At 45.5% G+C, this 72089-nt stretch overlaps 1 long non-coding RNA gene and 1 pseudogene across 1 annotated transcript; one reads left to right on the forward strand and one right to left on the reverse strand.

Annotated features, from left to right (window-relative positions):
- Window positions 1-24277: 24277 nt before the first annotated feature.
- LOC141416427 (uncharacterized) lies at window positions 24278-43872 on the forward strand. The gene is made up of 3 exons (XR_012441153.1): window positions 24278-24355; window positions 39548-39592; window positions 43793-43872. It is a non-coding gene; the product is annotated as an uncharacterized lncRNA (long non-coding RNA).
- Window positions 43873-52178: 8306 nt separating this feature from the next.
- LOC109702570 (ragulator complex protein LAMTOR1 pseudogene) lies at window positions 52179-52771 on the reverse strand (annotated as a pseudogene).
- Between the last annotated feature and the right edge of the window lie 19318 nt (window positions 52772-72089).

Here is a 72089-nt window from a genome sequence, read left to right on the forward strand (position 1 = left end):
AACTGTGCACTCCTAGAAAGGTGGCCTGATCAACCAACCCAGGATTCCTTAACCTCAGGAGGCTGGTCCTAGATCCATGCTGGGTCTGATTAGGTGGGCTGGAGGTTCTTGGAGGGTTAAGTTCTAAGATAACCATTGCCCTTCCCTGCTGTGGGTTGTGGCTCTTGGTCTTGGGTTTTTGGGGGCAGGAAACTGGATCTCCAGGGTTTTGCACTGTCTGTCTCCTCTGCCCACTGGAGCCACATCCAGAGCACCTGCAGTCATTTGAAAATCCAAGTTCCCAGGCCCTGTTGGCTCTGTTTTCCTTCCTGCACACATGCAAAGACCTTTGAGTCGGCAGCTCTGTTTTATAAGGTTGCTACTTCCTGCCCTCGCTTTATTACATCTGTTCTTTGGGGCATGGTGTTATAAATTGGGTATGTGATGATGTGTAATCACTAACTGAAAAGCCAATACATTTTCACTGTACTGGCAGCAAGATAAATAAAAGGCAAAATGAAAGGCTTGTGCTCTTTCGACAAAGGGAAAAGCACACAGCACACATATTAAAGAAGAAAAAAACCAGATTGCAAATTGAAAATGTTGTCGTCTCGGGGGAATTGTTTTCTTGGGGCAGTCTGCCTTGTGCTTGCCTCCTGGGAGTGGGGTGTTCTGGTGACTGGGGGTGGGATGAGGGGGAGGATGATGCTTTATTCCTTTTGGGAATCACATTATTATTAGGCTTTGAAACCTCAGGCGACTGGCCCAGGTGCTTATGAGCTGTGATGATGGCAGCCTTTGGTTGAGCAGAAATGGTCTGTGGTTAGAGGGCAGTGAGCAGAGAGACAGCAGTGGAGACAGAGATGAAAGACAGAGATTCACACTATGGAGTGACTTTTCTCTCAGAAGTGCAGTATGCTCTCCTGGTTGATTTCCATATATGAAGGGCAGTGTCACCCATAGACATTCTATGTAGTGACCATAGGATGTCTTCTCTGCTGATCCTTCAGTAGGGATTGAGTGTGTGCCCACTGAATAGGATGAGTGTGTGCTCGAGACTTACTTGGAGAGCTTTTAGGAATTCTGCCCATTCACTTTCACTGAATAGGAATGTTCATTCCTATTCCACTCCATGGCCCCGCAGAAATGTGGTTTGTGGGGATGCGGAGTTTTGTTTTGCTTTTTCTTCTTCAAAGCTCTGAGGAAAATGCAATAGAAATAAGGGTTGGGGAGTCGTTCTTTCAAAATTGATTAAAGCAAAAGATTAAAGGAATAGTATATATTGTCAGTCTACAAAAGGTTAGAGATTTTGCCAGAAAAAATAAAAGAGAAAAAATCTTTATGCTTAGCTAATTATATGCGTGAGGTTAAGATGAATGTGAGTGGAGATAAGGTTCTTCTTTGTAAAGAGCAGGAGACTATGGGAGCATCTTTGAAATCCGATCTTCAGTGGTTCTTCCAATGTGCTGTAGTGATAATAACTGTAGTATTATGGCTACCTTATATTTATAGAGCTCCTGTGTGTAAACAGGGCAGGGTAGACTGGAAGTGGAGGCCCCCTGCCCAGGGATCTGCAGGGCCTGGGGCTGTGCTGCAAATCAGTGCAAACTCTTTTGCTACGGGGCTCCTATTTTTTTCCCCAATGGCCAAACCCCATTTCAGAAGATTAAATTTCAAGCTATTCCATAATTTACCTTATTTGGTTTTCTTAGGAATTCTATGTGGGAGACAGGAAAGGCATTCTTCTCATTCCAGATTTACATACGGGAAACTGAGACTCAAACAGGGTAGCTGACTGGTTCATGGTTGGCTAAAAGTGGCAGAACCAGTACCTGATCTGCTTACAAGGCCTGATTCAGTTTTCTCTGGGCTGCTCTGTTGGGCCGCCTTGTCTCATCTTGACAGAGATGAGACAATCTAAACGTCAGCATATTCAAGGTCATGTGCCGGACAAGCACTGCCACACACCTTGATTTTGCAGCATTTGTGCTTAGACCGCTTGGGCACTTAAGGATCCTCCAGAAGTGACAGCAGGAGGTTTCTGATGTGCAGGTGAGCAAGCCTGGCTCTTGTGAGGTCCACTTGTCCTTGTGGCAAAACAAAATAAGCATCCTGTGCCAGACATTGTTGAATCTTGCTTCAACAATGCTTCTCTTTGGGATGATTTTTCACAATTAGAAATTGTTTTCTGAGATGAAGATGGGTTCTTAAGCTATTTGACTTTCACTTGATTTCATTAGAACCACAGGCTTATATGTTAATATGTATGTATGTATACATATATATTTTGCAGTGCTGAGGATTAAACTATGGGCCTGTTGAATGCTAGGCCAGTCCTCTACTACTGGGCTGTAACTCCAACCCTGATATTTGTATTTTTATTGCCTGTCTCCACCTCCCAGTGTTGGTGGCAAGATAGAGTCTGTGGTCAGAAGACTTCCAAGTTCTTTGTGTCCTGCAGGGAAGAATCTATGGCAGGACACATGGTATAAATGGAGTTTACTAAGATCTAGGGAAGGGAAATACAAAAGGGAGCCTGGTGGGGCCCAGGTGGAATCTGGAGGCAGAGAGAACGTGCTTCTTTTCTCCAGGTGCTTTTAATACTTTTGATAATCTAGGGGCAGGGAAACCAAGTGTTTCCTATCCAATAATCAATGTGTGGGGAGGGACATGGGTGGTCCCAGACCAGGTGAGGATGGTCCCTGAGCCAGAGCGTGGTCAATCTGAAATGCAGTTATTTTTCTATGAATCCTGAACTTTCCCTAATTTTAGCCTGCCTCATCAGGACCCCTAATTTGAATGTAAGATGCGATCATGGACTTTTTGTTTTGTTTTGTTACTTAAAATCTCAAGCACTCAGAATGGTGCCTGAGATGTTGTAAGTACTCAATAATTATGTTTTTATTTGAATCAATAGCCAAATAAAGAGAAGATACAGGCTGACAGTCTTAAACGATATGTTCATGTCTAGCAGATAAAAAGATGCCACCATTTGTTGTTCAATAGAGAGTTCAAACAGAGAAAAGAAATGGGGGTACTGAGCTGTCAGTGGTCCAGGATCACAGGCCCCGGGCGACCCCATTCCCACTTTGAGTTGGGCATATCGCTCAGATCTTGTCCTTTTTGTTTTTTTTTCCCTCCAATAACAACTTGTCCGAGTTCATTGGCGGTGATTGAGGAGTAAATAGGCAAGAAATGTTTTCTGATAATTTATTTTTTAAGGTTGAATTTTGGAGTGAATTATTGAAGTGACTAGTCCATAAAAATAATAAATCAATGGCTAGAAGTGAAATTCGTTGTCAAAAGGCAAAAGGCCAAATGATGACATAATAAAGATGATGGATTGAATCAGGAGTCAGTAAACTTTGGCCCTCAGGCCAAATCCTTCCTGGCACCTGTTTTAGTAAATAAAGTTTTATTGGAACACAGCCAGGCCCATCAGTTTACATACTGTCTACAACTGATCTCATTCTACAACTGAGTTGAGAAGTTTGTGACAGAGGTCCATACAACCTAAAATATTTACAATCTGGCTTTTTAATAGAAAGTGTTTTAACCGGGTGCCAGTGGCTCACGTTTGTAATCCTAGCTACTTGGGAGGTTGAGACAGAAGAATAGTAGTTCCAGGCCAGTCCTGGCAAAAAAGTTTATGAGACCCCATCTCAAGGGAAAAAAGCTGTGTTTTATACACCTGTCTCATCTCAGCTACAGCAGGAAGTGTAAAACAGGAGGATGGAAGTCTAGTTGGCCTGGTCAAAAAGGGAGACACCATCTCCAAAATAACCAGAGCAAAAAGGGCTGGAGATATGGCTCAAGTGGTAGAGTACTGCCTAGCAAGCATAAGGTGCTGAGTTCAAACCCTCTCCCCCAGCAAAAAAAAAACCCACCTTCAAAAAAGTGTTTTCTGACCTCTGGATTAAATGATGGTCCATTTTGTTAATGTCATAAGACCCAAGCTGACAATGAGGAACAGGTGAAACAATGTCATCTTCTGTCATTGGTTGAGTTGTTGGTGAACCAGGCATGGAAGATTTACTTCTGTGAAGCTTCATCTGTCATAGCAAATTAGTGTTGTTAATTTGAATTTTATTGGTTTGGTAGTTTTGATTGTATTTATTGTGTAAATTTTTATTTTATATTTATATGAGAGCTAGAAGCATAAGGATTTATGCCTAGAATGTATGCATTAACTTTACTGTAAAATGACCTAAGTCACCTCCCAGTGTATTGGTAAGCTCTTTTCCCTTTAAATGTGTTCTCATTTTTTACTACTTAAATTTGGAAATCACTGCTTTAGAGGCATACTGAAGGGGCTTGTATCTAGGATTGCTAGATTATACTTTTAAACTTGATTGGGACAGGAGGCACCATTTTGATTGACTCATTTGGATTTACCAGTAGCTTGAAGAACTCAGGAAAGAAGAAACTCACTGGGCTGTGACTACCTAACACCTGCATTTTGTTGTGTTAAAGTTCCGGTCAGATTCCAGTAGTAACTGCCTATTATCCCTCATCTTTGCCAACGTGGGGCAAGTTGTGTTGTGGTGCTTTCAAAGTACCTCTTCTCCCCTGCCTGGCTCCTGGAGCCCCAGGAGCTGTGTTTGGGAGACTGGGGGCCGGAAGGTCCATCCTGTTATTTTCTGGAGCTGGACTGGCCATAAATTCCTGGGGCTCGAATTTGACAATCATTCCTTGTCTGATATAAATGTGCACGTCACTTATAGAATCTGTGGATGTCAGAGGGTCATAATATTTTAGAGCCCATGAAAAGACTGAAGTTCAAAGAAGTCAAGGCTTCTGCTGAAGGTCACATAGCTGGAGAGAAGCAAAATTGGGCATCATGAACTGTATTAAGGAAACAAAGAACCCAAGGCAGGGCAGCTAATGCAACCACAGAGATCTCAAGACTCTGCTGATGACATTAACCCTGAAGTATCATTAATTGTGTCCTGAACTGGGTTTTACACCTTATTTTATAGAGCATAGAGCATCTTCTGTCTGTTTTTTTTTTTTTGGTGGTGATGGTATTGGGATTTGAACTCACACTTGTTAGGCAGGTGCTCTGTCACTTGAGCCATGTCCCCCAGTCCTGTTTTGCCTGTTATTTTTCAGATAAGGTCTCATGTTTTTGCCAAAGGCAGTCTCAGATTGAGATCCTCCTATCTATGCATTCTCTCTAGCTGGGATTTTTACCATGCCTGGCTTATTTGTTGAGATGGGGGTCTTGCTAACTTTTTGCCTACACTGACCTAGAACTGTGATCCTCCTGATCTCTTCCTCCTGAGTAGCTGAGATTACAGCTCATACCTGCCTTCTAGCTGCTCTTTATTCTCTAAGCCTTACAGTAAGCAGCCTTTCAAGGTGGGTGAGATTAATTCTAGCCCACATTGGTAGGAGGTGAATGTTCCTGAAAGGATATAAAACCTCGGCCTTCTCAGCCTCCAATCTGAAAAGAGCTTAGCCTCCACAGGACCTGAGGAGGTCCTTCCATCAATCCTGGAGTGAGCTTTGGAGACAAAGATTGGGACAGTCATTGCAATGGCTTTAGTAGCTGCATGGTGGGGGGATGTTCCCTGACATGTGCTCATCTGCATGCCTTTCTGCCTCGCCTCCCTCACTCCTGCCTCCCTTCTCTCCTCTTCCTGCTCCAGCCACATTGGCTGCCTCCCAGCCCTGGTTCCATGATGCTCCTCTCCTTCTTCCTGGTTAGCCCATCTACTCTGGAGCTCTCCATCTGCCTTTACCTCCTGAGGTGCCTCTTTTGCCCTGCCCTGCCCTTGCCACCCGGGGCAGCTCCCAAGGGTCAGCACCATGCATGTCCTCCAGAGCACGGAGCCCTCTACCATTTTCCTTTCATTTGTGTGATTGTCTGTTTTTCATCCTCTACTTCCCTGAACTTAAAGGAAATAGCATCCCCAGCCCAGTGTCTGGCACTAGGTAGAGGCTCCATTAAACACATCTCTGAGGAATTTGAACTCTGACCTCAATGAATACATCTGAAAAAGGGAGTAAGCAATGACACCCAGCACCCAAATGGTTGGAGGAGGAAACAGGCTGCCAACGGACAACTCAGACCTTTCTTCCTATGCTTCAGTCACAGCCAGCCAGCAATGCCTAAGTGGGACCTGCAGGGTAAAGCCAACCCCAACCTGGAGGCAGCATTGCTTGCCTGGGCTTGGAGAGCAGCAGAGACCCTGCAGGGAAAGGGCTGGGCCTGGGAGGACAGGGTTAAGCAGCAGGCACTTAAGATGGGCCCGGGCAGGGGTGTGCCCGTTCATCATGATAAGTGTCATAGTAAAATCAATTCTCTGTGTACTTTTGGGAATTACAACTATCATTTTGGTGTGATTTATTTGGTGGATAACATGAACATGGTCATTTGTTTCATCATTCTGAAAGTTCATCTCAAATTGCTTTGAGTTTCTGGTTTTCAGGGGTGACATGTCCAATTGTTATCATCTCTTCTGTGAAAAATGGACTGAGGGACACTCTGCTGCTGGCTTTGGTTCCTCCCTGGTTACCTGCTTTCGGTGCAGGGGAGGTTTTATTGCTTTGATTTCCCTTCTCCTCTTGAAATCCTTCCCATGTTGAAAGTGGACTTTAGAGCCATCAAGGGCCAACCCTGGGGTTCCTTCCCCACCTCCCCCTGGGAAGTTTCTCTGGAGGTGATCATCTGATCACTGGTGGGGCTCCCACCAAGCTCCAGGCCTGTCCTAGTCTCTAAGCCCATTCACACTTGGCATAGCAAGTAAACATGGCTCTTGATGTCATAGATCAAAAAAGGCTGGTTTGAGAGTTGTCCCACCACTTCCTGGCTGTGTGACTTTGGGCATTTCTCTCCACCTCTTTGAACTCCCTCATTTATAAAACACAGATAATAGTAAAGCTCGAGCTAATAGCTTTAGTCTATGTGTAGTGCTTTGCTGGGGTGCCATTGCCCTTGTCACTTCCTTGGCTGTATGCTGTGAGCTAAACCGTACGACTGAAGTCTCGATTTCCCCCATCTGGAAGATGGCCCCATGAAGTGAATTGGAAGCCAGGGAGAAGAGGAGAAATGTAATTTGTGGGATGAGCCCTGGTGGGAGGAAAGGGTGTTATTTAAACTCTGAGTGTGGCTGAATTACAGTTTTCCCTCTTCTGTTTTGCTGACGGAAGCACTTGGTGTCTGGGCCCTTTGGGGCAGGCTCTGGGGGAATCCTGGGACACAGGATGTGTGTGAGGTGGAAACACTGTGTCTTCCATCTGGCCGTGGCATCTGTGGGAGGCCTGTGGTTTATTCTCGACATCTTTTTATAATAATAACACCACCCACCACGTGTCACATGCGCAGACCCCTAAAAAGTCAGCGTCAGGATTTTTTCCCCCGGGACACCTGCTCTGATTTCTTGAAATGGAGCAGCTATCTTTGTATCGACTCCTCCTGACTTTCAGGTCAATGCTGGGCCATCCAGGGTAGGCTGTCATTAGGAATGCCCTGTCCCGCCTTCTCCCATCTCCAGAGCCCCTGTATTCTCTGTCCCTCCATGGGAAAAGTGCTTGAGTCTTCTCAGCCTTCAGAGATTCCAGTGCCTTTCTTTCTTCCTCCTTCCTGGAGGTTATGGTCTCTCCCTTCATTTTGCTCCCACCACTCTTTGCCTGCACCTCTGTGTGGGCATCTTTTATGGTCTCCTTCACTGGATGCTTGAAATCACACCTTACTACCCCAACTGTACCTCAGTTCCCTTTGGGGGCAGCATCTCCTTAATTCTCCATACCTAGCTCAGTGTGTGGCACAAAGCATGCCCTTCAGGATCCTTCTGGACTATTAAAAGACCAGAAGGAAAATGACCACACATTGTTCTCTAGCCATCCTCTGCAGCAATGGCATTTGCAGTGGTTGCCCTTGTTTCGTTCTCTGTGGTTTCAGGCTTCAGTTACCCATGGTCAGCTGTGCCATTATATTGTCTGCCACCATCACAGGAAAAGGAAGGGAAAGTACCAAACAGTAATACATATATGTATATACATATACATATACATATACGTATACATATATTGCTATAATGGTTATTACAGTGTGTTATTATAATCTATTTTATTATCAGTTATTGCTGTTAATCTCTAACTGTGCCTAATTTATAAATTAAACTTTATCATAGGTACATACACATAGGAAAAATGTAGTGTGTATAAGGATTGGTACATCTGGAGTTTCAGCACCCATGGGTGTCCTTGGGGATGGGAGGCTACTGTACAAATGTTACCTGCTGCTCAGCATGTCCCCCATCTAGTCTTGGACTTGCTCTTCAGGGATGATTTTGATCTGGACACATCTTCAGTTCAAATCTCCCGTTGTCCCAAGGTGATGGTCATCTAGAGTTCCGGGTGGAGACGGGTTGGTGCTGTGAGGGCGGCCAGGGGAGATGCTGCCATGAGGATTTCAAGGCCTGGGAGTGGAGCAGGAAGAGCCGAGGGTCAAGTCACCTCAATTATGTGCAGGCCAGTGACAGCCTTAGCACAAGTAATAGAGCCACCTGTTCAGCTTGAATGGTGACTGGTCCCCGCCTCCCTGCCCTCCCCTAGGCTTCATAACTGTGCACCATTGACCTTCGAAGGGCACTCCACTAATGCAGGTGCTAGACTTACTGCCTCTCACTCGGGCCTGTCATTAGCACTCATGCCTGTGACAGGTGTTTGCTGTGGCCCTGGCAGGCAGGTCAGCACCTTGGAGCTGCTGAGTTTCCCAAACTAAAGGCGACACTTGAAAGCTGGCAAATGGCCAGACTGGAGCTGTTGGCAGCTATAGCCTCAGGGGACAGCCAGGCAAAGCTGGGTCAGAGTGGCCTTGGAAGGGTTCAGAACTGGGAAGAGGGTTTAATGTCTCACTCCTCTCCTGGAGTCGGGGAGGCTTTCTCTTCCCTCCTCTGCTATAGTGTCACAGTGATGACCTGGGCCTCCTGGCTGGGGACATACTTGGACAAGCCCAGACAGCTCCTGTGCTACCTTTGGCCCAGAGTCTGTTGAGGCTTTTGGGGTCCTACACAGTGAAAGGGAGTTGTGCTCTTTAGAGATGAGACTGGAACAGGCAGATAGGTCCCAGTGGCAGAGGGCTGTGACTTTACCCAGGTCAGGTCTGGGGATTAGGAATCCAGGTGCTGCTTTTGCCAGCCTGGGAGTAGAGAACCCTCACTCAATTGACATCCTGCTAGTTTATCAGTAGTTATAATTATTAGGTAAATGTGACTATGAGAGTGTTTGCAAGTAAACAGGTTATGTGTTGAGTATGTAAGTGGTTACGATTACATTCATATATTTAACTATAAATGTTAATATTGACACCTTTAGTATGTGTGTTTGTCCTTTGATCTTGGGGACAGACAACTGGGAGGCATCATCCAGCAACAAACCCCATAAAGACAGCCTCCATTGTGCTGATCTGTGTGCCAGTGTGGCGGTTCCCACTCAGGGTATTGTGACCTCATGATGACCTTGTGAGTTGGTTGCCATGATCGCCATTTTTTATTAGTTATATTAGTTGTACAAAGAGGCTTCATTGTGATATTTCCATGCATGTGAATAATGGCCTTTGATCATATTCACCCTTTCTTATCCCCTCATTGTTTTTTTATTTATTTTACAATTTTTAATGGGTTTCCTTATGACATTTTCACATGTGCTTATAATGTACTTCAATGATTGCTATTTTTTGACATGTGACAGAGCCTGGATGTGAACTAAGGTCAGCTGACTCTGTGGCAGTCACCACTCTTTCTAGAAACCAGAAGAAGCCCCTTAAAAGCAGCAAAGGCAGCTGCTGTTCTGCATAAGTGCCTGCCTGACAGACCAGCATCTTCTTCTGGGGTCACTCTGCACTGTACCCCTATGCCTCAGCACTTCCCACTGACACAGGAGCCCACTCCACCTGCAGGGTTCCACCCTTGTCAGTGCCCCAATCATGTTAGAGGCCTAACCATGCAGCAGAAGCCAGGGCTCTCTGGAGTCTCCACTGCAGCTTCTGGGTTCTGAACCTCATTTTGTCCTCAGGAGAATGGAATTATCAGAATGATGTGTTCCTTTCTTCCCTCTCAGGTTATCAGGAAGCTATCCTAATCCTGCTGGGTTCTGCCAGGCCTGGGGATCCTTCTGCAGAGTGGGAGGCCCTGTGGCTGTGCACTGAGGGGTCCATGAAGAGTCAATTTGTCACTCAGTCAACTGGTATTTGGTTCTAGGTCCTGCTAGATGTGTGTTGTTGGTTTCTCTCTGGGAAGCCAGCCTCTCTCAGGAGGTCTGCAATTCTTGTTGAGAATTCTGCTTCAAATGCCTACCCTTGGGCTCAGAGTAGAGCTCAATTAGCCACAGGCTACAGGCCACAGACCCTGGAAGGCCAGGGTGTGGGGGAGAGGTGACTGGGAGGAGGATTGTCATTTCCCATCTGAGACTGAGGCAAGGCCAATGTGCCTGCAGTCAGGTCTGGGTTGGGACGGAGGTGGTCCATGTGCACATGGTGCTCCCGAGGGCAGGGCTGCACACAGATGGACACCTTATTGGAGGCATAACTGATCTTACTCTGATTATGGAGATAAAGGACACCTGCTGTAAGAAATTTAGAATATACACATGTGTGAAATAGAAATAAAAATAAGCCATCATCCTTCAATTCCAAGACAGCCACTATTACTGTTCTATTCTTTTTCTCTGTCTCACGAGCATGTTAGGACATTAATATGGCAATTATGTGATATGTATGGCAATGTATTTAATGCTTTTCCCCAAATCAGAGAAGTGCAAGCCAGAGGCCTAGAAGCTACTCTTGACCCTTCCCTTCCCCTCTGCCTCTCCCACCCCTCACTGGCCTCCTCTCCACCTCTCCATTCCTCATCACTCTCATCTATCACCAAGTCCTTTTGACTTGGCCTTTCTGGCTTGCAGTCTACTTCCCTCTAGACTTTCATCCTCTCCCACCTGAGCCCTGGCCATGGCTCCTAACCATTGTACTCAACCTATAGTACCCCCTTCTCCGTCGTAGCACAGGGGTTAAGTTCATGGTGGTAGGCTGCCTGGCTTCATCTCTTACTAACCGTGCAACCTCAGGGAAGTTATTTCACCTGAGTCTCAGGTGAGAAAGAGTAAACAAGCAAATACCTGGAACACAGGCAGAGGTACTTGTCACAGTAGTGTGCATTCTCCATGGTGCAGAAAACCTCCACAACCTTGTTGGTTTAGGTGTTTAGCCAGAGGGAGGGTCTGAGTTCCAGGTTCTTGTCTCATGAAGCTGAAGAATGAACTTCACAGGCAAGTAAGTCTGTGAGAGCGAGTAAAGAAGGAGAGTTTATTGAGATAGAAAAGGGTAAAGTGGGAGAGTAGAGCCTCCAGACTTGGGTGGGGAGGTTCTCAAGGGAGGGTGCCCAAGAAGTGATGCGATCTGAGGTTTTAACCATTTTTTTCCAGGGTGTTGCTCAATTTCTATGCTAATTAAGTATGTAAAAAGTAGTATTCTGGTTGGCTGTGCCTACAACATTCTGATTGGTTGGTCCTTATCCTCACACTGTCCTTATTCTAGTCTGTCCTGTTTTTCCTTCTTTCCACCCTTTAAGGCCACAGGGAGGTCGAAATGGAGGTTTCCAGGGGGGTCCTTCTGTCTCACAACCACAGTGTTCTGGAAACACAGATGTGACCATGCCACTCCAGGGAAAGGCAGCAAGGCTTCCTTCCCACGGCCCTAACTGTAGCTGTGACATTGCATGGTTTGGTCTCCATCCTTCTCTCCCCTTCTCTTTCCTCCTCTCTTCTCCTCCCCACTCCCTCCTCCCTCTTTGAGTCTGCCACAGTGGCCTCTTTCAGTCCTTGAGGTGGCTGGGTTCCCTTTGTCCACATTTCTGAGGATTCTCTTCTCTCTGAAACTCTTTGCCCTCCTCACCCCTCTCACATGTAATGTGCTTACTACAACTTGTCTTGTTCCCCATGCTTTTTTGTTATACACAACATAAATATGTCTTTGCTCATAAATCTTCATGCATGCCTCTGATTATGCCCTCAGAATAGATTCTTAGAAGTGGAATTTCTGGGTCAAAGGTTAGAGACATTTTTTTTTAAGGCTTTTGATGAACATTCCAGATCACTTTCTAGAAAGCAAACATATGCTTCCTAGCTTTCTGGCCATAATTCTCTTTCCTGGGCTTCTGAGGCATTTTATTTGAATCTTTCATCTTGTGATGACCATGTTTCCCTTCTACAAGAGTTATTTGTTTACTTTCTGTCTCCTCCACTCCATGTCCAACCCTAGGGGTGGGGGTGGGGGTGGGGTGGGAGTGGAGGTTGGGGCTATATCTAATTCATCCTCTGGTCTCCCCAGGGACCTGTCTAGGGCAGGTGCCCAGTGGCAGTGGCTGAGATGGTGCACTAAGCATGCGAGTTGTCAATCTCATTCCACAGTGGGCTGGAAACTGGCAGTCCAGATGTTTGCTAATAAATCAGAGAGTCCCTACTTGTCTAACAAGAGGGAAATCCGGGCACTTGCTGAGTACTTGCAGGATCTCCGTCTTTCAGTAGTTGTCTCTATTTCTCCCTCTGCTTCTCTATGGGATTTTCCAGTCTAGAAGTTTACAAGACAAGTCCAATTTAGGAGCTGGGTTTCCTACTCTGAGCACAGAAATGGTGGCATATGAGGCCTGGGGTGACCGGAAGCTGCAGCCTGCATTTCCTCATGGGATAGTTGCCCCTAAGACCTTGCTCACTACCTCTGTTGGAGCCATGGAGCTTTTGTTCCCTGGATCTTTCTTGTCCTATCTCTTGGTGACTGACAGGTGAAGGCAGAGCTGGGAGCCCCCTTTCTGCTTGTACTTCACTCTCAGGGCCAGGGGCACTGCTGGACACTGAGGCCCCAGCTGGCCCAGGACACCAAGCAACCTAGGACCTTCAGCTCAACCCCTTTATAACAGCTGGGAATAAACCCATTTCCTCCAGTGAGACCCGGGGTAGCACCCTCTGAGACCTCGTAAGCATTTGCTGCCTGCTCAGAGGAGGGTGGCCTTGGGCTACAGCCTGGTTGTTTCTAATTCCCAGGTTGTTTGGCTTGCAAAAGTTGGGAGGGCTTCATTTGGAAGGCATTCCTCTTTTGAGATGGGGACTTGGAGATGTGGACAATCCCCAGCCCGCCTCCTGTGGCCTGTCTGGACTCTATGTAGCACCCCTTTGTTTGTGACACACTTGCTTCCTGATCTAACAGTATCACAAATAGTGACTGGTGTCATCATCCCCCAGACCCAATGAGGTAGGTGCTGTTTCCCTCATTTTACAGACAAGGAGGAGCCCATGCTAGTGAGTCGCTGAGCCAGGCTTGGAGCCAAGTCTGGCCCCAGAGTCTAGGCTCCCTCTGCAGCCCACTCTGGGGCTCTGGGTCCTGGGTCAGCTCTGTGTGCCTATATGCGCACACTTGTGTGTGTGTCCATGCTTAGCCAGACCTGAGTGTGATTTCTGATGCTACCACTTATACAATCTTTTGTTTGTATCTCTATCTCCTTTCCTTTTTTTTTTTTTGTCAGCACTGGAATTTGAACTCAGGGCCTCCTGCTTGCTAGGCAGGTGCTCTAGCACTTGAGCCACTCCACCAGCTGATGCTACTATTTACTAGCTGTGTGACTTTGGGCAGGCATCCCACTTCTCTGAGTCCTGGTTCCCTCATATGGGAATGGGGGTAGCAGCTTCTACCTCAGAGTGTTGTCAGGAAGATTAAACATATTCATCTAGGTCAATGTTAAGAGCCTAAACTGAATACTATTATCTTCTCTATCCTTTCAGACAAGCTGAGAGGTAGAGGGAGTTTGTGTGAGAGCCTTTACCTGTCATGCTCATACCTCTCCAGGTAGCCCTTACTACTACCCTCTACCCCCCCAAAAAAAACCCAGATCCTTCAGTTTCGTTCCTCATGTATAGAAGCTTTAAATATTATTCTTCCCATTCAATCTTTTCATAGAATGAAGGAATGGAGGAAGAGGGTAATGTTTAATACCAAACCTTGAGCCCTTGAAAGAGGCAGGAGACTAGTGCCTCCCAGCCTGCCCCCTGCCACCTCCTGTAATGCTGCCCATGTTAAGTGCTGGACCAGCCAGCAATGCTGTCCCAGCCTTTGGTCTATGCTTGAAGACTTCCCTGCAAGCTCACATTCTGTTTTGTTCCAGAGTACCATCCTCCTGGCCCTTAGTTCCACCCTGCCTGGCTCAGCTTCTGCCCAGGGTAGCTGTCAACACATCAGTGTCCCTGCTGGTGTGCTGCCTGGGGGCAGGGATAGGGTGGCAGGTTGGAAAGCATCTGGTTTGTCTGCTCCCTTCTAGCCTGGAATCACACTGGACATCAATCATGGCTACCCAGCGCAGGAGGAACATGGGGCAAGATTGGGCTCAGTGCTCAGGCCATGAGGTGGTAGAAACTTCAGGAAGGTTGCTTCTTTGCTCAGGAGAAAAAAAGAATAAAATTGACTCAAAATTATTTAATACCGAGATAATTTACCTGTCAGGTAGTGGGTACCATATCCTTACATATATTCCAGAGGCTTCATACCTGCCCTAAGGGGCTGTGGCAATAGGGGCCTTAGCATTGGGAAGAAGGTGCCATTTTCTACTCTGAACATTCCCTGAGTCCGTGGTGGGATTCCTGGTCTGTGATTTTAAAACTGGAGGGCGTAGGCATTTACTTTCAATAACATGTATGTTGTATAACAGTGTGCCAGGTGCTCTTCTAATTGCACAAATATTACCTCACTGAATTTTCCTAAGAGCGCAATGACTAGGTTCTTGTACTTCCATTTTCTAGATGGAAGTAAGGTGTAGGGAAGGAAGTTGTGGAGCTCCCCCCTACTCAGTTAGACCTTGTCCCTGCCATTCTGTGTGGTCCCACCTGGAGGTGTTTCCAGGGGGCCTGGCTGCCCTGTCTTAGTCTGGGCATGACGGGGGACATCTGGCAATTTAACAATAGGCATGAGATGTGCCCTAGGGTGGGCAGGCCCTGTGACAAGTCCCTTTCTTCAAGGTGTCGTGGCAGGGGATGGATCTTCCAGATAGGAAGGGCTCTCACAGGAGAACCTGTGAAGAACCTGGACACCTGAGTGTCAGATGGGCCAGGGTGAACTCTGCTGAGGAGATAAGGCAAGGGATGTGATATCAAAACTGGCAAGCAGGATTGGGGATGTGGCTCAGAGGTAGAGCTCTTGCCTAGTGTGCTCAAGACCCTGGGCTCCATTGCCAGCAATGAAAACAAAACCAAACCAAAAGCAAAAACTAAAGGGCAAGGGGAAGAGCTGGCAAGCAATCCAGAAAGAACAACCATGGAGCATGGGTGTGGGTTGGTGCACCTGTTCCAGGAAAGGAAGAGAGACTTTGGAACCTCAGAGATCTGGGTTTAATCCCTAGATTTGCCATTTTCACTACTTGTGTGCCTGAAACAGGTCAGTTAACCTCTCTGACCCTCTGTTTCTTATCTGTAAAAGGTGAGTGATGATAAGTATCTTGCATAATGATTAGGGAGAAGGGGTATAGAACCTTGCAAATAAAAGGTACTGGGAAAATGTCCTTGCTTCTTTCTTGGTGGGACTGAGCTGAAGGTCAGTGGGTAGGGGACACCCTGGAGATAGAAGAGACTGGAAGGCTATAGAGGGAAAGACTGAGAAGGCAAACATTGCATAGACCCCCTTCCCACCTTGGTAGTCAGCAGTTCCCCAGGGGCTTCATCAATTTGGTCAGGAATGGCTTTGTGAGACCCTCTGGGTGCTAAGCCCTGGATCAAACCCTGGGGGCTATGGAAATGGAGGTTGAGGACATGGAGGCCAAAGAAAGGTCTGGGATTTTAAGTGAATGCACCAACACCCATGCCCTGGCCAGGGAGGAGGACAGCTTCCTAGCACTGGAGAGTCAACAGAACCTGTCTTTGGAGGTCCCACACTCCCTCCCTGAATGTGCTTGCCCAAAGGTACCCTCCATCTCACCATGTCATCACGATAGCAGTGGAGTTGGAGAAGATGGATATAAGGCAAACTGTTCTCTCTCATGGTCTGAAAGATTGAAGCTCTAAAGATTGAAGCTCTGATTTTTGTTTTCTGAACAGGAATTGCTTTGGTGTCAGAGGACTAAATTTAGGGTAGCCATATTAACAGGAAGGAGTAGAGACTGAGACTATGGATGTCAGGATCAGGAACTGGAGCTCCCATAGTGTTCCAGTTGATGGCAGGGCCCTGCATGTTAGGTTTAATATCCATAGCGTTTCTATTTTGTAGGTGAGGCTACTGAAGGCCTGAGCTTGTCAAACGACTTGGTTGAGAGTGGTAAAATGACAGCACTGGTGAGCGGTAAAATCATGCTTGTATCCAGGGTTTTCCTGTCCTAGCTCTGATACATAGTGACTGTGTGAAGACCCAGGCCTTGGTCTTCCCATTTATAAAATGGGTGGATTATTCCATGGCAATAACATGCTATGATTTATTATTTCTCTTCAACTCCCATAGATCAGATCTAGAGACCTGTGTGGCCTGGCATTCTGGGGTTGGGACACCTGACTTTGAGGGGACAGTTGTGTCCCTGAGGGTGGGGACACTTCTCTGGGTGCTACCTTGTGAATAACTGTCTTGGGCTCCAGCATGTTTGGAACTCACTTGTCCCCTCTTATTGTTACAGTTGACCACTGCTTGCTAAAGCTTGAAAGTTGGTCTCAGAGGGTGACCTGGCTGGTGACTCTAAATTCTCTTTTCTAGAATTTTTGATGGTAGGAACTGTTGAGGTCATCTGGCACCCAGAAAGGCCTTGTGTGGTGGGTGTGTTGTTGAAGCCCTTGCCTTCAGGAAGATGGACCAGATGACCTAATAAAGTTCCTAATAAAATCTCCTGGCAGATCACCAGCCTCCTCCTCTTTAAAGTCTCACTGGGAAGGGAATATCCACAGACCATCCCTTGGTACTGCTCATTTCACAAGCCTCCTAGCAGGGAAGCTGGTCTTAATCCTTAATCCTTTCCACTATAATTTAAGGCCCTTTTCTCTTGTTGAGTGCAAATGGAGAACAGCTGCTCATGATCATCCTCTGACATCAGCAATTTCTCAAGATGACCCTGGAAGACAGGCTGGGGTCATTAGACCAACTTGGTGCTCAGCAAATATGTATTTATTCTTGCATGCTGGGCCACAGATTGGCTGGTTGGGCACAAGGAACAGCTCTAAGTTTATTAGGGTATTTCTTTACATATGTGTCTCTTGAAGTCTGTTTTATGCTCTGGACCCCAGAGAGCAGAGACCCTGCCTGTTTGACTGCTTTGAGATGGTTCTTCTATGGCCCACACTAAGGGAAATAGTTTTATGGAAGTGGCTGAGAGTTTAGATTTAGGCAACCAGTCCAAGGTGGCATCCAGTTGGAGCTGTCTGGCTTCTCTTTGGCCTTGGATGTGGCTCTATTTCTGGGTTCTCCTTTTAATCTGCAAGACTGGGAATAGTCCATGAAAGCATGTGGAATTTTGCCACCCTGAGGACTGAGTTGAGGGCAAGGGGAGGAGCCATGTGGGTTTGGCGAGCACATGGAGACTTTCCTGGCCTTCTGTTCCTTTAGAAAGGAGGCGGGGATGAAATATAATCAAGCAGTTAAACACCTCTCATCACTCAGGGCGGCAGTATCAACAAGAATGGAACAACAAAACCCAGGGCTGCTGGTGAAGTGCTCTTTCTCAGCACAGGTCTTCTTTGGCTCCTTCTCCCTCTCTTCTGTATCAGCATGAGGCTTAGAGAAATAAGGGCAACAAGGTTTGGGAACAGGTGAGTCAGAGTGAGAGAATTTCCAAGGCCAGATTTACTTTTGACAGGATCCTCACACTCTGAGCAGTGTGGCTTCTGGTTCCAGTGGCCCTGTCCTACACATCTGGGTCACTTTCCCAGAGGCAGGGGTGAGGGGTACCTCTGTTGATTAGAGGACTGAGGCCCCAGCTTGCCTGGGGCCCTTCTTGGGCTCCCTTTCTCCAGGAGTCTGCATTCCATCTGCCAACCTTCTCCTGGGGCGCAGGACAGGCTGAGGTTTATCAGAGGCCAGGATCAAAACTGTCCAGGTCATAAATCTCTCTCTGTGGCTGTCAGGCCCCAGGGCAGCTGAAGAGGGTTGACAGCCCTTTGGGCCTCAAAGGAAAAAATGTGCTCCACTCCACCCAGTCCCCTCTCTGCCAATAAGCTGTCCTCCCAAGAGCCACTGCAAACTAGTCCAGTCTGAAATGCTTGTTTGTGGTAGGAGAGAGAGAGAAAGCTGAGCCTGAAGGGGAGAGCGCCCGCGTGCTCAGTGTGTGTGTGGGGGTGGGGTGGGGGGTGGGGTGGGTGTTGTGTCTTCTCCTGTGTGTGTGCAGTGTTGTATGGGTGAATGGGTGAGGGTTGGGAGACTGAAACTCAGAGCCTCAAGCCCCCTTGAAAATTCTTGAACCCACCCTCTCATTTTACAGGAGAAACTGAGGTTGAAGGGCCTGTTCACACCACACAAGCAGTGGTCATTAGGGAGACCACACCATGAAACCCTTCTCCCCAATCCCAAGTCACAGCCTAGTATCCAGGTCTTAGGCACATGGGTTCATCATTGAGACATAGCGAAAAGGCTCCTAAGGCTTGGAAACTCCCCTTATCCTTGCTCTGTGTCCACAGAGCCAATGCCTGGAGTTTCTGTAGATGTTTCAGGGACTATGTGACTGACAGCCACCAAAGCTTGTGGAGAAAATGAGGTGAAGGCAGAGGGTTTGGGGAGCAGCTGGCCAAGGCCCAGGGGGAGGGCACTCTGAAGCCTGTGAGTGGCCTTTGCTAGTAAGCAGGAGGCCTGGAAGCTCCTGTTTGCCTCAGGACTCTGGCCACTTTGAAGATGGCTTTTTACCTATGGAGGATGGTGCTTTTAGGCAAATTGTCACCATACTCTCTCTTCTTCAAGTTTTCCCTGAGCAGCAAAAGTACAAATGAAGGAAATGACTATAGAATAATTTAGCTTAACCCCTTTATCCAGTCATAAGGAAAGGGAAGCCCAGAGGAGGGAAAGGATCCAGGTAGAAGGGGGAGATATGTGCAGAGAGGAACGCTGGGATCTTAGTTTGGGATGCCAGATATCAGGGCTGAACTGATTCACACAGACGCATGCAAGCATTGCTATCAACAGATTGCATGTGGGCCTAAATAAAATGCATAAAAATATATGGCCATGATTTCAGAACAATGCCCCATAGATAAAAGTAGCTTTAAATCCCCCAGAAAGTGATAAAAAGTCAGTCCTTAACTCCCAGCAGCTCAGCAGGTCAAACTAGGTTTGTTTCTCATCTCACTTGTAGAGAGATGGCAGACAGTGCAATGGATGAGGACATGGGACCCTTGCTAGCTTTGACCTTAAGCAGGTTACCTAAGAGTTTCCCCATTTATACCAACCTCATGGGCAGATGAACAGATGGACATGATACCAGTTCTTACAGCAGTGCTGGGGACATGGTATGTGCTCAATCAATGTCCATTTTAACAAATGTTCTTTTGTTGGTGGCACTGGGGTTTGAACTCAGGGCCTCATGGTTGCTAGGCATGCCCTGTACCACTTGAGCCACTCCACCAGACTTCATAAATGTCTTGGGATTCTTGGTTCAATTCACTTTCAAAGGGACCTCAGTGGGCGGCCAGATAAGGATAAGTCTCCTGTTTTGGGTAGGATGGGGACATGCTGGGTCTGTTGAAGTATGGACACAAGTCTTCCCCAAGGTACACTGAGGATTAGCCTACTGGGTTCAATATCAGAAGAGTTTTCCCAGTTTCAGGAGATGAGACTTTCAGATATTTCTAGGAAGTTTTTAGGGCCTTTGTGTCATCTGACTAGGACGCATCTTGGGATGAGCTTTAAGGCTTTTTTTTTATGGACTGAATTATATCCCCTCCCAAATTTATATGTTGAGGACCAAACCCCAAGTACCTTAGCATGTGACTATATTTGGAGTTAGGGTCTTTGAAGAGATTATTGAGGTACGCTGAGGTCCTTAAGGTGGGCCCCGATCCAAAATAACTAGTACCTTGATAAGAAGACATTAGGACACAGGCACATATAGAAGGCAGGCTGCATGAAGACAGGGGGAGAAGGTGGCCATCTACAAGCCAAGGAGAGAGGCCTCAGTAGACCCCACCCTGTGGATACCTCGATCTTGGAATTTTAGATCTGTGAGAAAATAAGTGTGTTATTTAAGCCTCCCAGTTTGTGGTAGTGTAGCAGCTGTAGCTACTAATACTGGCTTCCTTTGTCGTGCTCTGAACCTGTCTCTCTCTGCTGGCTCTGGATTCTGAGCAGAAGTTAGGAACCCAGGGTCAGCACTTCTGACTTTCAGGGGCATGAAAATTACTGCTTGCAGAGCCAGAGAAAGATGCGGGTTACTTGGCCACCAGTTATGTTTCAGGAGGGCATGGGGAAGTTTCCTGGCGACTCTGTGCCAAAGCGCTCTCTTTTAGGGACAAGAGCCAGCATTTCCTGCAGTTTTGTCCTAAGGGGTTCATGCTGAGGGGGAGCAGACAGGTGTCACTTTTCAGTCCTGGGGAGACCAGCTGGACATACCGCCTCTCCCTGCAATTATGCTGCCTTCCAGGTACGTGGCCAAGTCCCCTTGGCCTTCCCAGCCTGGTGAGTGGAGCCCAGCCTGGCAGGGGTCCAGGGCGCAGGCCTGCAGTGCGCTTGTGCGTGGGCTGCTGTTGGGCTGGGTGTGGGGAAATTCTGAACTCCTAGGTGTCTCGCCCCTGTCAGCCCCGGCATGACACAAGCACAAAGGTACCTTTTATAGGTGGGAAATTATAGGTGCTGCTACTTCAAAGGCCCTGGCAACCAGGGCTCCTCTTTGATAGATGACAGTATTACTAATGGTGATTTATTGCTGGGGCCATTTTGACAACCCAAATAACCAGTTTCCCCACCTTCTTGGCTCCCTTCCCCCACACCTTGCTAGTGTTTTTTTTTTTGGTGGGGGGAGGGGTTGGTGGTGGTGGAGGTTACCTTCCTGAGCAAGGAGGCTGGGATATCTGTTTAAAGTACTCAGTGAGGTATCTGGTTTATTAACTTGTCATCAGGTGTCATGAAGTTTAGTAAAGTGCTGGCAGAGTGTGATCCCAAACAGGGCAAATTAACCTATTATTAAAGCAGCTCCCTTCCCTCTCCTCCCCTCCCCTCCCCTCCCCTTCCCTCCTTCTTTTTCTTCTCTGTCTCTCTCCACCTTCACTCACTTTCGGAGTTGGGATTATTCTTACCTCTGTTCACCTTACATGATTAGTCAGAGCAGACGTCTCCTGCTTTGCAAGCACCCAGCATAACCCTGGCTTTGGCTAGGCATATAGCTCAAGGGACAAGAGGCTGTGAAGGGCAAGTCACTTTACTGTGCGGTCAGAGCCTGAGTGAGGAGACAGAGACTTGGCCTTTAACTCAGCTTTCCCTCCAGGATGTATCACCTTCTGCCATTTACTAGCTTGTATTTGGATCTGGAACCAGAGGTGGGAAATAAAAGAGGGAGGTGGCTGTGGAGTGGTAGGGTGCCTGGAACCTGACAAATCACTTGCTCTACGTTTGAATGTTAATGCTCCTTAATTGCTGCCATTCCGTCCTCTGAGACTCAGTTTCTCAATCCATGAGCTGGCGATGATCGTGGACCATTCTTGCCCTGCTCGCTTCACAAAGTTTTCAAGGGGATCAAATTAGGTAATGGGTAGAGGGAGGTGGTTACCAGCTAACCACTATGCAAATCTTAGGGATTATGGGAACTTCATATGCTCCATTGCAGGACTTATCTCATGTCTGAGTCTCAGCTCTTACTATTGCAAGGGAGCGTAAGTCTTTCACTGCACAGTGACATTTCAGCCTGGGATGGGCTGCGCAGCCAATATCACCTGGTGATGTCGTGGCCATCTTAGTCTGTAGGACACACTGATGAAATCACCCATTGACACGTTTCTTAGAGCGTGGGCCCTCATAGGATGACCCACGACTGTGAATAGGGATCCATTCTGTTTCTTCTGGTTTTCCAGGTTAGGATGATCTTGGTTTCTAAATCCCCTCAGAGCATTGTTGAGTCCTGGTCTGAACAGTGGGAATTTTAAGGCACATTGATGAGAAAGCATCATTACAGTGCTAGGTTAAGAACACAACACCAAATAAGCTGGAGGTATAATTGAAATAATGCAGTTGCCCAGTCTTAAAAAAGATCTTAGAGCACACAAGGGAGGGGTGAGGATCGGTAAGACACCTAAAAAATTAGCTAGCATTTGTTGCCCTCAACGCAGAGAAACTAAAGCAGATACCTTAAAAGCAACTGAGGCCAATAGGAGAAGGGAACCAAGACCTAGAGAAAAGGTTAGATCAAAAAGAATTAACCTAGAAGGTAACACACACACACACAGGAAATTAATGTGAGTCAATGCCCTGTATAGCTATCCTTATCTCAACCAGCATAACTTGTTCCTTCCTATTATTGCTTATACTCTCTCTTCAACAAAATTAGAAATAAGGGCAAAATAGTTTCTGCTGGGTATAGAGGGGGTTGGGGGGAGAGGGAAGGGGTGGGGTGGGTGGTAAGGGAGGGGGTGGGGGCAGGGGGGAGAAATGACCCAAGCATTGTATGCACATATGAATAATAATAAAAAAAAGATCTTAGAGACCATCTAGTTGAATTGATCCATTTTATAGTTCTGTAAATTAGGCTCAAAGAAGTAGATAAGACAACTTTCTTAAAAACTAGCAGATAAATTATAGGCAGAACTGGGACTAGATCTGCCATTCCCATTTCCAGCTCAGTGCTTTCTCCACCAAAACATCTTGATTATCTAGATTCTGGATGTTCCTTTTTCTTGTAAGAAGCATCCTTACTAGTTAGATCTCAGGAAAGCACTTGCCAGCATTCATTTACACCTTAGTATGAATTTAAGTCCACACCTTGTTCTCCTTGATGATGATGATGATGTTTATGTGTGTGTGTGAGACTGTACAGTGCTGGGATTGAAACTAGTGTCTCCTGCATGCTAGGCAAGCACTTTACTACTGAATGGTACCCCTACCCATTAGGTGTATTTGTTTGTGAAGTCTCACACCCAGTTGTCCAGGGCTGGGCTGTGTTCCCTATAAGTGGAATTACTAGCACAGGTGACAAGAGAGGCAACGGCCTCATGGTTCTCAGTCCCAGGATTCTCACTACTTGCGTACTGTTGGGCAATGAGGGCTGAGCACTGCTCCTCAATGAACAGTTCTGGATCAAGATCTATGCGTCTGTAGTTGTGAGCCTATGTGTCGGGAACTGTCAGGAAGCAAGGTTGGGTGGATGAATGGAGTCAGACTGACTTCGAAATGGAAAACAGCCAGCCAGAGCAAAGGTAGTTTTGAAATAAAACTCTTGCCCCTGCTGTTCGTTTTTGGTTTCTTGCTGCCGTCCAGAAGACAGATGAGCACTAAGAACTAAAAGCTCTTAGTGTCTGGTGCGGTGAGTTTCTGAGCTACTTCTGTATGCCAGGCACTGTACAGGTGGCAAGAAGAGGTGCCAGTCCAGCCTCTTGGAGCCCAAGTCTAGAGTCAAGGTCATGGATAAGGGAGGGAGGAGAGTTCCTGCCTCAGACTCAGACAGGCTGGGTCGCCCTCCTTTGGTCTCATTCTGTGGGTCACTTTGAACCTTTGTTAGAATGCAGTGAGGGTCATCTGAGGACGTTTAAGGGAAGCACGTGCTAGTTGGAACTGCAAAGGGGACAGAGGATTTAGGAATGATGGGAGGCTTTGAGGATGGATGGTGGGGAGGAGGTGGGCCACCAGAGGAGCAGAATAGAACTCCTCTGATTTGGGGCTTGTAAATGGGAAGAAGGCAAGGCAGCTCCCCATACATGTCCTGTGGACTTTGGAGATCAGAGAAGGGGCCTGGGGCCTGGGACAAGGTCTGAGGCAGAGACAGACATGGGGTCTCAGCCTGGAGGAGAGAGGTGTTGCCTGAGGCCTTGTGAGGAGATGTTATCTCCCAGGAGAAAGAGAGTTGCAATACTGGGCTTCCTGGCTGGGCAAGTGCAGCCTGGGCTGGAGTGGTGGGTGGAATCACAGCCTCCATGTAATCCTCCAGTGGTCATTTGAGAATTTGCTGAGTGGACCAGCTGCTTGTTGGTCCTGGAAGGTAAAGAAGGTCAAAGAATGCCTCCCCTTGGAGCTTTGCCAGGTCAAGGCACAGGCAGAGGCTTTACCTTGCCCTCTGAAGTCAGAAGGAGAAGACCCATGGTTTCTCATCTGTATTGGCAATTTCAGACGGTCCAATGTAATCTATGTCATTAACCAATCTCATTGTGTCTCATCTGAACATAGGAGGAAGACTTCTGCCCAGCTGACCTCACTGGATTCTTGTGGAGTAATAGTAAGTGAGATAAAAGATAGCAGGTATGTGTCAACTTCACGATGTGCAGTGTGAGTTTCCAGGATAAGGACTCTGCTTCTGTTATTGGATACTGACCCTTTTCTCTAAGGAAGCTCCAGAGGTGAAATCTCTGACTCTGAGCTGCCCAGCAGGCCTGATTCTTGGTGAATAGGGCAGGGAGAGCTCCTCTTCCCAAGAATCAAGAGGGTGGAAGAGAATCTCTACTTTTGGGGGGCATCTGAGCATCTCATCATGCCCTCTCCCACCTAAGCAGAGTGGTAGGTACAGTTCTGTCTAGAGGTGCCTTGCCAGGCTTGCCCAGGCCAGCTGCTCTCAGCAAGGCCTTGGAGGCAGCACTTGGGCTCTGGTTCTGATGGGCGTCTCAGTGCAGCCTGGAGATAAGGGAGATGGGCAGATCGAACACCTTCCCTCCTTGAATTGATAATTGCTGTGCAGTAACAGCTCTGTAATTGCTAAATTAAACCTCTTGCTCCACCATGGTAGATTTATGGCTGAACACTTTACCTGAGCAGAGGATGTTTCATGAATGTTCATGGGTGTGTTCAGGATGAGAGGGAGAAAGCAGCTTTGCAAAATTCCCAGGCTCTCAGTAAATTCCTGCCCCTCTTCCCTTCTCTAAAGTACAGCTGTGCACTGCTAAACAATGGGGCACATTCTGAGAACTGTGATATCAGCTAATTTTCTTGTGCAAACATCACAGAGTGTAGAAAAACTTAGGTGATGGTGGTCATCGCTCAGCATGGCCTTTGATGCCATCAAGAGACATGGTAACCATGAGATACATGAAGCTACTGTCCACACTCTTGCAGAAAACTTGAAGAAAAATAAGTTGAAGGAATATTTTCTTAAATAATGATAGAAAGTAGAGTTTAGTAAATACATAACCCAGTGTCACTGTGGTTTATTATTACTAAGGATCAGTACTGTACATAATGGTAAATGTTAGACTTTTATGGGCCTGGCAGTACAGTAGGGTTGTTTACAAAAGTGTTACTACAAACATGGAGTTTGTGCTATGACACTATGAGGGCTATGGTTCACCAGGCCATAGACTTGTACAGCTCCATTACAACCATAGAAGACCACCATCAGATATGTGGACTGTTGTTGACTGAAACATCGATATGGGGTGCATGACTATAATTTTCTAGAAACTCTTTATAGATCTTCCAGAACTTATACATGTAATAGGTTTTCTCCAGAACCTAGCATGGTGTAGATACCTCATGAAATAATTTATCTGTGATGATGGCAATGATGATTGTGACCGTTTGGATCTTGAATGTCTCCAGAGGCCCATGTGTTAAAAGTTTGGTCCCCAGCCTGTGGTGTTATTGGGAAGTGGTGGGACCTTTAGTAGGTGAAGCCTAGTGGAAGACAATGAGGTCATTGAGGGTGAGCCTTTGAAAAGGGTGTTGGGACCCTGGCCTCTTCCTCCCTCTTGGTTTCTTAGCTTCCATGAGGTGAATGGGTTTCTTCTGCCACACACTTATACCATGATGCTCTGCTTCACAAATGACCAACAACCATGAACTAAAAATCTCTGAAACTGTGAGCCTAAACAAACATTTCCTCCTTTAAGGTGATTATTTCAGGTATTTTGTCAGCAATAGAAACCTGAGTAACATGATGATGAAGACCATGGTCTGGGAAAGGGGCTATATTTTTGACAACTTTAATTTAATTCAATTCAGTCAATATTTAATACATGCCCATTTTTGCTTGGGGCTAGAAAAGTCATTATTATTTCTCAAGGGGGAGGGGGAGGAAGGGGAGACATGGAGAATATAAAGAAGGATGATGACATTCGCTTTTTTAAGATTTAGAACTTGGTCTAGTCTGAGGGACCAGGATGTACACAAACTGACTGGGTAAGTGGGATGGGGGTGAGAGGAGTTGGAGTCGTGACTAAAGTCCACACATAGCTTCAGGAGTCACATACACCTGGGAGGGTCCCTGCTCTGTACTTGCTGTCTGTAGGGTCTTGGGTTGATTTCTTGCCTTTGAACTCTTCAGTTTTCTCACCATTAAATGGAGATAGTAATACTCCTTAGCTCCTAAGGTCAATGTGAAGGTTAAATGGCTTTGGGTATTGGGTTACTTGGCATTGTTCTGGGTCAGTTGGTCAGTTGACAGCATCATCAGTATGATGGTGAAGATGAAGGAATGGGGCCTACTAACAGGGCCAAGAGCCAAGTGACTGTTACACACTTAGGATGCTACCTGTGCTGGCTTTATCATTCTTTTGCAATTCTGTAAAATTAAAAATTTATTTCTTTTAATAGGTAATGTATCCAAGTAGTTTTAAAAGTGAAAGGAATAAAGAAATATTCAGCGAAGAGGAGAATGGCTCTCATCCCTGTCCCCTATTATGTTCCCCTTCCCACGAGCTGCCACTTATCATAATTTCTGCAGTGTTTATCCAAGGCTGTGTATACATCAGTATATGACGATGACACAGACAACATTTGGACTTGCCATGTGCTCAGCATGTGCTCACTGAAGTGCTTTCCATATTACTTCATTTAGTCGTTTTACAAATGGCTTCTAAGGTGCCATTCTCATCACAACTTTCAGAACAAGTAACTCATAATTTTAATATTTTTGCTCTATGATTTTCTCACTTACACATTTATTGAAATCTTTCAAACCCTAACATATAAGAAAAAGTCCCTAAATAAAAACAACAAGAGGGAAAAGTATGGGCTGTGCCTTGGTCATTTGGAGACAACTCATAAAGAAAGAGGGCTACAAAGAGGGGAAAGAAAATAGGTTTAATATTTGATATTATGAGAATGCACAGAGAGACTTCCGTATCTTACTCTACTACCCCACAGCACAGCAGGGTGAGGTAGGCATCGCCATCTTCATTTGTATAGATGAGAATAGTAGACCCAAAGAGCTAAGTCCAAGACTCCGGGCACTTTTGCTGTTGCAAATGGTGGAAGGAAAAGTGGCTTCTGGGTTTCTTTTTCAGCTTTAACCTTGGTACCAAGGTTAGCAATGTTACGCACTGGCTCCTTGTCCTTGAGGATCTCCAATGTCGAGGCTCAACAGGACCCAGGCAGAAGTGGGAGTGAGCATTCTGTATACCTTTTTCAGTTGGTCCTTGAAAGCTTTGTCCCTCCTGTGGGGGACAGAGGAGCGGTGCTCATTTGTTTGGAAAGGCTGGAGGAAGAGACACAGTGGGGTTAGGAACTGGATAGCAGCCTGGTCAGTCAGATCTGGCCAGCCACCCCCAGGAATACAGGGGATGACCCAAGATGCATGCATAGTGATTTCACACCATGGTCTTCATTTCTGTACAGTTATTAAAACTCACTTCATGTCCCTCTCTTCATTGGAAAAAATGTTTACCAAACCTTGGATGCAAGAGAGAGCAATTCAGATCACACAGTTAAACATATCATATCAAAAAATGCTGTAATGAGAAATGGACAAATACTATGTGTGCATACTGGCAAGACCACTACACTGAGTGCGGGTGTGTGTAAAAGCTGCTCAGGGGGAGCATATTGAAGCTGAGACCTGAACAGCAAATGGGAGGGTACTGGTAAGAGGAAAGAGCATCCTCTGGCTGAGGGGAGCTGGGTGAGAAGAGTTGATCATGGCCGCAGATGGTGCGAGGGTGTAGGGGCATAGCACCTGGCTGATCAGTAATTATCTGCTGAATGAATTAATGAGATGTGACTGGGAAAGTAAGTAGCAAGTTGGCACCAGGGGCATTGTGGCCCCTGGAATCTGGTCTGGAAAGAGAAGAAAGCTCAGACAAGAAGGGTGAATGGGGATAGGGCAGGGTATGTATGCAGATGGGGTGAAGGAGTCAGAGCTTTGGGGAAGATGGATGAGAGAGCAGTCAGGGTGAGGGGCTGGGAGTTATGACTTTAGGGACTCTGGGAAAGGGTAGATAAAGAGGAATAGGTACAAAACTGACTACAATGCAGTAAAGGAACTGAGGCCCAAGTTGGGGATGGGGCATCCAAGCAGAGGTCAATGTCACTCTTTGTGGTGGTTGCACTTGGGGTGGAGAGAGACTAGGAATTGCTGCGAAGACTTCATGATGTGACATGGCTGTAAGCAATATGAGTGACTTCTAAGAGCAGTTGACAAGTGCAAAGAGGGGAGGGCGACATGGTACAGAGATAAATAAGACACAGTCTTCATGTTCAAGAGGAACACTAGCTAGTTGGGTAACCTTCTGTATCTCATCTGGGATCACCTGGATAGTCACTCTAGGTGCCAGCCAGATAGGGTTGTAAAGGTTAAGCAGTACTGTCACATTCACATGTCAATAATAAGTTCCATTCACTGAAGGCTGGATGCTTTGAGCACTCATCTGCAGCCCATGGGCTCATCTTGAGATATAAATGGAGAGTAAGGCAGGGGACTGGAAGTCATACTGACCTGGGTTTGATCTCCTCACTGCCATTTCCTGGTGTGTGGCTTGGACAGGTCTCTACTCCCCTCTCATCTGTTGGGTGGGGGTATAGTCTCACACAATGTGCTGACAACTCAATGAGGGAATACAGGGAAAGTGCTAGGTACAAGTGCGTGCAGATAGATGGCACAGTGGTGGCTGTTATTATTGTCATTACATAACGGGGTCAGTTTGAAGTTCCAAGAGATTAGGTGGTTTGTCCAAGGTCACACATCTACGAGGTGACCACTCACATTCAAACCCACTCAGTTTGACACAAAAGACTTGTGCCACTAAGTCACATTGCCACTTACACAGTCCAAGTAAACTGAGCTGAGAAAAGGTCACTGACTTGTCCTGCATCACTTGCTAGTAAGGAGAAGGGTTGGAACGAGGCCTGGGTCAGTGTGACCTTTACCCACTGCTTTTTCTGTCACATCTGAATAGGCATCAGTTCAGGCTGAATGGCCTCAGAAGCACATGGGTCCTTGGATGCCCCCCTGGTGCCTTGGAGAACAGGGAGAAGGGACCCTTTCCTCATGGCTGCTCAGTGGTTTTTCCTTCCAAACTAGAAACCCAGGAACTAAGCTAGAGTGCAGCACCATGGGAAGGGAATTGGGTGGGGGGATTCCATACTCTGATCTCAGCTCTGCTCTTTGCTCCTGTGTAATCTTCATAGGTCATGTCTCTCCATTTCCTCATTTGTAAGATGAGGATGATAATGGCCTGAGTATCTGCTAGGATTGTGATGAGGCCCAAGTGACAGGATGTAAAAGTTCTTTGAAGAAGAAAGCAGCTTGTCATCAAGTTGTCAGGAAGATGCACTTTGCCTGAAGGGAAGACCTGGAGTTGATTCCAGGAGTCTGTCTCTTTTTCCTCATGCTCTGTGTCTGGACTCGTGGGTGGCAATGGTGGCTGAGCCCTGTTCCTTCCTGTTACCTGAGCTCCACCCCATCCTCTGAGCTGCCATGCTGTGTATAGGCTTAACCTGCTAGGGGTTCAGGAGCTCTGACTTGCTGAGTTAGCTGCCTTTTCACCTATCTCAAGGGCACTGGGCAGGTGCTTGCTGTAGCAGGAGGGGCGTCCAGATTTGTGTTGGAGGAGAATAATGGGCTCATGAACACTAGAGTGAGACAGGCTGTCTCAGCACTACCTTTGGTGGTGGAAGGCAGATCTGCGAAGAAGGCAGGTCCTCCACTGCCTCAGCATGGAACTGAGTGATGGAGCTGTGTCAGGTCTGGTAACAGATGAGAGTTGAGTCTTTGCTCCTGGAGGTGGAGCAGAGGAAGCTCACGCTAGAGACCAAGCCTTTAGCATAAGCTCAAGGTCAGTCACATTTCTTTTCCCATTAGTCTTGTGGCCACCTTGCTGCCTCCTCCAATGATGCCTGGCCAGGTTCTCAGGAAGCTGATGGGCATTTTGGCAGTGCCAGTGCATGGAGGTATCTTCCTCTTTCCCACTAGGATGAATTGGGGCTTCCTCCAATCTCCTCTTCTTTCTCTTTCTTGTTGAAACCTAGCAGGAGTGACTGGGAGCAGATGAGAGCTGTGGGGATGGGAAAGGGTGATGGAGGAAGGAAATGGGATTTATTTGAGTACCTACTATGTACCAGTTCCAGACAATTTCTTATTAGTTCCAGCAAAGTTATCAGAAAGAACCTGAAACTTGAGGGCGGGAAGGGAAGTAAGCAACCATCTGTTCTAATCACTGTCTTTTACTGATGAGGAACTGACTTGCCCAAAGTCCCATAGCTCTGTGTTTGGCTTTTTTTTTTTTTTTAACTAGGAAAGCAATTATCCTGTACTAATTGTTCTTAGCTGGCAAAGGTGTTTTATGTGCACCTGCCTCTCTCACACTGGGATGACAGTCTCCATAGTCTTGTTGGTCATTGAGGTGCTGGGCCAGCCTCTCCATTTTGCACCAGCCTTTGGGGTGCCATCCCTCTTCACACCCATATTCCTGGCTCCCTCTTGTTGCACCCCTGCCCCAAGTCCTTGGATTTGTCATTGCCTGTTTGCTCTCCTGTTGCCTCTTTGCATCTTACCTGCCTCAGGACTTGAGGGGTCACCAAGGTAAGTGGTATCCCAATCCCTGCTGAAGATCCAACAGGAGAGGACTATGTTATGGGCTGAATTGTAAGCCCTCCCACCAGAAAATTTTCTATATTGAAGGTCTAACCCCTCAGTTCCTCAGAATGTGATTGTATTTGAGACAAGTTCTTTATAGAGGAAATTAAATTAAAATGAGGTTGTTAGAGTAGGCCTGAATCCAATAGGGTGAGTGTCTTTAGAAGAGGAGGAAATTTGGAACAAGATGGCTACAGAGGGAAGACCAGATGAGACGCAGGCAGAAGACAGCCTTCTACAAGCAAAGGAGAGAGGCTTTGAGTAGATTCTTCCTCATGGCCCTCAGAAGAGATCAACCCTGTTGACATCTTGACCTTGGACTTGCAGCTCCAGAACTGTAAGACATTTCTGTCATGTAAGCTACCCAGTGTGTGATGCTTTGCCATGATTGCTCTAGCCAACAGACATGCCTTGGCTGTTCTGTAGTCACCTGGCTCTGGAGTGGTTCCAGTCAGGGGGTTCTGAGAACAGAAAGGATGGGATTTCCTTGGCAGGCCCCAAGAGAGACGTTTGGGAAACAAGAGGACTTGAGCAGGTTTTCAGGCTCCCTCAAAAATGTCAGTGGGTCAGTTAAACGGAGAAACAAGGAGGGCCCCCGGCCGCCAGTCGCTGGCGCCCAGACAGCTTGGAAAGACGCGGACCAGGTGAGCTTCGCGGTACCGCGGTACTCCCATAGACAAGCCTGGGCCAGAGCAGCATAGCCCCCTGGACAGACTGACCTCCACCCGGGAAAAAAAGAGAAACTGAGTAATAAGCAATAAGAACAGTTAAGACACGTGGGAAAGAGGGTGGGGCGCCCTGAGCGCTGAAGATTGGGGGAAGGGAATCCTTCCCGGGACTGTAAATAAACAAGCCGGGCGGGCGGAGAGGCTCTGGCGGGAGCGGGGGTGCGCACCCAGCAACCAGGAGCAGGGAAGCTTGTGAGAGTGGTGGAGGGAGGAAAACTCCACAGGAGAGGAGGGAAGACCCACTTCCCACGTGAGCTATAAACAAACATGGCGGCTGGCAGGAGCAGCAGCACTGCCCAGTAACCAGGAGTGGGAAAGCTTGTGAAAGTGGCAGTGGGAGGAGAACTGTACAGGAGAGGGGGGAAGACCCACCTCCCACATGAACTGTAAATACACATGCAGGCCTGAGAACATGGGTGCAGTGTCACCTTTCCCAGTGCTTGGAAAGGGGAAAGCTTGTAGCAGAGGCTCCTGAACAGGAGAAATCTGAGCAACAAAGCCTGTGGGTCCAGGTGAGTGCTAAGCTCACCCCAGAGATCTGCATAAATAACGCCTCCAGCTACAGCAGGCTGACAACAGCGGGCAGGCAAGCCACAGCTGCAGATACCATTCTCAGAACTGTCTCCAGACTCTTTTTTTTTTTTCTTTGTCTCCCTACCTTTGATGAGAGAACAACCGAATTACACCTGCAAGCTGAAAAACTTACTGAAACTGTATTGCATTTGAACTTGGGACACTTGGTGGGGTTATTTTTGTGCATGTGTGTGTAGTTTTGTTTTTCTTTATGCGTCCCCTTTGATGAGACAATTACAGAACAACATCTGAGGTACCATCTCCAGGATTGGAGACTGTGACTTCACTGCATTTGAACTTGGAGGTTTTTTGGTTTTTTTAAATTTTCTATTTTTTAATTTTATTTTAATACATTTTTATAAATAGATTTTTCTTTCATTTACTTATTTTTTATTTTTATTCTTACCTTTTTTTTTATATTTGATTTTCAATCCTCTCTCTGTCTCTCTAATGCCTGTTCAGCTTACTGTCGATTAGTACACTAAAGCTCCCTGTTTATACCTTTGAAATCTTCTTGTCTGACACCTTGTTCTGTTTTCTTCCTCCAGTCTGTGTATTTGTTTTTCCCATTTCTTTAACTTCTTGCTTTCCATCTCAGCTCATCCTTCCATTCTAAATATTACCATTGTTATTATTACAAGCTAGAAAATACTTAATTGCACACAGTAAAGGGACAATAACAACACCAAAGACAATGACGGGAAGACAGAAAAAACAGGGAAACCAGTTTCCCCACAGCAAAAAATTAGTACAGGAACCACAGGAAAACAGGTACTCAGATCCAGACTCCAACAAAATGAAGATAAACTATGCCAAAGGACCCAATGAAGCCCACAAGAATAATTTAAAAGAAGACATACTACAGGTACTCAATGAGAATTTTATAGAGATGATACTGGATAGGATCAACCAAAATGTACAGGAGACACTCAAGAAATTCCAAGACAACAAAAATAGAGAATTTGAAAAAACAAAAGAAGAAATAAAGGAAACCATAGAAGCACTGTACAAACACCAAAGTGAAAGAGAGAACAAGATGAATAAACAGATAAATGAACTCAGGACAAAAATAGACAACATAAAAGAGGAAAACAGCCAGGATATGGAAAACCTCAGAAAAAATGAAACAGAACTGCAAAACAAAATGGAAGGCCAATCCAGCAGAATAGAACAAACAGAAGACAGAATCTCAGAACTTGAAGATGAAATGGTAATTAAAGGAAAAACTGAAGAACTATTAATTAAACAACTCAAGACCTGTGAAAAGAAAATGCAAGAACTCACCGACTCCATCACAAGACCAAACTTGAGAATCATGGGCATTGAAGAAGGAGAAGAGGTGCAAGCGAAGGGAATGTGTAATATATTTAACAAAATAATAATGGAAAATTTCCCAAATCTAGAGAAAGATATTCCCATACAGATGCAAGAGGCCTCCAGGACACCAAACAGACCAGATCAAAATAGAACTACCCCACGACATATCATCATTAAAACAACAAGTTCAGAAACTAAGGAAAGAATATTGAAGGCTGTAAGAGAAAAAACAAGTAACATACAAAGGTAAACCCAGACTTCTCAACAGAAACATTAAAAGCAAGAAGAGCATGGGGTGAGATCTTCCAGGCACTGAATGAAAATAACTTCAACCCCAGGATACTCTACCCAGCAAAACTATCATTCAAAATAGATGGAGCAATAAAAGTCTTCCATGATAAGCAGAAACTAAAACAATATGTGACCACAAAGCCACAACTACAAAGGATTCTTCAAGGGATTCTGCACACAGAAAGTGAAGCCCAACTTAACCATGAAAAGACAGGCAGCACCAAACCACAGGAAAGGAAAAAGCAAGAAAGTAGAGAGTAACCTCAACTTAGATACACACAATCAAACCTTCAAACAACTAAGACAACTAAATGACAGGAATCACCACATACCTATCAGTACTAACGCTTAATGTTAGCAGACTTAATTCACCCATCAAAAGGCACCGCTTAATGAAATGGATTAAAAAGGAAGATCCAACAATTTGTTGCTTACAGGAGACCCATCTCACTGACAGAAATAAGCATAGGCTAAGGATGAAAGGCTGGAAGAAGATTTACCAAGCCAGTGGCCCCCCAAAACAGGCAGGAGTAGCAATACTTATCTCTGACAAAGTAGACTTCAAACCTACATTGATCAAATGAGATAAAGAAGGACATTCCATACTAATAAAAGGGGAAATAGACCAAAAGGAAATAATAGTTATCAACCTGTATGCACCCAATGTCAACGCACCCAATTTCATCAAACATACCCTGAAAGACCTAAAAGCATATATAAACGCCAACACAGTGGTTGTGGGAGACTTTAACACCCCATTATCATCAATAGATAGGTCATCCAAACAAAAAATCAATAAAGAAATCCAAGATCTAAAATATGCAATAGATCAAATGGACCTACTAGATGTCTACAGAACATTTCATCCAACTTCTACACAATATACATTCTTCTCAGCAGCCCATGGAACCTTCTCCAAAATAGATCATATCCTAGGGCACAAAGCAAGTCTCAGCAAATACAAGAAAATAGAAATTATACCGTGCATAATATCTGATCAGAATGCAGTAAAAGTAGAACTCAACAACAAAAGTAAAGACAAAAAACATGCAAACAGCTGGAAACTAAATAACTCATTACTTAATGAAGAATGGATCATCAATGAAATAAAAGAGGAAATTAAAAAGTTCCTGGAAGTCAATGAAAATGAAAACACAACCTACCGGAACCTATGGGACACAGCTAAGGCAGTCCTGAGAGGAAAGTTTATAGCCATGAGTGCATATATTAAAAAGACTGAAAGATCCCAAATCAATGACCTAATGATACATCTCAAACTCCTAGAAAAACAAGAACAAGCAAATCCCAAAACAAATAAAAGGAGAGAAATAATAAAAATAAGAGCTGAAATTAATGAAACAGAAACCAAAAAAACCATACAAAGAATTAATGAAACAAAAAGTTGGTTCTTTGAAAAAATAAACAAGATCGATAGATCCCTGGCAAACCTGACTAAAATGAGGAGAGAAAAAACCCAAATTAGTAGAATCAGGAATGCAAAAGGGGAGATAACAACAAACACCATGGAAGTCCAGGAAATCATCAGAGACTACTTTGAGAACCTATATTCAAATAAATTTGAAAATCTTAAAGAAATGGACAGATTTCTAGATACATATGATCATCCAAAACTGAACCAAGAGGAAATTTTTAACCACCTGAATAGACCTATAACACAAAATGAAATTGAAGCAGCAATCAAGAGTCTCCCCAAAAAGAAAAGTCCAGGACCTGATGGATTCTCTGCTGAATTCTATCAGACCTTTAAAGAAGAACTGATACCAACCCTCCTTAAACTGTTCCATGAAATAGAAAGGGAAGGAAAACTGCCAAACACATTTTATGAAGCCAGTATTACACTTATCCCAAAACCAGGCAAAGACACCTCCAAAAAGGAGAACTATAGGCCAATCTCCTTAATGAACATTGACGCAAAAATCCTCAACAAAATAATGGCAAACCGAATTCAACAACACATCAAAAAGATTATTCACCACGACCAAGTAGGCTTCATCCCAGGGATGCAGGGGTGGTTCAACATACAAAAATCAATAAACGTAATAAACCACATTAACAGAAGCAAAGACAAAAACTACTTGATCATCTCAATAGATGCAGAAAAAGCCTTTGATAAGATCCAACACCATTTCATGATAAAAGCTCTAAGAAAACTAGGAACAGAAGGAAAGTACTTCAACATTATAAAAGCTATATATGACAAACCTACAGCCATCATTATACTTAACGGAGAAAAACTGAAACCATTCCCTCTAAAATCAGGAACCAGACAAGGATGCCCACTATCTCCACTCCTATTCAACATAGCACTGGAATTCCTAGCCAGAGCAATTAGGCAAGAAGAAGGAATAAAAGGAATACAAATAGGTAAAGAAACTGTCAAAATGTCCCTACTTGCAGACGACATGATCCTATACCTTAAAGACCCAAACACTCTACTCAGAAGCTTCTAGACATCATCAATAGCTATAGCAAGGTAGCAGGATATAAAATCAACATAGAAAAATCATTAGCATTTCTATACACTAATTATGAGCAAACTGAAAAAGAATACATGAAAAGAATTCCATTTACAATAGCCTCAAAAAAAAAATCAAATACCTAGGTGTAAACCTAACAAAAGATGTGAAAGACCTCTACAAGGAAAACTATACACTTCTGAAGAAAGAGATTGAGGAAGACTATAGAAAGTGGCGAGATCTCCCATGCTCATGGATTGGTAGAGTCAACATAGTAAAAATGCCAATACTCCCTAAAGTAATCTACATGTTTAATGCAATTCACATCAAAATTCCAATGACATTCATTAAAGAGATCGAAAAATCTACCGTGAAATTTATATGGAAACACAGGAAGCCACGAATAGCCAAGGCAATACTCAGTCAAAAGAACAATGCAGGAGGTATCACAATACCTGACTTCAAACTATATTACAAAGCATTAGCAATAAAAACAGCATGGTACTGGCACTAAAGCAGACATGAAGACCAGTGGAACAGAATAGAGGACCCAGATATGAAGCCACAAAACTATAACCAACTTGTCTTTGACAAAGGAGCTAAAAATATACGATGGAGAAATAGCAGCCTCTTCAACAAAAACTGCTGGGAAAACTGGTTAGCAGTCTGCAAAAAACTGAAACTAGATCCATGTATATCACCCTATACCAAGATTAACTCAAAATGGATCAAGGATCTTAATATCAGACCACAAACTCTAAAGTTGATACAGGAAAGAGTAGGAAATACTCTGGAATTAGTAGGTATAGGTAAGAACTTTCTCAACGAAACCCCAGCAGCACAGCAACTAAGAGATAGCATAGATAAATGGGACCTCATAAAACTAAAAAGCTTCCGTTCATCAAAAGAAATGGTCTCTAAACTGAAGAGAGCGCCCTCAGAGTGGGAGAAAATATTTGCCAACTATACATCAGACAAAGGACTGATAACCAGAATATATAGGGAACTTAAAAAACTAAATTCTCCCAAAACTAATGAACCAATAAAGAAATGGGCATGTGAACTAAACAGAACTTTCTCAAAAGAAGAAATTCAAATGGCCAAAAAACACATGAAAAAATGCTCACCATCTCTAGCAATAAAGGAAATGCAAATTAAAACCACGCTAAGATTCCACCTCACCCCTGTTAGAATAGCCATCATCAGCAACACCACCAACAACAGGTGTTGGTGAGGATGTGGGGAAAAAGGAACCCTCTTACAGTGTTGGTGGGAATGTAAACTAGTACAACCACTCTGGAAAAAAATTTGGAGGCTACTTAAAAAGCTAGACATTGATCTACCATTTGATCCAGCAATACCACTCTTGGGGATATACCCAAAAGACTGTGACACAGGTTACTCCAGAGGCACCTGCACACCCATGTTTATTGTGGCACTATTCAAAATAGCCAAGTAATGGAAACAGCCAAGATGCCCCAGCACTGATGAATGGATTAAGAAAATGTGGTATCTATACACAATGGAATTCTATGCAGCCATGAAGAAGAACGAAATGTTATCATTCGCTGGTAAATGGATGGAATTGGAGAACATCATTCTGAGTGAGGTTAGCCTGGCCCAAAAGACCAAAAATCATATGTTCTCCCTCATATGTGGACATTAGATCAAGGGCAAACACAACAATGGGATTGGACTTTGAGCACATGATAAAAGTGAGAGCACACAAGGGAGGGGTGAGGATAGGTAAGACACCTAAAAAACTAGCTAGCATTTGTTGCCCTTAACACAGAGAAACTAAAGCAGATACCTTAAAAGCAACTGAGGCCAATAGGAAAAGGGGACCAGGAACTAGAGAAAAGGTTAGATCAAAAAGAATTAACCTAGAAGGTAACACACATGCACAGGAAATCAATGTGAGTCAATGCCCTGTATAGCTATCCTTATCTCAACCAGCAAAAACCCTTGTTCCTTCCTACTATTGCTTATACTCTCTCTACAACAAAATTAGAAATAAGGGCAAAATAGTTTCTGCTGGTTATTGAGGAGGGAGAGGGAGGGGGCAGAGTGGGTGGTAAGGAAGGGGGTGGGGGCAGGGGGGAGAAATGACCTAAGCCTTGTATGCACATATGAATAATAAAATTAAAAAAAAATGTCAGTGGGACCTGCTGTGAGTGAGGTAAACTTAGGGCCAGGAAATCTGAGCTGTATGGGTACTTTGTTCTTACTGTTGTGGGATTTTGTGCAGGTTTCTTCACTTTTTGGTTCTTGGGGTCTCCATTTTCTCATCTGTAGGATGGAAAGAATAAGTAATTAAATGTGTGACTGCTTTGTGGGCATCCCCAAAGAGCATCACAAAGAGTGATGAAGATGGCATTCCCAGCAAGGGTGTGGGTGCCTGTGTTAATCAGCTTTCTATTACTTTACCAAATACCTGAGATAGTCAAGTTATAAAGAAGAAATGCTTATTTTACCTCACAGTTTTAGAGGTTTCAGTTCATTGTTGATTGGTCCCATTGTTTTTGGGCCTGTGGTGAGGCAGCACATCATGAGGGAGCATGGTAGAAAAAGCTGCTCACCTTATGGTGGCCAGGAAGTGAAAGGAGATTGATGAAGAGATCAGAGTCCTACAGTCCCTTTTAAGGTCATCCCTCCAATGACCTAAAGACCTCTCAATAGGCCCCACCTCTTAATGTTCCACCATCTCTCAGTAGCACCAAACTGGGGACCAAACCTTTAACACATGCGCTTTTGAAGGACATTACAGATCCACACTATAGCAGGGCCCCTCACTAATGGTCTCAACAAGAGTTTGAGGAGGAGCCAAAGCTTTCCTAGAAATGTGGAGCTGCCATTACCATATTCAGAGTGTCTGTTTAGAGTGTTGAATGTGTGGTGGGGAGACTCTTCTTGCTCATCCACATCTCAGTGAGGAGAAAGCCCCATACTCAGTAGCTCTTGGGCAAACATGAGAGCATTGTACAACTCAGTCCAATGGCCTCAGGTCTTAATTTTTCCTATATTAAAATGCAATAATGTGTTTTGTAGAAGAATTTGAAAACATGAGCAAAGGAATTAAAAAATTTAAAAATTCTTAATTTTACTTGTAGCCTCTATTTGTGTTTGTGTATATTTTCACAAAAATGAAATTCTATTGTACATACCATTTTATAACTTCATTTAAATGTAGGCACCGTATTCCATTAATGTAGGCTCACAAACATCTCCCATGTTACTTAAATTCATCTCCATCATCCCTTTTTAGGTGGGACTAACTGAAGTTCCAGTGGACCATTCCAGAGACTCCAAGGTGAGAGAAGGGGAAGGCTTCTCAGCAGGAATGACTCCTCCTTTTTGCCCAGTGTTGATTCTTTCTTAGGTGTATGTCCCTGGGCCTCAGGTGGGCAGGTGAGCTTCAGAGAGGAGCCTGGGCTTGAGGTCAGATAGGCTTCTGCTCTGCCATTTACCAGCTATAAATGGGAAAGGCAAGGCTGTGAGCCAACCCCTACCACTTTTGGACCTCTATAAAGGATTACTGACATAGTGTAAGTTAAAGAGCTTTGCAAACTGGCTGCCATTATTAATCTAAGCTCACAATGAATAAAGGATATTTTGTTGGGTGTTCAGGGGGAAAGTCCCATGTCTTGAGGGCACTATGAATGAATGAGAATCTGGCCCAAGAAAGGGAGCTTAGAAAACACAAATCATATTTTAGATTTTTTGGGGGGGTTAGGATAGGGATTTGAACTCAGGGCCTTACACTTGCTAGGCAGGTGCTCTACCACTTGAATCAGTTCCCCAGACCTTTTTGTTTTAGTTATTTTTCAGATAGGGTCTGTCTTTTGCCTGGAGCTGGCCTTGGCTCTCCATTCTCCTACCTATGCTTCCTGCTAGCTGAGATCATAGGCTTATTCTTTGAGATAAGTTCTCATGAACTTTTTTGTCTTGACTGGTCGTGAACCTTGATCCTCCTATCTTCACTTGCCAAATAGCTGGGATTACAGGCATGAACCACTGTGCCTGACCATACGTTTTTGAGACATGATTTGGACTTTGAGAATAGACTGCTTGGTAAATGAACAGGTGAGTAAACTCCATTTGGAGGGAGAGAAGAACAACTTTTAGGAAGCCAGAAATGAGGGTTTCTAATGATGAGTAACAGTGGCTACGTTGATGATAGCTAACACACATATGTTGGATGCTCTTTTAAGCACTCCACATGTGAAGCTGTAAATTGATCCTATGTGGTGACTACAATTTCCATTTTATGGTTGAGCTGAGGACACTGAGACACAGAGAGTTTAAGGAACTTGCCCAGGTCACACAGCTGGAACTGGGGCCAAAGTGGAGCCCTTCAATAGAAGGAGCTGTGTTTGGCATCTCCCAGATCTCATAGGGTCCTGTCTCTTTTCCTCTTCTTCTGCCTTCTCACCTGCCCAGCCCGATTCTTTTCTAAGCATGGCCTGGTGGGCAGAGCTAGAAGGGGTGGGTGGAGGTGATGGAGAACACCAGGACACCTTCTTGAGAAGAGGCGTGTGGTCAGCTGACCATACTCTGTCTCTCTCTCACCTGAGATGAGCAACTTCAAAAGAGGAAGGGTTTGTTTTGGCTCACAGCTTTGGAGGTTTCAGTCTGTAATCAGCTGGGCGTTGTTGCTTCTGGGCCTGTGTTGAGGTAGCACATCATGGCAGGGCCCCATGGTGGAGGAACCCACACATCTCATGTCTGGGAAGTGAAAGACGGAGGGGAGAGACCAGGGTCCGATGGTTCCATTGGAGGGCATGCCACTAATGTCCTGAAGACCTCCGCTAGGCCCCACCTCTTAAAAACTCCACCACCACCTAACAGTGCCAAGCTCTCACACCTGGGACCAATTCTTTCACATCTGGGATTTCGGGGGAATGTTCCAGACCCAAACTATAGAAAGAAGGTAGGTGTGTGTGGGAGCGGGAGTCACCCTTAGGCTCTGAAGAAGTTTGGAGGACTGTTGCACAGTCAGTGTGGGGAGGAGAGACCTGCTGGCAAAAGCAACAAGGCCAGCCAATCATGGACTGGACCTTCCAAAGCTGTGAGCTGAAAGAAACCTTTTTTTTCTGTTGAAGTTGAATCTCTCAGGCATTTTTAACTTTAGAGAGGTTAAGGAACTTTTCCAAGGCCACACAGCAAGTGGGGGGCAGTGCCAAAAATCTCAATCCTCTTAATCTCTAATCAGATGCCCTCTCACTGGGCCATCCCACCTGGATTTTAGGATGCTGGCAGAATGTGTATGAGGGGCACAACTGACTTTGGGGGTCCCTGGGACTCTCAGCCTATCATGTTAGGCCTTCCTTTTTAGCCCTGGGTTTGTGTCCCACTCTGCTGCCCCGCTGGTTGGTAGGGCCTGGGGCAGCCTAGGTCAAGTTCAGCTCTCCCAGCCCTTTCATAGGTGGCTTCCTTGGATGATGGATCATGGCTGTGTGATGTTTATAAAACTCTGAATCAATTTGAGGTGCAGAGATTTTCAATCAGGGAAGCAGATTGTGTTGATAGGGTCAAAAGCCCTGTTGCCAGCGAGGATCACAGCATCTGACATATTAATTTAAACTGTCAGAACCAATATGTGTAACGGAGGTGTGGAGGCACAGGCCCTGTTTCTGCAAAGGAGTGGCAAAAGAAAAAAAAGGAGGAAAGTACCACCAGAGACTGACATTTTGCAGATTTCTGAGAGCCCATCCTACCAGCGTGTGACCAGTGTGTGTCTCCCCCTTCTTCCTCTCCTGGTCCTGGGGACAGGGCAGGGGTAGCAGGCAGGTCTGGAGGGCTGGAGCCTTTGTGGGAAGCTGAATGCAGTGTAACTGAGGTCCCGTTACCCTGTAGGTAAACAACATGGCTATCCATGGACAGCCACTCTCTCTCCTTGCCTGTCACCTCTGATTGCGAAAGCCCTCTTGCTGGCACAGGAGGCCGATCTGAGCTCTGGCAGGAAGTACACATGCTATGAAGAACCTTTGACATTAGCACATGAACCATCCAGGCTGAAGTCAGGCTTCTGGGAGGAAATCACCGCTGAGCCAAGGTCACGCACGTGACATGCTTAGGACCCTTAGCACCTGTTTCTTCCCTTTCTCTCCTTCCTCTCCTTGGAGGCTTCTTTGCACTCTGACACCCCAATTCCTTTCAGGCTGCTTTGGACAATTCTGCCATCCCCTCAAGGCCCTATAACTTCCCTTGCTGGGATCTGGATGCCGATGTTCTTAACTTATCTGCATTGGTATGGGACATGTCATCTCCACGTGGTGCTGTGTGTGCAGGCTGAGCATTGTGCTTAGGCCCTCTGCCTCATGTTGGGCTCATATGGGAATCAGAGTGTCCCTAAGAAAGCTCAGTGGCACCCACATTTCTCATACCAAGTGATCATGAAAATTGTGAACACAAGTCACGCGGTGACCAAGACATAGCCAAGGCTCAGGGACGTTGGTTCCATTTCTGGAAGCCCCAGTTGCTCCAGGGCCTTGAGTACATTGATGATCATGGCTGTGTAAACAATGAACTAGTCTCCATCCCGAGGGACAATATTCATACTTATAAAATTCGCATGACTTTGTGGGGATACAACCTTTGCAAAAGATGGAAATGTCCCAGAACCCCAGTCAGCCTCCCTAGTGCTGGAGGATGGAGATTTTTCTGGGCAGCAATGCTGCAGGGCCTTCCTTAGGGGCACAGAAGTTAACCTCTTAGCTCTGTTCCCATGCTGATCTCACAATTTGTCTCATTTTCAAGTAATTTATTTCATTTTACCAATGAAATTTGGCCATTATACCTCAATAAAGCTGGAAAAATTATCAATACAAAGAGTACCAAGGCTGAAGGAAACAACAGGTCAGAGTATTAGGGCCAAGATTTGAACCTGAGCTTTCTGGTGGTCTAACTGATGGTCTTAATCACCACATGACAGTCATGAGCTAATGCTGAGTAGGGCAGAGCATAAAAATACATCTTTATGTATCTATATACATCTTTATGTATCTTTATGAATCTATGGTTATGTTTATAGATGTGTAGAAAAAGATGGAATTACCACCACATTTTTTTAAGCAGTGGTTACCCCTGAAATGTTTAAAACAGACAGCCAGAACACTTAAGTTCCCTTGTTCCAGGACATCTTAGAGGCGTCTGAGAACTGAGAGCAAGTATGGAGCATCTCTTGTGTGACCAAGAAGGGCACATTTCATGTTTATAAAAATCCCCATAGCCTTGTTGAATGCTGGCAAATGCCACACCAGGGAGCTTGAAAGTGTCCTTCTTTCACTTTCAAGAGAGAATGTAACACTACTGTAGCTTGGATCTTGAATGTTCCCCCAAAGCTCACATGTGAAAGGCTTGGTCCCCAGGGTGGTGCTATTGGAAGGTAATGGAATCTATAAGAGGTGGGGCTTAGTGGGAGGTTTTAGGTCATTCGTCATGTTATTGAAGGCGATTGTGGGATCTCGGCCCTTTATATTCTTTTCTCTTTTGCTTCCTGGATATGAAGTGAGCAGTTTTGCTCCACCACACATTTGTACTGTGATGTGCCTCCTCACCACGGGCCCAAAGCAACAGGACCAACTGATTATGGACTGGAATCTCCAAAACTGTGAGGCAAAATAAACCTTTTGTGTTTGTAAAGTTGGTTATCTCAGGTATTTGTTATAGTGATGGAAAGCTGACTAACACAGTCACTTGGGGTTTCCTGTACCTTTCCTAGGGGTACAGTATGGTCCGGGATAGTGGGAAAAGTTCACGCTCATCTTTGCTCAAACACCCTGAGCTTTATAACTTTGGATGAGTTACTTAACCACTTTGTGCCTCAATTTACTCGTCTCTACAGAGGGAGAGAGTTATAGTGCTGACTTCTTAGGGTTATGCAAGGTTAAATGAGTCAACACGAGTAAGATACTGGGCATAAGAAATACTCAACCAAGGTTAGTCATTCTTCTGTGGGAAAGCTTAACAGAGTGACAGCTCAGATAGTTTTGTAAGTTACGAGAACTTAAGGGAGGGCCTCTTTCCCCAGGTGCTCTGAGGATCACAGCCAAGCCAGGCTCTGCCTCCTTGACACACATTTTTTCCCATCCAGTTTACCTTGGCGCAAAAGGATAATTCATGGGTATGTTCACATCCTGGTCCTTGACATCAATCTTCCCTCCCGTGAATGTGGTGACAGCTCCCAGGCCTCCTGGACTTTCTTCTCTGAATTTCCCATTAATGTTGTCTACACAAAGAAAGACCTTGGTGTGCCTGCTTTTCCCTGAAGCTGTCCTTCTTGGGAGAAGGGGAGAGGCAGAGGTGAGGAATGGGGTGCCTGAAGAAAAGGAGGGTGGGAGAAATACCACAGTGGGTAGAACATGACCTTGAGATCTTGGGCTGGTATAGAAATGCACAGGCCAACCATCTCCCAACAGGGCTAACACATGCTAACACCCTCTCCATGGAAGTCAGGGGAAGACTTCTCTGTCTAGATTGAAGCTTGTCCTGATCTTAGGGAGGAAGGGAGTGATAATTCATGAGGCTAGTTTTTTTTGGTTTGATTTTTTTCTCAAGTACCACTTTTTCTTCCTCTTTTACCACACAAGTTCACACTGCTCAGTCACCTCCATCCATTCCCAGCCCTAGTAATATACCAGATTGGCTCATATAAACAAATCCTTCTTTTGATCTTGCTGAAGCCCAAATTCTCAGTTGGGGTCCCCAGAACTGAGGACAATTGTTCTATTTCTTTCCTAAGTGTTTAGACTTCAGGTCAGAAGCCACAATGAAAAACAAAACAAGCCTCAAGGAAATGTTCTTCATGTCTGGACTCCACTCAAAGAATATTGGGAATAGAAGTGAAGTTTTCTCATTTACTTACTTCATTCATTTAGTTTTTCATTCACTTGGGAAATACTTAATGATTCTTTTAAATAGTGCTTTCCCAACTTTTTTTTCAACAGCAGAACTCTGTCTATTAATGAAGTCTTAGTGAAACCCAACATGGAAGGGTTGGAGCCAAAGTCCTTGCAGATTCAGTGGCTTACCCAAGGCATCCACACTAGCAAATGGAGATGTTGGCCAGAACCCAGAAAGTCTCATTTCTAACCCTTAGGTCAAATGTGCTGTGATTATTGGGAGAATTTATAGAGAAGTACAAGCAGTCCTAAACTTATAAACAAGTTCTGTTCTAAAAGTTTATTTGAAAGCCGTCTGTCTAGAACTTGGAATATATTTTCCTATAGAAATGGAGGTGTGATGGTGGCCAGACACCCAGAACAGTGCACCTAAGACCATTTCATCCACAGTGTGTTGGAATCATGGAAGTAACACTTCTCTACAGCACTGTATTATTAACAGTACTGCAGAATGGGTACATTTACTGCTGACAGGACAGTGTGTCACCTGTGGGGAATTTAATTTTATCCCAACCCCACCCATGTGGAACACTGGTCCTAGTCAGTGAGCAGAAATGGCTTTTGCATATGGAGAGTGGATGTCTCCATTTTCCTTGACCCCAATGCAATGTAAACTCTAGGAAGGAAGAGTTTTTTGTTTTCTCTTCTCTTTTCTCCTCTCCTCTCTTCTCCTCTCTTCCCCTCCCTCTCTTTCTCTTCCTTTCCCTCCCCTCTGTCTCTTTGTCTCTCTGTGTCTCTCTCTGGGTCTCGCTATATAACCCAATCTGGCCTTAGCCTTCTCAGCACTGGGATTACAGACATGCACACCTAGGCACTGATTTTTTGTTTGTTTTCTCTTCTATATCCTTAATACATAGTGGCACATAGTAGGTGCTCAATACATAGTGGCACATAGTAGGTGCTCAATAGATTAGTGTTGAATAAAAAATGAGCTTTAGTTTCATGGATTTCCCAAGGAGCATGGCTTCAGACCCTTGCTTAGAATCTAGCTACAGTTATTTAGCATATGATGCTAGAAAGCCTACTGTTTTGTTTCAAAGCCTACTGTTTTTACTTTTTCAAATTGTGTTCAGTTTTATTAAAGATATTTTTCATAAACAATCATGATATTTCAGGCAGGATATGGGCAACCTTAAACAGTATGCAGCAACTTTTAAATTCTCTTCTTAGGTGAACTATCAAAATCAGAAAGACACTATAAAACGGAATGAAGTCTTCATTTGAAGCTCTGAACATGTGAAGTTTAGAGTGAGATTTGATATTTCACATTAAACATGTCTCACAACTTTTCCTGAGCTGACCTTGACTTTCAGGAAAAGAAATGAAAATGGCAGATTTCTCAATCCAGAAATCCTGGAACACCATCTCAGTGATGAAACTGCAAAGGAAAGATGACCTGATATACTGGCAAAACCGATTTTGGGGTGCTAGGTCCCAACAGGCTTCTGTTTTTAAGAGAGGTAAGTCTACGCTGATGGAGAAGGAGGAAGACATAAAGTGAATTTGAGTTTTCTAATAACACAGGGCATTTGTGCCAAGGTGGCTGTGTGCATTGATGTCAAGGAATTCCTCCTCCTGGAAGTCAAGAGGAAGCCTCTCAGAACTCACAGGGAATGGTGTTTCTCCACATCAGTCCAGCTTTGGAGACATTCTATTAGTGACACATGTTCCTTCCTCAAAAATCAACGTTGAAGCTGGGCACCAGTGGCTCACATCTATAATCCTGGCTACTTGGAAGGCTGAGATAGGTAGGATTGTGGTTCCTAGGCTGGCCCTGGCAAATAGTTCAGAATCTCCAAAATAGCCAGAGCAAAATGGACTGGAGGTGTGGCTCAAGTGGTAGAGCTGCTGCTTTGTGAGAGCCTGCTTTGCAAGCACAAAACCCTGAGTTCAAACCCCAGTACCACCAAAAATCAAAAACCAAAGAAACAGTAAAGTGTTCTGTGTGCTAACAACATAGCTTAAAAAAAAAGTAAAACAAAATCCTGCATTTTAATAAAACTTGATTAAAAAACAGTGGTTCAAACTGCAGTCGTCAGAAGTACACAGTTATCAAATATACACTTTGCTTGCATCTCCAGCACCTTTAGCTGTCTGAGCCTGGCCTGTTTTGGCATCTTCCTTTCCTGCAGGTTATTCCCATCCTTGCCAGCACCAACTTCCCCTTTTCCCTTTGGGTGCCTTCTCTCCTTTCTTTGCAGGGTCTTTTTTAGTCTTGGGCTCTGGCTTTGGAGGAGTAGGTTTTGCGAATCTTCTTTGTCACCTGCCCTTCACCTTGACTTTGGTGTGTTGGGGTTTGAACTCAGGGCCTCATGCTTGCTGCACAAGTGACCTACCACTTGAATTATGCCTCCAGCCCTGTCTTCAGCTTTTCTCTTGGGCATGGTGGCTATGGTGGAGGGACATAGGTGCGGAACACAGGGATGCCTCAGCATGTGGCATTGCTTGGTCTGGGGTTATTCTCCACTCTTCTCACTGCGCTCAAGACCATTGTAACTGGAAACAACAAAATAAAGGCTGATCTAAGACAGAGCTCTCTGCCAGCGAGGGATGATTGACATAAAGGAGGGAACAGCAAAACTCTAAAAAGCCGACACAGGAACTACAAAGGCACAGCAGCCTGGGTTCTTTTAGTTCAGTGATCCTGGGAGTCATTATTGTAAAATAAACATTAGTTAGTGCTCTATAATTTATTACCCCTATTTAAGGATGTAGGAAAGTATGTGTGGAAATCGAAGGAAGCTTAATAAGAAGTTATGTTTCTTAAAGAAATAAACTGTTCTGTTACCTGCAAAACCATTCTCTATCATGGAGCAATGACTTCAAATTCTGAGTATATAAGCACTCTGGTCAATGACTCTGGTCAAATAACAAATTTTGCTATTATGCCTACTTACTGTACAAGCTATTTTGTGCTTTTGTGGAGCTCACAGCCTTTTCTTTCTGCAAATATGATCAGACAACAAATAAAAAAACTCCCCCACAAATAGGAAAGAACCTAAAAGTGACTGCGATGGACAGGAGAGCATCCCACGTGACTCTGTGTGTCTTTCCTAGAGCTCAGGCAGCGGGATATGAGGCAGGAGTAATTTCTGTAGAGTGTGCATGCTTGGGGGAATATTGTCTGAAGACAGTGTGGGCTTCTGCTTGAGACAGATCTGTATTCAGATTGGCTCTTCTACATCTTAGCTGTGTGTCTACCAGTTGGGTCCTCACATGGCAGAAGGTGTGAGGGAGCTATCTAAGGTCTCTTTTATAAGGGCACTAATCCCATTCATGAGGGCTCCACCCTCATGACCTAATCACCTCCCAAATACCTAACCTCTACATACCATCACATTGGGGATTAGGTTTCAATTTACAAATTCGGTGTGTGTGTGTGGGGGGGGGGGGGCATTAGCCTGGAAAGAGGAAAGAAGCATAGCTCTCTGTCCCCCATTCCTCTTCCTATAAGCAGCATATCCCTGAGCTGATGCCTACAGGAACCAAGATAGATTCCTCTTTGTTAAGTCTGTCATGTACTGTTTCTTAGGAGCAGAGGCCAAAAGTTTTATATGGAGGCTTCATAAACCTTCATAATTTTATGAGTTTGGGAGTTACAGTAAAATGTTATAGTTAATGGCCCAGCTCTCCCTGGGGACAAAGGAAGAATTACTGCTGATGGCACATGGTTTAGTCCCTCCCAGGCATTGCCTGCAAGGGACGGGAGCTGCCTCATCCAAGGTTGTATCCCCTCCCCAGGGGCAATGTGTTGTGTAGTAACCTAGCCCCCTTTTCTCAACAAAGGACATCTCTGAAGAGCATTTTAGTTCTAGAACTCTCCATGTGTCTGGCCAAGGCCCCTATTTTGCCTCTTCATTGAAGATGAACATCTGACCAACTGTTCTTCCTTTGCTTCCTCAAAACCACTTCCCAAGGAGTCACTTACAGACAAATCTCAAAGTCTGCTTCCTAGAGAAATGACCTGAAAGACTGGTTATAGGAAGAGATGCAAAGAAGCAGATGTTAATGGGATCTGGGAGCTGGATCACCTGCCAGCCAATATGCATGGAGGACCCTGCTCTGGTGCCAGGTGAAGTACTAACGGAAACTGGCATGCAGGAGCAGCTCAGTTGTTAAAACTGTCACTGATGATAAGGGTACATGTTTGAAGGAAATATTCAGGCAGGTAAAAAATCTAGGTATTTGAGAGTTTTGGAAGTAGTAGCAATTACAGCAATTACAAAGACTAAGGAAACACAGCTGTTGATGTGTTGAAGAAAGGAAATGAAAGGCCAAGGAACATTAGCTGCCAACTTAATGCTAAAGACCACTTGGAAGCATGAAAAGAGAATCTTACTGCCTCAAGTTAGAGGGCAGGAAGAGGTGAGGAATAGGCCTGTGAATATAAAGATAATGAGTTCCAGAGAAGGCTGAATTTTTAGTCCCAGCCATTCTGCCATACCAAAATCAGGGAACTAATTGAGAAAAAAAAAAAAATGGGCCCTGAGATTTGGAGTGGGGACATTTGGGTTGATACACTAAAAAATAGAGGACCCTTGGATTCCCCCCAAACCATTTGAACCCACAAAGACAGCCTCCTCCTTCCTGCTAAAGGCTAACACCACCCTCTTGCTTAAAGACAACACAGATGCCTCTGCCCTATAAGATAACATGCATCTGTCTCAGGATTTAACTGCTCTTTCCTTCCTGGCCACCAGCCTAGTAGCTAGGGATAAGTTACAACATAATCTGGTCATAGAAGTGTTGGATCTGCTAAGCAGGAAAGGGGCTCTTTTTTTTTTTTTAATTTTTATTTTATTCATATGTGCAAACGATGTTTAGGTCATTTCTGCCCCCTTTCCCCACCGCTTGCCCTTATCTCTAATTTTGTTAAAGAGAGAGTATAAGCAATAATAGGAAGGAACAAGGGTTTTTGCTAGTTGAGATAAGGATAGCTATACAGGGAGTTGACTCGAATTGATTTCCTATATATGTGTGTTACCTTCTAAGTTAATTCTTCTTGAACTAACCTTTTCTCTATTTCCTGGTCAAGGGGCTCTTTCCTAAAGTAGATTCAAAACCTAGCCAATGTGTGCCTCAGGAGCTGCGGGGGAGGAGTGTGTGGGATTGCATTCTGAGGATGTTAAGGAGTTGGCAATCATAAAGGGAAGGAGTGTTTTTTTTTTTTTCTGTGAGAGCATTTGTGGTACAATACTCATTGCTAACTTGATTGAGTTGAGAAGCACCAAGGAGATTAGTTAAGTACCCCTGTTTACCAAAGGGTGAAGACACGCTCCTCACCATCTTATTAAATAGGATGGTTTGAGGCATGCTGGGAAGGATAGTCAGTGGAGGGTTTTCCAGCCACTCTAGCATATCCATTTCTGTAAGGCCTCAATCTACTCTGCCTTGCCTGCTGTGTGAGTTCTGGAACCTCCACTTCACTGAGTATAGACCTTCATTTACCAAGCATTCAAGAGTCAGTTTAGCAGCACATTCGGGGTTAATCCTGTTAAGAAACACCCTCACAGACACACCCAGAGTTGTGCTTTACTAATCTCTTTGCAGCTTCTCAATCCAATCAAGTTGATGACAATCAAGATTGTCACAAATCCACCCCTTGTCGACTTGACTTCCTGCTAAACGGCTCATATTCATCTCATGAAGCCAATTGCATTCAGTCCATCTCCAAGAGTCCCCATAGTCAACAGTTCCAACATTGTTCAAAAGCCCAAGTTCAAAGTGTCCTCTGAGACTTGAGGCAAACACTTAACTGTGAGCCCCTGTAAAATAAAAAATAAGTCACATACTTCCAATGGCACAGAGTAAATATTCCCATTCCAAAAGAAAGAAATAGAAAAATAGAAATCAGGCCAAAGCAAGACAGAAACCAAGCAAGGCAAACATTAACTTCTGTAGCTCTGTGACCAACATCTGGAGCACATGCTGATGTGATGTGAGGCAGCCTTGCTCCTGTGTCCTCACCATTTGTAGCCCACATGGCCTCTGTCTTGGGCTGGTTCTGCTCATCGCCTGCAGCTTTCCCCAGCAGACATTCTACATTCCTGGCATCTACAATTTCCTGGGGTCTCCACTGCATCTTCAGATTCACTGTCATAGCTTTATGTATTGCCCTCTGAGCATCTGCTCCCTGGGAATCTGACCCTGCTACACACTCCCTGGCCTCCTAGGCTTTCCTTTGAAATTTGGGTGGAAGCCTTCATGACCCCAAAAGTCTTGCATTCTACATGCCTACAAAACCAGAACCATGATGAGACCAAGGTCTGTCACCAGCTCAAGTGGTAGCTGGATCTTCTTGGACAACAGCTGCAGTGGCCTCTTGAGTTTCTGGGTGACTAAACCTGAGGAAACACTCCCCTAGGTGTCCCTGTGCAAATGGTGTGTGTGTGTGTGTGGTTCTTCTTAGGGAAAGTCTTTCAAATAAGACTATACTTTACACCCTTGACCTTGTGATGGGTGGGGTCTCACTGATTCCTGAGGTGTTCTCAAGGCATCTTTCCAATAGGAAAGATGGTACAAAGTACATGTCTTCTTAAAAAAGACATTGCTCTAATCTCTCTCTCTCTCTCTCTCAACATACTTTCTTTATCGAGGGGGACAAACAAAAACAAAATGACCAAACATGTAAAAACCCAGGGTGATAGAAATACAAATTCAACTCATTAATTCAAACTCATCTAGACCTGGTCACAAATCCTAGCAAGGTACCTATGAGCACCAAGTCAGGGGGAGGGGGACAGGAGCGAATCTGAGGCCAAGAAAAAGGATAGAAGGGGGGATCCCCCTAGGACCTCTGGTGTTCACCCCCATGTGGTATCTCCACCTTCCCAATGACTGTGAAGACTTACTACCTTTGTTTTCTTGGCCCCCACCCAACCCTGGCCAGGGCTTTGAAGGTCATTCCCAACCAGTTCTGCCCTCCCTTGCTCTGTCCTCACTTGCTAGGCTTCTAGTCTTGCTCTCCTCATGACTCCACCTTCTTTTCCATGATTAGTAGCAGATTATGGTACCATATAAACCAGAGTGAGGCTGGAGTCCAGGAGAGGTGGGGGAATGGGGAGGGGTGAAGAGAGGAGAAGAGCTGTCCAAGGATCCTTCTTTTTGTGGGATCCCAAACTGTACAACCAGTAACTCTTTTGCATCCACACAGATAAGAGAAAGTGCACTGTAGGCATAAGCTGCTATCCTGAGACCTGCTGCAAATCAGAGAGGAGGATGGGCTCGCTGGCCAGCACTAGGTGGGACTGGCTGGTGAGAGATGGCAACGGTGACAGCTTCTTCCAGTGGGTCAGGCTGCTGTTCAAAGCAGCCAAGCAGGTGCTGTACTGCCTTGCCAGTCCATGTACTCATGCTGCTCCATGCCCTGGGAGTCAGCAGCAGACACATTGATGTTGCTGGCTGTTTTGGCAAGGATGGAGGAGAGCAGGGCTTCTCATAGCTGAGCGGAAGGCAGGCTATGATAGTTGGGCTCAGCTCCATTGAGGGCTTTGATGGTGGTGGGGGCTACTAGGGTCTAGCAGCAGATTCTGCTCCTCTTGGTCCTGGTCTGAGTCCTCATTTTTGCTACTGTGGCAGCACCCCATGGCAGGGGTCGGGCAAGGTGCTTAGGCCCCACCAGTGAGGAGGGATGTCATCCCTTAGGGGCCCTTCCGGTCACATGACCTGCAGCTGCTCCTGTCAGTGGCCCTAATCTCTTCAATAAAATCGTGCCCTCCTTATCAGTGGCTTCCAAGGTACTCCTTTTCTGAATAAACTGTACATTTTTCAAATCTTTGTGCTCTGCTTTTTTGTTCCCAATAAACCTGACTAAAAGCATCTAGCAATAGCCAGGCCACAGCCTGAATGTTGGAGCTGCCTTGACATTTCCTCTGTCATATTAACTAGTCTATCACCTTTAAACTCAGCTTCACACAGTCTTAGGGCATGGACAAAATGGAGACAACTTCTTTGCCAAAATGTAACATGCATGGTTTGCAATCCAATACCCAAGAGTCCTTGTTCCCATCTGAAACCTCACAAACACAGTCCACATTCCTATCAGTATTTTGCTCTTCTGAGCTCTCACCAGAACTGCTCCTTTGGTTTTGCTTAAAGAATTCTAGGGCGTCTCTAGCCCACATCTTCAAACCTTTTCCTTGTCACAAACCAGTTCTAAAGGCTTCTAAACCACATTATCAGGAATAGTTGTAGCAATAACTCACTTCTCTGGTATCAATTTTTTTGTGTTAGTCAGACCTTATGTCACTGTGAAAGAATATCTAAGAAAACAGCTCTTCCTTTAAGGAAGAGGTTTTATTTTTACTCACAGTTTCAAAGGTTTTAGTCCATCATGGTAGGAAGCATGGAAGAATGGAGCAGCTCATCTCATGGCAGGCAGGAAAGAGAGAGAGAGAGAGAGAGAGAGAGAGAGAGAGAGAGAGAGAGAGAGAGAGAGACAGGGGAGGGGGTAAGGAGGGAATGAGGGAGGGAGGGAGAGAGGAGAGAGACACAGAGACAGAGAGAGATGACTTAGTTAGTTTTCTTTTTTTTTTTCCCTTTTAGTTCATCTGGGCCCCCAGCCTATTGGATGGCACCACCCACATTCCACATTCAGGATGGGTCCTCCCTCCTTAATCTTCTGGAAATAAAACCATGGCCCATGCCCCCATCATGGCCCATGCCCCCATCACCAGTTTCATGGAGATGCTCAGAAGTGACCATTGTCTATAGGATAGGACTAATGATATAGGAGATTGTTACACAATTTCACTGCCTTATAGCAATGGGCATGGTGGGATCCCCCAAAAGAGGGGACAAGTGATGTCACTTAATCAGAAGCAAATTAGGCATAACTGTCATGAGGAACAAGGTCAGAGGTCGGAGGGGGGCTGATCTGTAGGAAGCTATGAATATATTTACTACAGCATGGGTCCTAGGGGCAAGAGAACTGAGCAATTAACAAGGACACTGAAGAATAAGTACAAGGAAAAGAGGGTAAGGATGAATCTCAGGAGACTGAGGGTAGTTGCCCTAATAAAAGTTATAATTCCTTGCCTAGTTTCTACATTTCTACACCTAAGCCAGTATTTATACCTGGAACCTATCAACTGAAAGAGAGATCAGGTCTCCTAAGGAAAAGACCCTGAAATGCCACAGCAAATACATAGCGGTAATAATTTCTTCATTACTTCCTCAGTGGGGCATATGGCCATTGACTTCGGCATCCTTACTTTGGGGAAAACAGAATTGGTCCGTGGTTTTTGTATACAGGATCTGAGTTGACACCGATTGTAAAGGAGCATGATAGTCTTTCTGGTGAAGTCTGGTTCACAGTGAGTCCACTGAGTCTCAGACCACCCCTTCCCCTGCAGTGGTCATTTCTCTGTTCCCTATTGGAATAGACTTGGTAATTCACAAGATAACAACTCTAGTTCCTTAGCATATTGGACAGAATTATTGAAATGGGCATGGCCAAATGGCCTCTGAATCTTCCCCTACCTTCTAGCCCAAATAGTAAATAAAACTAATACTGTATCCTGACAGGAGAGAAATGGCAGAAACTAGTACCATTTTGAAAGACCAAAGCAACACCAGGATTGTTGCTTTTGTCATATCCTCACTTAACTTCCAGTCTGGTCCCCACAAAAATCAGGTAGTTCCTGGAGGATATCAGTGAACAGCTACAAACTCAACCAAGTGGGAGCCCTGGTTGCAACTGCTGGATGCAGAATCTTTGCTAGACAGATTAGTGTGGCCTCAGGCACATGCTATGTGGCCATTGATCTGGTGAGCACATTTTCCTCTACATCTATCTAGAAGGAGGATGAAAGCAGCTCATGTTCTCCTGAGATTAGCAACAGTGTCCAGTTTTGACTTGGCCTATGTATGCATGAACTCTTCTGCCCTCTGTCATAATAAAGGCTAAGGAGACCTGGGCCGTCTGGATATTTCACATAATATAATACCAGTGACTGTATAGATGAGACTTTAGTAATCATACTGTGGACTAATAAGGAGAAGCAAGTATACAGGAGGACTTCATAAGATATACATATAATAGAAAGCATGACATAAACCCTACAAATATTTAAGAGATCCTATCAGTGAAGTTTTTAGGGGTCTGCAATAGTCTGAGACATGCTGGTACATCCCATTCCAACTAAAGGACAAATTATTGCATTGCTCTCATACTCTGTCACTGAGAAATAAGCATAACACCTAGCAGGATTTGTGAGGCAGTACGTTCCATGCTTGGGAATATAGCTCTGGTCCCTTTTCCTGCTAATCTGGATGGCTTTCAGCTATGAGTGGAGCCCAGAGCAGGAAATGGTTGTACAGAAAATCCTGGGCACAAGAGCCTCAGCTTCCTAGGCTATAGGCCTTGACAAACTCCATGGTATTAGAGGGACTTATGGAGGGGAAACTTACTATTCTCTTAATAGAACATTCATAGTCTAGGATCTGGCATTGGTAGTAGAGCCAGAGGCTGGCTGTAGGAACAGATTTCTGTCAGACACCAATGCCATAGTTGGAGACATCCAACAGCAAACCAAAGAAGATGGGAGTGGGATACCTCTGTATGTACAAGAGGTGCCAAAGGACTTGCTCAGGTAGGTGGTTCTGTCTCCTGTATCCTTGGCTCCTGTCGCACAGGTGACCCTGCCTCTCTTACACCTATGGCCACACTGGGTAGGAGGGCTCCTCATGATCAGCTGACAGAAAAGGAAGAAGCTGAAGCTGGTTCTCAGATGTGTTGACTTGTAGGTGGGTGCAAGCCAAAAGTAGAAGGCAGCTGAGCAGCAACACCATTTGGGAGAAAGGCAGCAGTGGGTCGATCACCTTGTGATCCACTCTGTGCGGAAAGAGAAGTGAGGATATTTATGACTTCTGGGAAGGCTGATCATGGGCCAGGAAGGAGAAATCTTGGAGGATGAGGAGCCAGCAGTTCTGGGGAAGAGGTGCATTGCTACACCTATGGGGGTGGGCATGAAATGTGACCTGGTATTGCATGCTAAAGTCAAGTTAGAGTTCACCATGGAAGAAACACAACCATAATGGCAGAATGACTGTCACTGATCCTTTCTTATTAGTTCCCTGCCCATGCTGGCTCAATCAGCTTACACCACATTAGCATGGTGGTACAGATGGAAGTTGCATGGCCCCACAGTATAGGTTGCCACTCACCGAGGATGATCTTGCTTTCACTGTTATGGGATGTCACACTGACAACAAAGTATTCCGACACTGAGCCCCATACCCCTCCAGGGACCATCCAGTCATTTGGTTGCAAGTAGATTATTTTATGCCTCTTTTACTCTGAAAGGGACTGTGATTCATCCTGACTGTCACTCATGTTATATTCTGGACATGAGTTTTCCCATAAGATCTCACTCCACACTACTATCTAAAGGGTGGAAAAGTATTACTCACCAACACGGTGTCTTGTGTGACATTATACTGGGCCAAAGGACTCACTTTGTAGTGAAGTGGCAGATGCCAACTGTTCTTATCAGACCACTCAGAAGATGATGGATTGACAAAGATGGAACAACCTCCTCCTCCTCCTTTTTCTTCTGACCCCTCCTTCTCTTGTTCTTCCATTCTCTCTCTCTCCCTCCCTCTCTTCCTCCCTTCCTTCCTTCCTTCTCTCCATCCCTCCTTTTTTCCTTCCTTCCTCTCTCTCTCTCTCTCTTTTTCCCTTTTCAGTGCTGCAGATGGAAGCCAGGGCCTTGCATATGCTAAGCAACTACTCTACCACTGAACCATATCCCTAGCCCAGGATGGAACTACCTTCTTCCCAGTTACCTGTGAAGATACAGCATGAATCCTAAACTAATGATGTATGTGGTACATGTCACCAAAAGATGGAAAGTATTGAACCAGGGCCCAAAGTGGATAGAAGCCTTTCTACTTACCATCACCTGCTGTGATGCATTAGGGGAGTTTCTTCTTCCCAACCTCATGTGTGGCTAAAGGTTGTGTGAGGTTAAAGTTCGCTTCTTAGAGGGGCATGCTTATACCAGGAAACAAAGAAGACATTACATTTAGCTTTGGTGATGGCCACTGCCTGGTCATTTTGGGTTCCTTATGTCAAGAGATGAGAAAGCCAGGGCGGAAGTCATCTGTCAGGTATGATTGACCCCAATAATCAGGAGAGATAAGGCTACTGATACACAATAGGGGGCAGAGAAGGACATGATTGTCACTGAGGTGTCCAATTTTGATATAAATGGAGAAGTACAACAGTTACATCCTGAGAAGGGCATGGTAACTGGGTCAAAGGTGAGGATGTAGACTAGCCCACTAAGTAAGCCTCCCAGGCCAGCAAAAGTGCTAACAGAGGGTGAGAGGAATCTAGAATGGGCAATAGAGGAGGAAGTGATGAGTCTCAGAAGTAGCCCAAGGCCAGATGTAGCAGGGGGTCTGTGGTTCCCTCTGAAAGGAGAGACTAACCGGAACCTGGAAGAGCTGTTCCCACATGGATGCCTCATAGCAATTGGATGAAGCTAGTGGCACAGTGGTGGTCTGAAGTGGCTACTCTGCTCTGTCTGCCTGTGCCCCCTTCCAAACTTACAGCATTGATCTCACTGTGACATAAAGAAATATTGACATAGGAGCTTCTTTTCTGGGGGTGCTTAATTTGCAAGGATGTAAATCCACAATAATGTAAGTTCCTTGGAGTCAGGGATTCCTTTCCACTGTTCTCCTGGAGCCTAAGATGGTCATTTGTCAGAGGAATAATCCTTTATAGCCCTTCTGCCTTGACACAGGGTTTAGCTTGTCACAGGTGCTCAGTTGTTGAAGGACAATGTTTGCAAGGACAGAAGGTTTGAGACCTAAATACTCCTTGTTAGTAGTGGAGTTTCAGATACTCTATTGGAGGGATTGTTTTGATTCTGGAAAGTCCCTCTAGGTCTTCAGTTTATTTCACCTAGAGGCACATGGATGTACACTCTTGCGTGCACACACATTAATTTTGAAGGCTTATTCCCAAGGTCTTCTTCTAAATCCTTTTTGAAGATGGAGGTCCAAGGAAACCAGTTTCTTGTCTAGTCATTTCCTCATTTCTCTAGCCTAAGAGGATAAATCCCTATGAACTGAGCTGCTGGAATCTGTGCCTCCTGCCTGGGGCCCTGGGCCCCCACCTCCAGGACTGGCACATCATCAGACCAAGTTGTTCCCACAAAGGCACAAAACTTGAGATTTAAATTGGATTTGCCTGTGGCTTTGTGCTCTTCATGTCCTCCCTCCTTTGTTTTTGATTTATCGTTTTAATCAGTCCTAGTCAATCATTCCCTCTCCGTCTTGTTCACCATAAACACAACCCCTTGCCAAAAAAATTATGACTGTATTAAATGATTTTCTTACAGTAAACTGCAGATTGTACAGTGTAAACACAGGTGCTGCTCAAACTCCACACCCTCCAACTCTGTCCAGACCAGCTTGGGTGTGAGGAGGGAGGTGGGGGGTGCTGTGGGGCTTAAGGGGAGCTGTTTCAGGGAGTTGGGGATCAGGAGGGCATGTGGTTCAATCCTTCACCACAGAGGAAGAAACTGAGCCTCTGGATGGTGAACCACTGGTCTCAGCTTATCAGATGTCCAATGACAGAGACAAAGTCAGCTCTGGGTTCACCTGGGGTTTAACATGTCTTCCATGACAGTGCTCATTTACCCTCTCCTATTCCCAGGTTCATTCAGGCAGATGGAGGGTGAGAAAGAATTTGAATATTGTAATTTGGCCTGGGCTATATAACACCAGGGAAGGTGGTTGGGGTAAATGTGAGAACAGGGGAAGAGCAGGTAGGTCTTCCTGCCTCCCAACTGGGGATGCCATTCTCAAGGCATCGTTCTGTGGACAGGAATGGGGGGATTCTCTTGGAAGCAGACACACCAAAGGAGGGATTCACAACCAAAGAGGGGGGTTCTTGGGATGTGGCTTTGAAGAAACTGTCTAGGTCAGTGTCTGCTGGGCAGTGAGTAGGAGAGCTTTGTCCTGGGATGGCCAGGCTGGTCTTGAAGGCTTGGAACCCTGTGTTTCTAGAGTGGTTTGCCCAGTTGCTGACAGCACCATGGAATTTGTTATTTTGTGGTATATTTAGAGTAAAGAAGAGTAAGAAACTTTCTGAGGAGAATTTATCCAGGGGACCAACTCCAGATATGATCTATCCCTAAGCACAAGTAAGGCATTTCTGAAGAGGTGATTTAACAGTGGAAGGAGACTTTTAGAGAAGTGGCTCCAAAAACAGGTCTATTTGGATGTGTTAGTCACTTTTTGTTGTTGTGACAAAAACCTGAGAAAAAAATTTTAAAGGAGGAAAGGTTTATTTTGGATCCCCCTCTAGCTATACCTATAACAGCATGGGGGGAGCATGTGGTGAAGCCACGCAGCTCACTTCATGGTGGCCAGGAAGCAAAGAGAGAGAAAGCAAAAGGCCAGGGACCAGATACACTCTTTAAAGACACGCCCCCCAAGTGACCTACTTCCTCCAGTCAGATTCCACTTCCTCTCATAGTCCATCCTGCTATGCCCATCCAGCCTGTCAATTGCCCGAACTCTGAACATTGCTGCATGGAGGAACAAGCCTTTAACACATGAGCCTTCAGGGGACATTTCAGATCCAAGCGGCAGCACTGGACAACCCATTGATGATGTCACTTCAGTACACACCCAGAGGCAATATATACATTCTATATATCTATATACATTGCATATTTAGTTTGTTTTTTGCTTTTGGCACATCTGGGCCTCTGTAGTAAACAGATTCAATATTTACCAAGTGGCTCCAAAGGTTACATTTGCTTCCCCAAGTTTTTATTCCTCCTTCTTTCGGATAAGTTTCAACTGCAGAGAGAAGCTGTTTTTGCTGAGCCCAAGCTGCATGAGAGGCAGGAATGCAGATCCATCTGTTGGAGATTGGAACATAAATAGCCCCCTTTAAAAATAAATCTCCGCTTTTAACTCCACAGATAAAAATATCTGAATAAAGGACAATTCTTAATCGCCACCTTCTCCCCTGCTTGACTCAAGCGTTTCTAAGCAGAGTTTTTTACCCCCTTCTCCTTTTACAGGTTTCATTTTGGCTTTGATTCTAGTGAGTTTACTGACAGATTACTTCATTTTAACTATATGGCTTTTCTGTCTAGTGGGAGGCATATTTCTAAGTATCATATTTATCAAAAGAGCTCTGCACAACAAGGGCCAGAATTACTCTTTTGATGGTTCCCCCTCTAACTACAACCACAATAAATTTTGTGAGAAAGAATGCTCAACTGGGGACCTTTTATGTTAAAGCCGAGAACCGGGGTTCAGACATTGTCACTTTCAAACCTCCACCAGTTGGGCTGTTTTTTTCTCTTCTTCTCCCCTCCCCAGGCAGAAATCTCACATCTGGTCTCACTTGCAAGGCTGGTCCTGGGCTCCCAGGGGCTCCATATTTTTCCCCCTATAACTTTAAATCAGAGGAGCATTTCAGTAAATCACAGAGAACACTTATTTATTGGACATAGTTTTGGGTCTCTTAAAGCATGGAAAATAAATTTAACGGAGCGTTCAGAGCATTTCTCCAATCTTTTGAGGGATTACTTGGGGAATTTGTCAACTGCGCCAAGCCCAGCAGCCTGATCCAGAGACATGGGAAGGAAATGATGGGCGAATCTTCTCAGAGGACCCAGGTGGATCCTAAATCATCCCCAAAAAGATGAATATAAGGACCAGTTACTAGCAAGGTTGATCGGCAGCATGGCCATTTATTTAATAAACTATCATTTCAGCTGGAGGCTGACTTTCATCTGAATTACATTTTATTTTTGTCATTCACTCTTGCCAAGTAATTTATGGAATGTCATAGTGTGATTCTTAACCTCATGCAGCAGAGGAGGGAGGTGAAAATGGGGGCTGGAGGTAGGAACAAAGAAAGAAAAAGGGAAAGAAAAAGAAGGAAGGGAGTAGCTTTAGGAGGCTGTGAAACCTGGAGGTGAACAGAACAGGGTCGGGAGGGAGTGGTGGAGAAAGGGATGGGTGGAAGGAGGGACTGGTGGAGAGTTGATTAGTGAGAGAGGGGCAGTAGAAGGAGGGAGTGGTGGAGAGTGGATTGGTGGAGGGAAGGAGTGGTGGAGAGGGGGGATTGGTGGAGAGTGCATTGGGTGGACAGAGACACTGGTGAAGGGAGATACTAGTGGAGGGAGGGAATGGTAGAGGGAGAGACTGGATTGATGGAGACTGCCTGGTTGGGCAGGAAGCTTCATTCTTGTTGCCCTTAAATGGGAAAGAAAGGTGGGTGAGACTGGTCTTTCTTCCTTGAGAGGATTAAGTTGGGATGAATTTTCTGGGCTTGAGGAACCAGGGTCTTCCAGTTCTGGGTAGCAGGAGTATTTCACTAGGAGAAGTAGGAAGGCTGGGCTGCTGATGTAACCTCTGGAGGATGCACTGCTGCTTCAGATCAGAGCTGCTGGAGAACAAAGGGCTGTTCATGGAAGCAGAACAACAATGACATTTATTGTGGTCATTAGGAGTATTAGCTGCTACAGCTGCCACACCCTTTCCCCGAAACTGTGGATCTATAGGTTCTTATTTGTCCTCATCCTAGTCTTAGTTAAGAAGAAAGTGGGTAGACATTCTTGTTTTCAGATTAAAATGGGTAAAGTGAGGCACAAATTACATGGGAGCAAAAGTGGGTAGTGTTGCTTACATCACAGGGTTACCCCTGAAGGTCAGGGACAGGGGCAGTCCCCTCTCCACCTTTCATGCCCTTCAGTTCCTCAGGTGTTAGCAAACAGAAGCTGTACATGCTCATTTTCTTAGAGCATCTCTGATGCCCTGGGGACAGGGCTTTCCGCTCTGACTCCCCAGCCTTCCATTCTAGCTCTTACTGACCTTAAGATGGCCTCCGCCTCCCTTACTTCTTCAGCCCAGCCAAACCAGTTTTTGCCTGGCACCTCCTGGCTGGTCAGGGATAAGGGGTGGGAGAGGGGATCACCAGGCTGGTGGCTGCCTAATGAGAAGAAGGACCAAGGGGAGGCAGGATGACTGGGATGTGCTGGACCATATGAATTTTGCATCAGTCACTGCTCAGGCCAGATTCAAAGCAGAGCACAAGTTGAGACCTCTGTCTGCCTCCAGGCTTCTGTGGGGTAAATTTAGATGTGGTAGGTGTGGGTGTGGAGGAAATGTTCTGGGGTTTAGTAAATTACAGGACCAGGGTTTCACTGGTCAGCAAGCACCCAAACTGTGACCTTCCACTGACTTGTTGCCGGCTTCGGCTGGTTGCTTGTGAGCCCCATGATTTGGCTCCACCCATGTTTTCAGCCTGGATCCCTTTTCCTCCACCTCATCCCTATGCTCTAGGTCCCCTACAATCCCATTAGCAAACCAGACTCAAGTTCACCTTCCTTTTGCTTTGATGTCTATCCATCCAGTTCTATAGATGCTTCTAGGTTGAGACAAATTTTATTTTCTCCTAGAACATGTCCCTGATCACATGTTCCCCACCACACTCTTTAGTATGAAGTTAAATAGTGTTTCTTGTTGTTCCTGTCAGTTCCCCTTGCCCCACCTGTCCCATTTCCTCATTGGTAAGGGACAGGTGCAGGAAGATGATCTCTAAGGGCCTTTGCAGTTACTACATTCCAAGATCTTATGTCTGTTTGTCTTGTCTCTCATCTGGACTATAAATTCCTCAACAGCAGGGACAGTATCTTTTCCTTGTCCTGAATCCCACAGTATTCTAGCCTAGTACTGGGCCCTGTGTGGGTATTCCACAAATACTTTAGCTTACCTCATCTATAGATGTCCTTTTTCCACCCAGCAGTGGAATGAACTAGGAGTAGCATAAATGCCCTGGAAGCCTGGACTTGTAGTTGGGCCTGAGGAGAAACTGCTCTGCAATTTGTGGGTACAGAAAAAAATTGCCATGATGCCTCCACTCTCAATGTATTTTGTTTTAGGGAATTTACACTGGGATACGCTCCTTAACACAGGGAAGTTTCTTATTAAAGGGGCCAGGGAGCAAATCTGCAGCAAATGCCTTTTGTAGCACAGTAGAAAAAAGTAGAAAAAACTTGGTTCCTACCTGGGCCTCTCATTTACTACCCACACAGCTCAGATCACCTATCTGAATCTCATTTATTCATCTTTAAAATGGTGATTCCAACACCTACCCTGTCTAGCTCAAAGGGCATTTATGGGAATAAAAAGATGAATTGACATTTGAAAAATGTTTCTAAATTGTGAAGCTAATAGTGGTAGGTGTGAAGTGGCCAAGGAGGTGTGAAGTGTGGTTCCAGAACATCTTAACATAAAAAGTAAAAATGTAAACGTAGCATTAAGACAAAACAGACAAAAAACCACTTCTTTTCTCTGGATAATACTCTGTAGAAACTATCCCCAACCACTCAAAAAATGAAAACATGAAAAACTAAGTAAAAAGGAAAGAAAAGAGAGTCAAGTGAGAGGGAACATTCTGGTATATTCTGGAAGTTGACTCTGGGAGGAGAGGAAAGCATGAACAAACAAAAGCTGTCACTCACTGGCAAGCTCCTTCCCCTAGGGAAGGATCTCTGTGAAGGGAAATGGAAGACCTGCCTTTGCCTTGAGCAAGTGCAGACCATGGCTGTGGCTGGTGAAGGGAGCCATGGGGGCCTGGCCTTCCCACCCAATCTTGGGCTTTTACCCAGCTCAAAAGAGTCTGCCTGCTGCTCCCCTTTCTGGGCACTATCTTCCTTTCCCTCAGTGTCCCCCAGTTTTCCACAAACTGGCCTTTCCGGTGGTGCCACAGCTCATGCCTGGACCCCAGTAGAACCTCCCTACCCTTCACCCACTCACACATTCACACCTCTGTGCTCAATCCTGCTCCAACCCCTCTGCCCACCCTATGACCAGAATTTGGAGGGCCCCTGGAGGCTGGCCACCAGGGCCCCAACCTTCTAGAAACCTGTTTGTGTGCAAACAGACAAAGGCCTCCCCCCCCACACACATACCATCCCAACTTTCCAAGACGATGATTGAGTTTTTCCCCTGTTCTGCTTGATATTTCTGCCAAAGCAAGAAAAATCCTCGTTGAAGTCTAGCAGGAAATCCAATAAAAATTCTTCAAAAGATGGGCTTGACATTGAAAAACAGCAAAATTATAAAATAGGCCTAAGAAAAGAGAGAGGAGAGTTATTATATCTGGCACCGAGCAAAAGCCCCGAGACCCCGTCCAAATGAGCCATCTCAGATTGAAAGTGTTTAGCTTCCCGTTGATTAAATATGGAGAAGGACCTGGAGCCTGCCAAGCCTCGGGGATCCAAAGTTTGTTTTCAGTCAGAATGTGTTTTCAGTCAATGGAAAAAATGGTCGGCCTGCACTGGGGTATGTAACCGAGAAGCCCCAGGTTTGGAGTGAGTAATGGCTGTGAAGCAGAAAACCATGAGGTTGTTAATCATCCCTCGCAGGCCCCTGTAATTTAACTCAGCGACTCCTTCCACTTGGAACATGCTCCCCACCCCCTTGCTTCCTTCTCCTTCACTTTGTTTTTGCTCAGGGGAGAAGAGAGGGGTCCTTCTGATTCTCAGCTCTGGGTTTCAGGTCCTACATCCGCCCCCCATCCCTGCCCATCAGGTCCCCATCAGAGTCTGCTGCTCCGAACATCCAGGGATTTGGGGTGGGAACAGAGAGCAGAGACACATTTACATCCTATAGGGTTCTTTCAGGGAAATTCTCTTTGTCCCACGAGCTTCCTGGAATGGAAGCCTGGAAAGATCTCACCCTTTACCAATTGGTTTTCCAGGTCAGGCTGTCCACAGAGGTGTTTATTAATGTACTTTGACAGGGTTATCTTGTTATTCCTGTCTTACAATTTTCTTTTCCTTTTCTGTTTTTGAGATGGAGACTCGCTGTGTAGCTCAGGCTGGCCTTAAACTCATAATCCTCCTATCTCAGCCTCCAAACAGCTGGGATTATAGGTATGTGGCACCATACCTGGCTTTACAACTTACTTTTCTCCTGAGCTCTCATCAACCTTATCTCATTTTCTTACAATTAAGATATAAGAAGCCTGGTTTCTGATGTCATTAAAGTCCCCATGAGTGAGGCTTCTGAGATCCAGAAAATTGGAAAAAGAGAATGTGTGTATGACGGGTTGGGAATCTGAAATAGGGCCAAACCTTTCCTCTCAGCGGCTGTTCTGCTCTTCTGCTTTCCCCAGCTACCCACCCCTCTTCTCAAGTCCCATTTTCCCAAGTATAAATAAGCAGTAGTGGGAGAATGAGACTCTGGTGTAGTTCTCATTCTCTTCTTGTCCTCCCCCTGCAGGGGCACTGGAGGCTTCATTGGCACTATGGGACTCATTCAGGCCCCTGGTCAATCACCTCTCCGGATAAATGTCATTCCTGGGTCACATTTCCCCTGGAATGGCAGGGAATAGGCCCAACAGAGCATTCCTTTGGTCTGCTGTTTGTTTCAAAATGGCGGTGGGCAGAGCTCAGCTCTCTTTGAGCACAGAGGGTTCGTGATACCTTCCAGTTGGGCTCCAGCATTTGGTTGCAGGAAGTCATCTCAACCAAACATTTTTTTTTTTTTAGAGGACTAGGCAAATAAACTAAAGCAAATGAGTAAATAAGTGGCTTTAAAATTATGACATGGGAAATGCTTAGTGGTTTAGTAGAAACAGATTCTTTTGTAAGGAGAGCAAGTCTCTGGCAGCTCAGCTGTAGGGAACTTGAGCATAGTCAGCAAATACCCTGAATGACTAATGACACTAGAAGCAAAAAGGAGACAGTTTCACAGGACTACACTGTCCCAAAGAGCCAGCTAGAGAAGCTCTGGGCAAGGAGGAGGTAAAATAAAAAGCTGTGGATAGGATGGTGGGTGGGTGTATAAAGAGGGAGGGAGAGAGGGAGGGAGAGAGAGAGAGGACATTTTCAGAGAAGGAACATCAAGGAGGTTATAAGAAATAGGAGGAGAGCATAGAGTTCAAGTTGATCTTTGTGTACAACTGTCTGGCTCACATGGTTATAACACCCTTCCTTCTCATGGCTATCGTTTATTACAGTGTGTCAGTGTTGGGCCCAAATCTTTATATGTTACCTAATTTAATCCTTCCAAAAATTCTCTGGGATATGCCTTATATCCTGTCCTCACCATAAGGAATCTGAGGTTCAGAGATGAGAAGAGCTTATAAGTGACAGAGTCAGGATTTGAACCTAGATGTGTTTGGTTTCATGCCCTGAACCACAGAGTCTGATGAATATGTTATAGACAATGATTCCAGGACCCAGACATTTGGAGAGAACCCAGTAAGGAACACATCAAAGATTCTACTTCACAAGTGGAGGAAAACCAGGAGCCCATGGGACAGGGAGTCGGTATTTCAAACAGCAGTGGAAACTGCTGTGCTGAGTGCCAGTGGACAGCAACAGGTTGGAAGGGTTAGTGGCAGGTCACTGTCATCATCAATCACCCATAAGCCTTTTGTATGCAGGGGAAGCAGGACTAGTCACCAGGCAGAGCAGGTGAGCCAGCAGAATTTAAGGGATTTGCTGGTGATGGGGAGGTGGGTAGGAGCATTTAGAATTTTGAGGGTACTCTTCATGGTTTGGGGAACACCCTTGTGGAAGAAATGTACTATTCCTAGGTCATGTAACCATGCTGAAGGGTGGCATTCTAGATTCCAGCTGGTTCATCCCAATACGGAGTCACTCCTGATACTAGGGTTCTTAATATATCTATCCATCCAATTTCTTTTTTTAAGAGACAGGATCTCACTATGTACCCCAGACTGGCCTTGAACTCTCCATCCTCCTGCCTGAGCCTCCCCAGTGCTGTGTACCACCATACTTGGCCTCCATCATCCACATCATCACAGTTCTAGAGAGTACTAAGAAATAAGTGTAATATAATGTGCTTATAAGTATAATTATTATACTTGCATTCAGAGAAACTTATAAACCAATGGAAAAGAACATATGCATGGAGAACAGCACACACACACACACACACACACACACACACACACACACACACACTTTGTGCTTGGCACTGTACTAGGTAATTGCATGTGTTCAGAGATAATCCCAACAATGACTGCTGCAGTAGGAGCTCACATTATCCTCCCTTTCCATGAGAGGAAACTGAGGTACAGCAGGGTTAAGTAGCTTGCAGAAGTCCTATGGCCTGTGAATGGCAGGGCCAAAATTCAGTTCAGGATGCAGATTCTATGTTCAGCTCTGAACTGACAGAACCCATGGCTTGTGTAGATGTGGGGAATAGACTCAGAGTGGAAAGAAGAGCTAAAGTGAGTGGGCATGACTCAGACACAAGGTAGGGAGAAGGTCAGAGTTGGGTGTCTGGCCAGGAAGCTTTGGGGAGAACAGAAAGCCTGGAGTGAACAGTCAGCACCTTCCTTAAGCAGGGATGGGGACCAGACTGATCCTGGGACCTGCTGGGGACAGTGAGTCTGTCTAAAGAGCAAGGTGGTCTCCAGGACAGTGAGCGCTTAGGTCGGTGGGTAGGCAGTAGGTAGGTATGTCTTGGTCTGTTATCCTGTGACGAGGTGGAAAGCCCTGGCAGATTTTGATCCAGAGCTGGCATGTTAAGGACAAAGGGCCAAGAGACTTGTGTTCTGAGTCTGGGTCTGCCTGGAGTCATCTTTGTCAAGGTCATTGAGTTTAAGTCATGTCTCTGGATGTCAGCTAGCTGGCCTATCCCCTCTGCTACAAGTTCTGTGTTAAGAGCAGAAGAATCCAGCAGGCATTTTAATAGAGGATAGGGGTAGAAGAAACTAGGGGCAGTGGAAACTGGAAATAGAATGTAGAACTGGAAGGGAAGTTAGACACCTTTTCCCCACTTTGTTTTGCAAGTGAGGAAACTGAGACATAGAGACTGAATGACCTTTCTGAACCACAAAAATCTTTATTGGTAGGCTCTGGTCCTTTGCCCACTAGACCTGCCTGGGCCTGTTCCCCTTCAGGTAGAGACCAGGAGTGAGCTTTGCTGAAGGGCAGGGTGGGAGGGGGCAGGGCAGGGGTGCTTAGCCAGATGAACCACCAGTCTCCATTCTGGGTGCATTTTGCCAGCACTGGCCAGGTAACGGTCTCCAGAGGAGTTTAACTCCACAGAGGCAGCTTGGAGCTAGCAATCCCCATGTTTCAGGCCCAGCTCTGCCCAATGAGGCTGGTGTGGTGGCAGACCTCCAGGGTCTGGTCTCCTTTGTTGATTTTCTGAGCCCAGAGCCCCACTCCTTTCCCCTCCTATGGCCTGCATGTAGGGCCATAGGGGCCAGGTGTTCTGGCCTGCAGCTCTGGGCTGGGTGAAGGTGGCCAGGCTGAGCCTTGTCTGAGCCCTGACACTTGTGTGACCCTTCCTCCCAGGTTTATATTAGCACACCACGCCCAGAGAGGCTGGGAAAAGTTAACAGACCATGCTGCCTAGAGGAGACCAGAGGGACAACTGCAGTTTTCTGGGGTCAGGGAGAGGTCACTGAAACCTGAGATGACCCTGGTCTAGGATCTGATCTGTACCCTGATCCAGGACCAGGGCTACTCCCAGGGTGGCTGGCCTGAACCTCCAGTTTTCTGAAAACCCCTTAGAAGTTGTCATGGCCTTCCTTCCTTCCAGGGGCCCCTTCCCTATTGGTCACGTCTTTCCCAGCTCTGATCCATATCTGGGAAGAGAAGCAGCACAGAGCGAGTGGGATGACTCTGGATGACCGGAGAGAAGAATCTGGGTCTGGTCAGGTGTGACCCTAGTCCATGACCCTTGGTGACCCAGAGGAGGAGGAGGTGGGGATAGTGTTGGGAGGAGGCTGCTGGCTAACATTTACCAGGGCCTTTGAAGATGTAAATGCTTCCCCAGCCCCTGCTGGGATTGATGGGGTCAGGGGTCACAGGCTTGGTTGCCTGGTTCTCCAAGTGGGCTGGAGATCTTGCAGACAGATGGGGTAGGGACCCATGTGTTGGGACATTCCCTAGAGGAAGAGGGTTCCTGAGAGATGCTATTTCTGGCACTTTCTTGGATCAGGCCCTGTGACTTGGAAGGCTTGGGAGGAACTGAGATAGGTCAGTTTTGTCAAATGCTCACACATCTCTTGGGTATGTTTTCCAGGTTGTGTTTGGTTCTGCTAAAATCAATCATTGGAAAATCTGGGAGAGCTTCCACCTCTTGCCTCTGCTTGACTTGTAGTTTTTAGCCCACCAGTACTAGATCGTTCTGGTCATATCAGGTTCTTTCTTGTCTGTTGTCCCTTCTGGGTTATTTGCTCTGCAGATTTGGCCCCTCCCACATTCTCAGCATGGAGAATTCCTATCCACCTTTCTGTATCAACTCCTTCAGGAAGCCTGCTTAGAATAGAACCTACCACCATTCTGTTCTCACTCAACTAATATTTATAAACTATGTGTAAGTTCTGGTCCTGTTCTATTGGGAATGTATCGGTGCATAAAACAGACCCAAATTCTTTCCTCAGGGAGCTTACATTCTAGGGGTAACAGTAGCTGATATGTATATGATCCTATTTGAAAAACTTTATGTGTATTAACATATTTCATCTGTAGAACATCCCTATGAAGCTGGCCAGTTATCCACATTCCACGTTTGAGGTTACACATCAATAAGGGTCATATTTCATTTAATCCTTAATACAGGCCAATGGGATTAGACAATGTTTTTCTCAGCTTTTGGATGAGGAAAGAGACTGAGAGGTGTTAAGTAACTGATCAAGGTCGTCTGGCCAGTAAGCAGTACTTAGAACGAGCAGTAGTATCATTCCCAGCCTGTGGAGGCCCAGGTTGCCTCCCTATAATAACATCACTGTTTCTGTGTGGAAACACTTTCTCTCTATCTAAATGATCTGGTCATCTCCATTAGACTGGGAGCTCCCCCAAGACAGTGACCTTGGCCTATTTATCTGTATTCTTTGAACTCCTGTTCTACTGGACAGTTAATTGGCCCAATCAATTACTTGTCATTCGGGCATTTTATTGGCATCCAATGAGTACTTGCCAATTGATTGATTGACAGCTGTATGTGGGTGGAGATGAGAATACAGCAGCTGATATTTATTTCACATACTCTGTGCTGGGCTGTGGGCTGGTCAGCTAACCAGGATCACTTTTAGTTCTTATAGTAGTCACGGGAAATAAGTTAGCATCTAGTACCTGCTGACGATGGAATTAAAGATTAGAATCACAGGTTCCTCTAATTCCAAAAGCCTATATCCTTTCTTATAGGTGGCTGACCACTCTGGAAGGCACAGGAACAAAGCCTCCTGGCATCTTGCTGTTCTGGTCCCCACTTGGTTAGGAGGAGGTAGAGAGGGGAAGGTGCTTAGTGCTGGGGCTATAGCTATGGTAGATTGAAAGGTCAAATGGGGAAACTGAGGTTTTGGATTCCCACCTGTTCAGAGGTTTGAAGTAGCTAAAGGGCAGTGATTGGATACATTATAGGTGTTTAATGAGATTTTGCCCGTTATTGCTGAATCAGTAATAATCTCTTTCAGGGAAACAGCTGGATTCAGACAGAACTGGCAACTACTGCTTGAGTTTTGCATTGAAGAAGGGTTGTGGTAGACTCAACTTTAGTCTTCAGGCCCGGAGCTGAAATGGGAGGGCTTCTGCTCTGGATATGCTTAGTTCCTTTGTCTGACATTAAAAAAATTTCCCTTTGTCTATTAGGAAGTAGAGTCTTCTGGGGCCCGGGAGACTGGCTGTGTAGGAAGAGGTATGAGGGAAAGGGATATAAGAGGATCACATTACCCAGCAGAGCACTGGAGACCATGTCTTGGACCTCCAGGTCCCCATTCTCACCAGCAGGCCACACTGGCTTCCAGGACCCCCATCTCCCATATCAGACAGCATGCTAGGTCCACCATCACCTTTGGTTAATCCCTTATTTTGCTTGACTTAGAGTCAAAATGCAACTGTGCCCAAATGGAGTAAGCTCCCTGAAGTCACTGGCAGGTAATTTGATAGATGGCTTGGCTGGCACCCACTGCAGGAATTAAGCAGAGCCTGAGCGGTAGAGACAGTGGGAAATAACCTTGAGTGACCATGATGAGCAGGCAGCCTTGTTTCACCCGGGGGGAGGGGGGCGGGGGGGGGGGTGGGGAGCAGCACCTGCCCAGCTCTACAACTCAAATTAGAAGGCTATGTGCAGTGTCTTTCTGGGTAGATCGGTGACATTTCTCTCCCAGCCTCTTCTTCCAAGGGCGAATGTTTTAGCAGCTGGGCCTCAGGCAGAATAACAGACCTTTGGGTTCTATTCTAACTTACCTGGGGACAGGTAGGGTAGTTAACTGTTGAGGAGGGAGTGGCTGGAACTGTGCCCCAGTGCCCTCTTCCTCCAGCCTGGGTTTTATCTGCCATAGCCCAGTGGCCTAAATTCCTGTAAAGGATCTTGTCCACTGACCTCACTTATTTGTTGAGAGGACATGGAAGGAATAAGGGTCACATATGAGAGTGACATTGTCAGACAAGCATTTACAGGCCACATGGAGAAACTGACCAGTTGCAGAAGGCTGTACTGTTTTGCACAGGGGCCAGTGGTAAAGGAGGAACTTCTCAGTCCTCTCATCTTGGTGAGGATTGTTAGCTCTGACTTCAGATAAGCAGAACAAACAAGCCTCAGCCCAAGAGGGAACTGGTTCTGCCCCTCTCTTTGCTTTTCTAAGTCATCAAAGCCAAGTTCCTAAAGCCTGACTGTCTCACGGTACTTTCTGATGGTTTCATTGTTTTGTTTATTGTGCTTATGACAAGTGCTAACAGACCGCTTTCAAAGTGTGTTGATATTTCAGTTGTTTTTGAATGGCCCTTCTGTTTTTCTGCATCTGGACAGCATTAGAGTCTGGCCCCAGGGAACCACCGGGTTCTTATAAAAGTGTACCAGGTCCCCTTATGCGGAAAACACTGGCCATGACAAGATCAGACACCCATCTGGGCAGGAACACACACC

Source organism: Castor canadensis, chromosome 14 (assembly GCF_047511655.1).
Source record: "Castor canadensis chromosome 14, mCasCan1.hap1v2, whole genome shotgun sequence".
In the NCBI taxonomy this organism is placed as follows: Eukaryota; Metazoa; Chordata; class Mammalia; order Rodentia; family Castoridae; genus Castor; species Castor canadensis.